Below are 72,089 nucleotides of genomic sequence, written 5' to 3' on the forward strand. Positions count from 1 at the left end.
GGATGTTTGTATCATTTCATGGCAGGTAACCATGTCATTCATACCACACCTGGGTGTTTCTGACTTTGTTTCTCACACAAGTGCTAATGAAATACTTTGTGGTTTAAAAAAAAAAAAAAGAAAGAAAGAAAGAGCTTGGAAACCCAGTATCCAAAGGGTTTCAAAACTTTATTGTATGTGCCAAATATTTCCAGCTGTTATTGCCTTCCACTTATTTCCCACAGCATCTTGGCCTGGGTCTGCTAGTGATCTTTCTTGGTCGATGGCATGAGATATTAGCTGAGCCAATGTTTATGCTGCTCAGAAAGATATTCCTCAAGCCTTACTTCATTAATGATTTTAAAGCTTGTTAACCTGTTTATCTTCAAAGGATAGAAGCTTTTAATGCTAAATAAAATGGAAAGCATTTATATAGATTTTGATAAGGAGTACAATTGGATATCAGACTCCAGTCTGTGTTATAGACTAGAAGCCATCACACATTCTTCAGTTGCTTCTCCCTGAGAGGAGGGAGATACAGACATGGGTGTCTGAAGCAGCATTACATCTGCTCACTCCAACCCACTGAGACTTTCTAATGTACAGCTCCTTCAAAAGAATACAGTTGCTAAGATATTCAGTAGTGGAGAATTTGGTGATGGCTTGCTATATCTTCTGTGATCATTCATGGATTGCCTTGTGGCATGGCATAATTTTGTGAGTGGCTTAATTTAACTAAATCTAGATCAGCAAGGGATATATTGCTTTCTATCAGGGATGTCAGCTGCTTTCTATCATGAGATTTTAGCAAGTCTTATATGCAAAGTAGTTGCAAAATCTGATTAAATTTTCTTATATATCAGCCTACTGTGCTTTTTGAAAGACTTGATATCAAGTTACTTAGGTTACTCAAAACCACTGCCTGGTTGATTGACTGCTCTCTGTTATTTTTGCTTTGAAACATTCATTAGAATGGAAGGAAGTTTTTTCCACCATTCACATTGGTGCTGCTTGCATTTTATATTTCTTTCTGTTTTGGTGCATCCTGCTGGTTAATTGTTGTAAACATTTGCCTAGCACTTTGCAGTTACTAGTGAATTAATCTCTGTAATGCTGGGCAAGTGTTATGTGTATTTTAGAGCTCAAAGAGTGTTGATGAGACATACCTAAGGCTCTAAAGTGTGTCAGTAGTGTAGATGAGGATTTAATTTGAGAACATTACTGTGACTCACTGCAGTTAATGTGCAAGTAGTGTCAGTCTGTGGGTTTGTGTGTGAGCCAGGATTTGCAGTGTTGCAGAGATTACATCTTTCTTATTGTTCTAAAGCAGCTCTTTCAGGTTGTGTTCATTTTCCTTTGAGAAGTGGATATTTTTAAAATTCTTACTTCTATATCACAGAAATGTCAAGTTTAATGGAAAGGAAGTTTGATTTGCAGCTAAAGCACACCATTAACTGTTTCAATATCAGTCCTAGAACAAGAAGTTAGACCCCAAAAGGTGAAAATCCCCTCTTCTGTCCTCACTGATGGGACACAGAGAGACAACCTGTTCTCTTTCCCACTTCCCTGTCTGCAGGGACCTCCAGAACCAACTTGTGCTGCTGGGCCTCAGAGGGGCTCCCCAGTCTCACACAGCAGAGCTACCAGAGCAATGGGTAGCACAGCCAGGAGGAATCCCACATCCCATCCTGTGTGTGATAAAGAATGGACCAGGGGCTGAGCAGCACAGGCAAATTCTGCCCTAAAGGCTTCTTTGCACTCTAACTCAAAAAGGTATCACCCCACTTCTTCTGGAAAGATGAGAAATACACCCTTATTTTATTCCATGTCTGACAGAATCGCCATGCAGAAAAGCTGGCGCTTGCTTTGTTAGCAGCAGCTCAGAGCAGAAGGCACCACTAGAAGCTCTGGTGCAGCAGAAAGAGCAGCTCATGGGGTATAAAGTTCTTTTATTTCATGTTTGCATTCAACAGTGGTGTTTCTGTTATTTAAGATTTCTGACCTAGGAATACTACTGGGTCTACACTCACAGCCGGGACTGTACCAGTTTAGTGTGCATGACTACGGCTGTGGTTTGGTTTGGGGATTTTTCCCTCTGCAGATACACTTTATATTGCTTCACTCTTTCAGAATTTTAGGTAGAACTAAAAATTTGCTGAAAAAGATACACAGGGTGGGGAAGGGGAAATAATTTTCCAATCACATATTACTTGTTCCTTCCCTTTTCCCTCATCACCATGTCCAGATGTTGCAAAATGAAACTTAGAGCTCAAAAATGTAGACGTTGGGGTTTGCAGCTCAACATCTCCTTTGAAGGCTATTTATTTGAGTGAAGTAACAACGCCAACTAGTGGTCAGATCCCTCGCTGAGAAGAGATTGGGTACTCTAGCTAAGAAAAACATTGTAAAAATGTATGTAAATCACAACAGCTTTTGTGACAATCGCACTACTCAGCTAAGGAAAAGACTGTAAGTGTTGATTTTTGTTGAATAGGACATTTCAATTAGTAACATAACAAGTGTATCATTAGGTTAATGACATGCTGTCCTTGGACAATGCGTTACTACACTGTTATGCTTTTCTTTTTTTCAAAACTAAATTCATCCCACTCATAATTTGATCACCTGTGCAAATGACACCAAAACCAAATAAGAGTATGTATTATCTCTCTTTTGTTTCACAATAGTATCTGGGTTCTTCTTTTCTAAAACATAAATGTGTATTTGAGCTTGAATAACCCACTCTGGCTTCTGTTTGAAAGTCCATAGTTATTCTAATAACAAGGGATAATCTTCCAACATCACTAAAGGCTTTTTTCTCTTTCTCTTTTTCAGTCTTAAGTGTATATCAACATATCAATGTTGATGAGGTGCTCTGCCAGAGTTGCTCTTTATTTTTGCATCAAGACTCCTTTTGCATCAAGATAATTAGATTTTGGGATACATATGTAAATATTACTAGCTGTAATCTGGATGCCAATATCTAAATTTAATTATTGTCTTTATATATTAAAGACAAAACTGTAAAGCAGCGATTTGGAATTTTCATTTCTTTTAGGTTTTTGGGGTGGTTGTTTGCCTGGGTTTTTTCCCCTTTCAAAACCCCCTATAGTGTTCACTCAGCCCTCAATTGTTTTAGAAAACTCATGTGCTGATTGACAAGATTTCAGTAGATGATGCAGGGAAAGGCACCAATTGGGAAGACAGCTCTCTGGGATCTACACAGTCATTAAAATTACAGTACATTTTTACTCTGCCTTAGCTAAATATTTTCAGAGTCTGCAGTATGCAGGTGCTGTGTCTTCAGAATCTCCATCCTGCACATCTCTTGAGGCACGCTATTCTTTCAATATGCAGTGTTCTTTTAGACATTCCCTGGAGTTTCTCCTAGAAATTGGCGTGACTACCTACCTACCTGACTTTTGAAAAGCTAGATTTGTATGTGTTTTCAGGTACTTATAATTACTAATTTTGCAATCACAACAATTTTGAGCATACCTATGCCATTCATCATGTTTCATGGTTTCTTCAGATAGTAGTTACCTTGTATGTTGAGTGAAGTCAGCCAGTTTGTGTATAGTTCTTAATCCTTTTAATACAACACCTGTATTTCATTTTATCCAAAGGCAAGCTAGGCTCATTTCTTTGATACTTAGTGAACTTTGGATGAATTCCTTGATCTCATGTGTTTCACTGCAATGCTGAGATTAGGAGCTCCGATTCACTTTGAGCTGCAGAAAAATGTGGGTCACACTTAAAGGAAATATTTGGGGGGCTAGTTTTGGTTTGTGCTACAGGTCCAAATCCTTCTTCCCCTTCTGGCAGGCTTCTGTATGCACTGTCCCCTTTCACCGTGGAATAAGCCAGGCAGAAATCTCCTTTCTCCTTCCTGCAGCATCAGGAGTTGAAGCCTGCTGCCTTTGTCTGTGACATTTTCCAGTGCCTGTTTATGGCACTGCTGAGTGTCGGATTTGTATGAGCATCCTTATCCAACATGCTACTTCACCTCTGCTTTCACCTCCCTAACAGATACCTACTGACCTTTGATCTTCAGAGCACCATATACTCCAAGGCAATTCTGAAGTTTCCCATGTGTTTTGGAGGAGTGTGAGGATGAATCCCATTCTCTGGCTCCTCTGTATCCCTACAGGGGTTTTGAGTTTCTTAGTCACTGTTCTGGCTCCAGACCCTGGGGTCTTGGTTTTTCTCCTCCTACCTTGCTTGTTCAGTGCTGGCAAACCCAGAGGGCACACTTATATAAGCCAAAGTTTGTTCATATATTTTTTCATCTGGGAACTACTTCGAAGATCATTTACTAACAAGCTTCGCAGGAACAGCTTTCTTGCACTACTGCTGAGTTTGGAAGTCCTTCATGTTGCTCAGTTATCTCAAACCTGGTTTTTGGCTTGTTCTCCACTTGACTCCAAGCTCCATGGTTTGCATATTGCTTTTATTCGCCACTTCAATTTTATTTAATTTCAGCTCAGAGACATCAAACACTGGCTGCATTTCTGGATATATGTATTTCCTGCTTTCTTGCCCTTTGTAGCCTGAAGGCAGCCTAAGTTCATAATTGAACTACAGGCGAGATGGGAAAAGAGAACTGTTTGTTCCATGAACTCAGCAGCATTAACCATTAACTATGCCTCTGTTTAGTTTTAATGAAGGAAGAAATGGAAAAAGTAATAGCATCTGTCTCTCACCTGTATTGATATGTGGCTTTTTAGGAGGTGGGAAGTTTGAAAAGAGGGACAAAAAGAGGCAAGCATTGCTTTATGTGATCTTTTCCACTTCTACTCCTGGAGAAAGGATTCCAAAATTTCTTTCCCCCACCCCAGTTTTTGTCTCTTTCTTTCTTCCCATTCCCATTCCCTTGAATTACCAGCAAGTTTTAAAAGAAGAGGAGAGAATAGAAAGATGAAGCAGTGTTCATTCCACCATTCTGCTCCCCACTGCAGCCTTTCCTCTTCCCTTCCTGGCAAAAGAATGCTGCTTTCTTGCTTTTGGGGTTTTTCAGTTGCTAGGAATTCAAAATATTTGTGGCTTTTTGAAAAATAATTTTGGAAATTGCGTCAGAGCTGAGGCCCTGGGGCTGGAAATGCCAAGTGTTACCTAAGTGGAATAGTTGGCAGCCCAGCGTGGCACTGTGTGATAGGAGATGAACCTGGGGCAAGAGGAGCCAAGCACCAAGGGTAGAAGGCCCCCAGCTGTTTCTGAGTCACAGCCAGGCAGAGGAGCAGTGCCCTGGTTGCAGAGGGCTGCTGGCTGAGCATGAGAAGCAGCCCACACACAAATCTTGGTGGCAGAGGGAAACCAGGCACTGAATGGAGAGGTGAGCAGATGAGGATCAGAAACTTTTGACTGCCAGGAAGCAATGGGTTTTCTTCTTTCTGAAGAGGGACCAAAATTCAAGGAGACCCAACCAGCCTTAACCTGTCATGCTTCCTCCTTTCAAATCTGCTGCTTGCCACAGGAGTCTGGGCAAATGGAATTACTTTTTTTTTTCCCACCCTGTACAAAACTATCCTACCTGGTGGATTCAAAAATGAATGATGGGCAAAGTCAGGAAACAAGAAGACTTATCACAGGAGTCTGGAGAAAAAGAGCTCCTCACTGTGAAGTTAGTGGAAAAAAACAGAGCAGACACCCCTCCCTCCCACTGGCATAACATGCAGTTCTGTGGAGTAACACACAAACCAAGGGAATCTTGCCATCTCTAGGGAAGGCTCTAAGATGTTAAAATTCCCATTTTCCTTGGCATGTGAGGAAATGTTGTTTGTTGTTTTAAAATGAATATTTCAGTAGTTCCAGCAAAAGAATTTACAAATCTCATGTACAATAATGAGGAGGGTAATGTCTGTGCAAGTGACATCTATGAAAAAGAATCTGGAGTGTTCAGATATGTCCCATTTGCTGGACAAAGTTAATTTTGATAGTGTAGTGCTCTTTACAGTATATTTTAAATATCTTTATGTATTTAAATATACAAAAATATTTATATATGTAAATACATAATATATAATTTATATATAATATATATATGGCTGCTTTGTTTCTTATTCAGAATTTAGAAGCCTATTGTCAGTAGAAATTACCCTTCTTCTTTGAAAAGGCCGTTTGTTCTCTAAACAAATAATTTTATATTGTCAAGAAATTCTACTCAAGTAGAAGGGAAACTGGGTTTTTAAATCTTTTTTTCCTGTGCCAGGTGTCCTTGCTAACAGCTTCACTGCAATTCGTGCAATGTCCCGCTGCTTTGCTCCTTGGCACTGCCTGACATTCTGATAAACTTTTGGTAAATCTGCACAGGATTAGTCAATTCCAGGGTGAAAATATGTTCAAGAACATACCCATAAATATTGCTCAGTAGCATTTTGCAACAATATACATAAAGGAATTCTCCAGTTGCCATTATAAAGTCCTACAACAAGCACTAGGCTGCTGCAGAGCAGTTGTTCATACTTACCTCTGGGGAAATTTTTATGGCCTGTGTTGCAAACTTTTCAAAATCCAAACCAGAAATTTCCCCTTTTGGTCCAGTTAGGTCCCCAATGGCTTGCCTCATTCTGTTTCCAAGGGTTTTGGGATCCAAGGCCCCATTGCCTTCTGTTCAGAGATGGAACTCAAATGTGATGCACACAGGACAGATGGTCTGTGTTTTTCCAGATGCCTTGGAGAACAGAGGTGTAAGGCAGACTTGAAGGAGATGGGAGAGGTACTGCCCTTCTACCTTTCCAGGGATTTGCAGAAGGGAATGTTGACCTGGCTAAAGTTTTCTGTCCTATTTCTTCTTCTAGGCAAATTCCCTTCTCCACTCTTCTCCTATGATGAATTAGAGACAGATATCTGGACTGCAGAGACTTTGATGGATAAATGTGGCTATCCATACTACGTGGCTACATACTATTCCCCTACTATATTGCTATTTTCTTTTGACAACACTTTTTTCTTGTTGACATCTGACATGTAAGTGCAGACTGAACTTTTGAAATCCTGGATAAAGGAAGAGCTCTCATTCTCTCCTTTTATCCTGCAGGGAGAGCCAAGAATAAATACTTTGGCTGACTACCCAGCTACAGGGGAGGAATATGGCAGATGGGAATATCACCAAAGCAGAGCAGGTAGAACTAAAAAGGCACAGCAGATCTGAGGCAAGGTGGGAAAGGTTTGCAGATAGGTGAATGCTCAAAGTAGGGGTCCTGAGAGCCCTAGAAAAACACTTCATGACATCACATTCCTAAGCTCCTGAGAAACACCTATCTGGATCTTTTGGGATAGTGGGTAGAAGTGAAAACCTGCATCACTAAGGTAATAAATATATCTGCTCTAGTGAGAAATGTGGATTGGGAAAAACCTTCACATCTTTTCATATTTCTGTTTTTAAGGATAAGGTAACACATGGAAAAACTGAAGATTTTGTTGCCAAATTCTGTCCTGATGTGCACAAACATTACTTTCATTGACCTTTTGAGGGAAGGCTGTGGACTTCACAGAGTATAGAAGAGAATTGCATAGGCTTGGACTAGGAATGATCACTAATTGTGAGGGACTTCAACAAATTTGTTACCAAGCCAGAAGTACCCGATGAGCAAAAAAATGATGAGTTATCTCAAGGTTGGGGTGTGAAATAAATAAAGACACAGTAAAAATATTAATCAGTAGGATCAACACAACATCCCAGAGCCAAAGAAATAGCAAAATGCTGGAAAAAAATCAGCAAAACCAGAAACGTCAGAAGGGCAACAAAATGTGTGAGAAAAAAAGGGTTGAAGATCGTGAAGTCAAAGTAGGACATTTATAATTATGTCAGGGACAAAAGGTCTGTCAGAGACTGCTTTAGCCAAGGGGAAGTTGTTTGTGGATGCCCTAGATAGTGCTGGGAAACACTGCAGTTTCTTCACCTCAGCATGCACCAGGAAGAAAAGGAAGGGACCTGCCAGAACCAAAAGGACTGTTTGGTAGCCCCAGAAAATGGAAAATTCCTGAACACTGTGTCTACCCAGAGCAGCTGACAGAAAGGTATAATGGTTCACCAGGGCAGTGCCAGAGCAGCTGGAATCCTCCTTTACTCTCCCAAAAAGGCAAAGATGGGAAGCAACAACAGGAGGACTGGCAAGAGCCAACTGCTATATCTTTATTATCCCAGCACAGTATGGGTCAGGGCAGCTTTTTCTTCCCTGTCTCTATGCATAGTGTGCATGAGTTCTGGAGTTTTGGTTTTGTATCTTTTTAATGTAAGTGAATTTAATTTTTTTTTTTTTTTTTTTTTTGGTGTGTGTGTGTGTGTGTGTAAGACCTTTAGATTTGAGTCCTGCTTCTGCTTGCTCTCCTTATGGTCTCTCCTTTGTTTAGGATGATTACCTGCTCTTACTGAGGCAGTACAGAGTGCTCAGAAAATGCTGAACTTTATGCTCAGCCCCAGCATCCCCATTTGTTCAGGCTCTGTGTTTCCCCAAAATCTCTGAGGCTCAAATAAAAAAGGTGATATTATATTTATAAATAAAACTGTGCATAAACTCATGCATCTGATGGCAGAAAATAAGATGACATTTGAGGTTGCAAAGCTCATAAGCACAAAATAAGAAAGGTTAATGAAATTGCACTGGGCAAGAGGGTTCATTACTACTGCCTCTCCTGGACCATCATCCATGAAGAACATGATAAAAGAATATTCTATTTAACCATGGGATAGGTACAGTTCAGGCATGCAAAAAAGAAACCTGTGGTTTTTTCTTCTTGAACACAAGACCTGGTTTGGGGAAAGCACTGGTAGGCACCAAACAGACATTAGGTGTGCTGGGGATGCTGCTGCCACCAGACTCTTCTTTATGGTGGAGGTAAAGCAAAGGCATTAAAGCTTCCATTAGCATGGCATGTACAGCACGAGCTTCTGCTCACTGGATACCCTCCCTCTGACCCTGAAGTCTGCTAGATCTGTAAGATACTTAATTGCACGACTTACTGAGAATGTCCACTTTATTTCATAATTGAGCTGGTCTAACTTTAGTTTCTGATTATTAACTCTTCAGTGAGCAAGGCCAGTCTCAGAAGAAAGGGACTTCTGTGCTTTCTGAACATCTTTTCCCTGGAAATGAGATCAAGAATCTTCAAGTCTCGCAATCTAAATTGCTGCTCTTTGACACTTGTTTGGCAATTGAGAAGGGCAGGATTCAAAACAGCATCTTAGAGGTGAAAGGCTACATATCCTGTTAGTGGGAAAAATCATCTACAAAAGCAATGGTATTTGTCAAGAGCCTAGAGAAGATCTGACATCAGGAAAAGCCTTTGTGAAGTCTACCACAGTAACAGAAATGTATTCACCTTGATTTTAATCATTCTTTTTACAGTGAAATCTAAAAATGGAGCAAGACGGTTATAACTTAAATGCAGGAACTGTGACAAATAACAATTTATATGAGGAAATGGAAGTGCTACAGGGATTGGGTTCCAGGGCAAACTTGTCTTGTGAAAAGGATATGAAGTTAAGTAATGGTCAAATAAACCAGGGCTTTTGTTTTGTTTTGTTTTGTTTTCAATATTGCTTAAAAAAAAAAAAAAAAAAAAAGATAGTGACAAAAAAAAGGAGAGCAGAAGTAAAGGTCTGACATTCAAGAAAGGCTTGCTTGTTTTTAATATACCACAGAAATTGCTGAACAGTTTATCCCTGTGAAATTATTTCCTCTGGGATGTTGGTAACATGATGAAAATACACAAATTATTGATTACTTTGCCTCTGAATCAAACCTGCCGGAATGCAGGAATGAAAAGCTAATATAAATAATCCTGTTTGATGGGGAACATTTTCTGAATTTTTGCTCTTGAACCATTTCACTTTTAGTAGTTACTGGCTTTGTTCTGTTTGTTTGTTTGTTTTTCTTTCCTTGCTCTGTTTTTCTCATACACAACAATAAGAACTCAATTGCAATTAGAACTCAACTAAATTGCACTCCTGTGAGGATTTCTCCAAAAAATCTGAACTGCCACAGCTTAAACACTGAGGAGCTGGAGAAAAGGAGCAAACTGCAGCTTTCCTAGTGGTACTTGGTTGGTACCAAATGACTCCACAGTCATTCTGCCACTCTTTTTATTAGGCTTCAGCAGCTGGGAAGTTGTAGGTGCACGAGAGGTCAGGCTGTTTGCTGAGCTTGCTGGTTTTACTCTGAAATCACAGCCTTCCTGCTCCATTGAACAAAGATGGAGAAGGAGGGCCATGGAGTTCCTGGAGCAATTTTCCAAATAAAATATGCTTTTTTTGTTAGCCAAATATATTGCAACAATATTTCAGCAGAAGATGTTTCCTGTAGTGTTTTAATTTTGATTAACATGCTGACAGAGACCTGCAAAGGGGCAGAGGCTGGGTAGGCACAGACTGCATCACCGTGTCCCATGAGGTGGCCCAGCAGAACTAATGTACAGACCCCAGACTCTGGTAAAGCTGCCCATTGAAATCAAGGTTTGCCTTGAATCAAGCAGAGCTATGATTTGAATGAGAGATATTTTTTTTTTCTTTTCTTTCCCATGTAAATGCTCCAATTATTTTAAGGTATTTATTTTTTTCTTTTTCTTTTTTTCCTTCACCAAAGATAATCTCATCTTCCATTCAAAAAATACTGAGTTGGTCCCCTTATAGAAAAGGAAAACTATGAAATCAGAAGTTTCATATTTTTTTACTAAGTTTTAGTGCTAGTTATGTTACAGATGTGGACCAGAAGGAGACCCATGTTTAGATCTTCAAGCTTCTAACTGAATTTTCATCCCAACAGACAGCTCAGTTAATAAATTAAATGCAGGTATTTTTAAATGAAGGAATAATGTCACCAGCATGACACAAACTGCCTTTACCCTGCTGCCCTCTTTGACCTCTAGCACTTTCCCTTTGCTATATGTAGCATATCCTGAGGGAATGAGCTGAATATGGAAACCTCCACACATTTGACAACGAGTGTGGGGGACTGCAATGCACGGGAACATTCCTTTGCAGCTTTTGGAAGTGCTTTGGAGGAGAAAATCCCCAAGAACTCCCTACTACTTATTTTGTGATTTCAACAAATCAACTTGTCTTCCTTACATCTTATAGGAGTTCGAGAAGGATTTACTCTTTAGCAAGCTCGCGGGTTCGGATCTGTACAGCTGAAGGTCTTCAGGGTTCTCCCCACCTGCCCAGCAGCAGCAGCAGCGGCTTGGCTCTGGGTCTGCCCTGCAAATTCCCGGGAGAAGGATGGAGGAGCCCGGCAAACCCCTCCGCTCCCAACAGCGCCCCATTGCTACCACCTAGCGGGCACGGAGCGGTGGGAGAGCAGCTCGTGCAGAGGGGATGGCTCGGGCAGGGAAAGAAGGTGGAGAGCTGCGTACAGACAGACATTCCCCCTGACTCCAGTTTGCTGTTCCAGGGCCCTGAGCCTGCATGAAGAGACACAGTTATAATGAAGTCATAATGAAGCACCTAATGTTACAATGAAGTTATAGTGAAGCACCTAATGTTATAATGAAGTTATAGTGAAGCGCCTAAGCCCTGTCAGGTGGAAGTGGCCTCGGGAGCCTTATGGCCCTGCTAAATGCTGAGGAGGGGACGGGAGGACCAAGGCTGTGGCCAGGGAATGTGGATTTCATTTTTCTTCAATCAGCCGAGACTGGAGAACAAGAAAACAAAGGACAACAGGAAAAGGAATCAACTCACTTGTGAAGCGAGGCTGAGATGGCAACTAAAAACAGACCCAGATTGTGATAGGTCTGGAGACAGAGCATGGGTTCATTCGGCTGTAAATCCTACAGGCAGTGATGCACAGTAAATACAACTTTAGTGCACAGGACATTCTGTTCAATCTCCTAAGAATTTTTCCTAGAAATAGACACAGACACTGAACTGAGCCAACCATGAGACTCAGCATTGAGCCTGTACCTTCCACAAGGAATCCTTGGCCAGATACTTGCTAATATATGTATATGCAGCACTAGTGATTTTCATGTACCAGGTGATGCCTACTGAGAACCTGATCAGTTCTGTCCTGCTGAATCCCCATTGGTTTTGTTGGTTTACTGCATGCTAAAATAACTGGGAAATTACATGAAGCAAAAGTAATGCCGGGATAATTCTGTGTTTGTTTTCCCCAACAAAATCCTAGCATTTCATGTACATTATCCATATTTACACCACATTTCTCTCCTGAAAATCACTTTTATTCAAGAACATGAATGAATACTAATACCCAATGTTTTAAAATCATAGCCGGCAGAAGTTTCTTTTAATTAATTCAGAAGAATCTTTCCTAGCATTTCAATTTAAAATGTTGATACTGAGCATTAAAAAAAAAAAAAAAAGAAGAAGAAGAAGAAGGAAAGAAAGAGGACAGAATACTTATTAATTTTCCTCTGGAAAGAAAAAGCAGTAGCTGGAAAACCTGAACATTAACTCTGAAGTCCATTTAATGAAACAGAGCTTAAATATAAAGGAAGACTTAATCCCTTTTTGTCTTAATACCTCACATGAAGTTTAAAGGTAAAGGGTTTTCTTGGAATTAATCCAGAGCTCCATTTTCAGTATCCCATGGGCTGGAGACACACATGCTTTTGTGTAAATCACAATATTATAAATCCAATATATTTCACTCTCTTCCCACGTGTGAAGGAATTAAAAACAACTATCAAATCAGGTCTATAGCAAATAAGTTGACTTCCATAAGTACATAAATAAAGTTCCTGCAATTTTACATTTATTTTAGAATTTGTTTAACTCAGAACCAAAACCATATGTCCATCACAGAAGGGAAGTGGGAATTAGAGAGAGGGGGAGCATATATTCATTTAATAGAATTAAAATTTTATCTCAGTCCCTAATCATGGAAATAGATCCCTTCAGATCCCTGTAGTCAATCCACCACTACATCCCTGAGAGCTCAGTGTCAGAATCACCTGTGTCTGAAGCAGGGAAAAGGGAGATGTAATCCTAATTGTGCAGCTCCCCAGTGTCAGCTGTATGACGTGAAGATTAAACCTATTGGGTTCTTTGGCTCATCAGTCAGAGAGTGGGTTTTAGAAAACATATATTGAAATTCAGTGTAGATGTGATAAACACCATGTTTATTGAAAGACAGGGTGTATTTTGAACGGTGAATCTTATCTCACATAAGCAGAAGTCATAGATTTAAAATTTCAGTTCTTTTTAGATCCCAAAGGACAAATTAGTCTGAATTGCAGAATATAGCAGTCATTTGCAAAGCAAAAAAAATAGAAATAAAGCACAAGGAAGTCACAGTCCTCCTAAAATGAAATAAAAATTACGAACCAAAGATTCTGTCAGCTTTTTCCCAGGAAAGCTAAAACCAGTGAGATTGAAGGAGAAATCTTCAAGGTAATAATCTAAAATGACAGCAGAGGGTGCTGTCATTTCTCCTTTGGTTCATGGTGTCGTGTGAATCCGCAGCTCTCTTGCCCCCCGAGTTGCTACTCTAAAGAATCTTTAAAAAAAACCAAAACCAAACAACCTAGTAAATTTTGAAATTCAATGGAATTTTTCTGGGAGGTAATTAAAGACAACGAATAGAGGAATAAAATATACACTGGTACAGATTTAAGGCCAGAATTCAACTTTAAAATGTGAAGGCACTCCTGCAAGTACTTTGATTGTACAAAACTGTGGACATTTTTGTTGCTGTCTGCTTATATTTCATTTAGAAACATAAATTTTACATCTTTTAATCTTTAAATATTTCTCTCTCACGAATTCATGCCTTGTCTGCTGCATATTGTTGTCATTACTGGACTGCTAAAACAGAAATTATAGGATAGCGTTGTTAAATATTTGCAATATCCTGCCTATGAAAGCCACTTAGTCATCCTTTGAAAGAGCTGAAAAAAGAATGTACTGCATCCTTTCCTGCCCCGAGATAAATAAATGACCTAGAAATTGTCCTCAGTCTTTTCTGCCATCTGAAATTTCTACTTAATCACTATATACAAAGGATGCTTTTACTTGGTTTTTCCCCCTTCCTTTCATAGCTTGATTGCTCAAATCATGGCCTGTGAGGCCACAGTCAAGACAAATACTGAAACTCTGGTCAAGTTTGACTGCAGAGAGAACCCAGGCAGGAGGTTAGACGCTGAACTTGCTGCAATGCTGAGCATCCCTCAGGGTCAGCACAAAAATTCTGAAACACAGTTTACAGTTTCTAAACCTACCAGAGGCAGGATGAACACTCCACATTTCTTACTGTGCTGGAGCAGCCAGACCCAGTTCTGAGCTTTACTTGCCGTAAATTCAGAGACAGCCCCATTTCAGGTTGTCTTTACAATCTAATACATAAGAAGCTTATCCTGCTTAGGTATTAATTGTCCTCCTCATGCAATTTATATTATTTTAGAAAGCATAAGGTACAAGATTTATGAGGCATGCTTGCATATTAAATAGAATAAATAATAAATAGAATAAATTGACTAGGTTTGCCACGGTTAAAAAAAAAAAAGTGGCAAAGTTTTCGTGGCTGTGTCAGTTTATTTTTAAGGGAAATAACATGAAGATCTTTTATATGAGGCCCACAGGTCTCATCAAGCAGATAGCAAGGTATGAGCTCAGTTTGATCCATGAGGAATGTAATACCAACCCCAGTATAATCCTGGCAAAGTCCTCACTGACTTCAGTGGGGTCAGGTTTTAACCCTACAGGGCCACATCCTTTCAGGACAACTGAGGATCTGGTTTGATGTCTGTTTCTTTTGGACACACCGGATTGTCTCCAGCCTCATCTCTGCTATTCTCACATGAGTTCTCTTGTTCTTATCTCCTCCCTGTATTCCTCCAGTCCCACCCACTGGGCTTCACACTCCTGATATTGTATCTGGGTCTCTAAGGACAGGAGGCTGTTGCTGACTCTGCTTGACGTGGTGCTTGACATGTTTTTTCAGGTCTCACAGTCAGACCCAAGCCAGGAAAGGAAGTTCAAGACAATGTGGTAACTAGTGGAATATTAGGGATTTTCCACTTTTTGAGGATGTCAGAGGAAAGCATTATGTGTTGGATTTTGGAGTACTGAACTTGTGATTTTTTTGCAAGTCAGGGCTGGCAGTGTGTTTAAATCAAAGATTTATTAATCTGTTCCAAAAGGCCAAGTTACCATTTAATAGCTTTCAGCAGTTAGCAAAGGCTGCATTTCTGCAAGTCCTTTGTGGATTCAAGACTTTCTTACATCTTTCTTCTCTTCACATTTTGTTTTACATAGGTTTTTCTTTCAGATCTTTATTCCATTTATTAGAACAAATACTGGCATTAAAAATACTCTCTGTGAATTACACCCTATTAAATTTAACTTAAAAAGCATGGAACTCTGATCTGAACTACTACTGAACTTTTTACACTGGTTGTTATCCATTTGGGTTCCTGTGTTTTCTTTACAATCATGAAGATAAATTTGTTGGTATTTTCTTAATAAATTAAAAGTCATCATTTGGGGATAAGATTCAAAATAGCACGTAATCACCTAGAGCAGAGCTGAAATTTAATTAGACCCTTACACACAGATCAGTTGCAGTCTGGAGTCTGATCCAATTCAAAATTACAGTTATTAGATATGACATAAATAGAGCAGGTATGTCAGGGGATACAGTATGGGTAAATGAAGGTGGTATAGAAGGTAATCTTATCCCTCAGTGAGTTGCAGCTGGACCAATTACTAAAGATTAGAAGCAGGCCTGATCTTAACAGGCCACACCTGTAGCCAATAAGAACAAGTGGTATAAAAGAGTGGATTGGTGGGATCTGGAGGAGTCAGATGGTTGCCGCAAGGACCAGGAACAGGCAATGCTTAGAGGAGCTGCCTGCGAGAAACATTGAGGAGGTATGCAGCTCTGGGGATATGAAATCCTTGCACTATAATGATGTTAGAACTCATGCTAACTAAGACAACACAGGTACAGTCACCTAAACAGGGGTGAGGGACTGGGACAGAATTTAGACTTCATGATTGCAATCTAAGACAGGCACACACAAAATTTTTGCTCTAGGGATTAGACACTCTTTGTTCATGGGTGCTTCTATGTGTTAGAGAAGTGCTGTCATACTAACCGAGCAGAGTACCTCATGTCCTCTTTTCTATGAAAGTAATGAGGGATTCTCAAGCCACTCATCCCTAGGGGTGCAAAATTGCTCTGGTACATGGCTGAGATATTTGATAACTCTGGATTTAGCACAGAGCATTAAAAAAATAATGACCACTTCCATTAGAAAATGAATGGGTGCTTGGGGAACTTTGTACTTGTGGTGATGCCCACACTGTGTGATGTATAACCACAGGTGCACCTCCTCTATGAACACCAGGTTTTTCACAGGTGATTCTGGTGATGCCCCAGCCTTATAACATGAGTGTGATATAAAGCTTACCGCTCCTGCCTGTCTCTCAGGATTCTCAAACCATAAAAATTCTTTCCATTACTGGAAGATGAATTTAGGGATTAAGTTCATTACCAGTGTACCCACTTTTTATTTATGTGTGCCATCACCTAATTTTCAAGGGTGAGCCCCAGCACAACCTTTGTGTATTACTGAAGGGAGCTTGGAGCTGAAAACCTCTGTTATGAATGACAATCGGTTATTTTTACTATTCTGTATCAGTTTGGAAAGCAGCACTTGGTATATTGCATATTCAAATATTATATTGGAAAAGCATTTTTCCCTGTTATGCTGAAAGGCTCATTCTCTTGGTGGACTGTCCACTTTATTCCTATTGTTGAAAGCATTAAGGAAGGGCTTATCCCTAAAACTTGTCATCTATCACTCCTGGTGGTAAACATCATAAATATTGCAAAATCCAGTATAGGTGTTGAGACAAAAAGGAGATGAGGAAGAGGAGAAATTGCCAAAAAGAGCAAACTGATAATATTTCTATACAATCTAACAGCTTGCCAGAAGTAAAAGTTTGGACTTCTGTTCTGTAAACTATATGTAGATATAGATAAGAAACTATTTTATTCTAGATTAGCTCATTTCTTTGATTTAGGGCCTAGGAGGAAGAGGAATGTCATGATATCTCTGAGCTTCATCTTGAAGTCTCCTGAATAATTTGTGGTATTTGAGAAATAGAGCCAAGCCCTTACAACAGGTATACCTATTGCAGGAGGGCAGTTGAAGTCTCAACCATACTTGAAACATTTAGACGGAAATTATATTTACCAACAAGAGCCTGAGATTCCAAGCAGCGGGCTGGAATGCACACTGACAAGTGCAATGATACAGCAGCTCTCCTAAATGATGATTTGTCCTACAACTTGGAGAGGAAGGTATGAGAGACATGGCATAGATACTAAAAAAAAAAAAAAAGAAGACTCTTGATCAAAGTAAAAGCCATCAAAAGGCATGGCATGCCATCAAGTGCAGGGACATGCAGCAAAGCTTGCCCAAATTGATCCCCATTGAAGGCTGAACAAAAAATAAGGACTTGGCAACACTTTGGAATGGAGATACAGTGAGGGAAATGAAATTGAAGGAAGAAAAAAAAAATTTGGAAACTTTGGTGACTACAAGAAAATGGACAAGGATTACATCAGGTGAAGTGCAAAGGACCAAAAGAAGCGAAAACACATTTCACAGAACATTTAGAGGGAAATTATATTTACCAACAAGAGCCTGAGATTCCAAGCAGCGGGCTGGAATGCACACTGACAAGTGCAATGATACAGCAGCTCTTCTAAATGATGATTTGTCCTACAACTTGGAGAGGAAGGTATGAGAGACATGGCATAGATACTTAAAAAAAAAAAAAGAAGACTCTTGGTCGAAGTAAAAGCCATCAAAAGGCATGGCATGCCATCAAGTGCAGGGACATGCAGCAAAGCTTGCCCAAATTGATCCCCATTGAAGGCTGAACAAAAAATAAGGACTTGGCAACACTTTGGAATGGAGATACAGTGAGGGAAATGAAATTGAAGGAAGAAAAAAAAAATTTGGAAACTTTGGTGACTACAAGAAAATGGACAAGGATTACATCAGGTGAAGTGCAAAGGACCAAAAGAAGCGAAAACATATTTCACAGAACATGTAAAAGCAGGGAAAAAACAAGGTGGAAGACACAACTTGAAGGGAAGTTACGAGTGTCATGGCATGGATACTTAAAAAAAAAGGAAAATCTTGGTTATAATGAGAGTCATCAAAAGGCATGACATGCCATCAAGTGCAGGGGCATGCACCAAAGCTTGCCCAATTGATCCCTATTGAAATGGCAAGATTTCGTTATCCTACCCCAAAAGAAATGAACATTTTTTTGGGAAAGGAAACGGGATCCTGTGAAACAGCAAAGAAAATAAGTGGAAAGATGATAAGATCAAATAAAATGCAAATGAAAAAAACAAAAATAAAGAATATCAGGAGATTTAGTAACTACAAGAAAGTGCTGCGGGAGGAGATGAGAGGAAGTGCAATGGACCAAAAGAGGCCAAAAGTAGCCTCATGGAAGTTGCAAAAGCAGAGGGAAAAAAAAAAGGAGGAACAAACAACATGGAGGGGAAGATTTGAGCGACATGAAATGGATAATTAAAAAAAAAAATAGAAAAAAATCTTGGCCGAAGTCAAAGGCATCCAAAGGCATGGCATGCCATCAAGTGCAGGGACTTGCCCCAAAGCTTGTCCAATTGTTCCCCTGTAAAATCGCAAGATTCCGTTTCCCTTCCCAAAAGGAAATTTCATTTCCTTTCGGCAAGGGAAACGGAATCTTGCGACCCTGAAAAGAAAGGCTTACAAACACTCGGGAAAGGAGATATGATCAAAAGAAATGCAATTGCAAAATACCCTCCAAAAACCAGAAAATTGGGAAATTTGGTGACTACAAAGTCACCAAATCAGTCACCTCATTTCCACCCAGTAATTTCTGGGTGGAAATGAGGTGCAGTGCAAAGGACCAAAAGAGGCCGAAACTAAGCTCACAGCTGTTGCAAAAGCAGGGAAAAAATCAAGGACGCAGACACAACTTGGAGGGGAAGATATGAGAAACATGGCATCGATAGTTAAAAAAGAAAAAAAAAAAGGAAAAAAATCTTGGCCAAAGTCAAAGGCATCCAAAGGCATGGCATACCATCAAGTGAAGGGACACTGAGGACATACACAAGGCCTGCCAAAATTGATCCCCGCTGAAGGCCAAAAGAGAAAAGAAGGACTTGTGAACACTCTGGAATGCCAATACCACCAAAGGAAATGAAATTGGAAAAAAAAAAAAAAGAAAATGGGGAAATTTGGTGACTACAAGAAAGTGGTCTGGGTGGAAATGAGGTGCAATGCAAAGGACCAAAAGAGGCCGAAACTAAGCTCACAGCTGTTGCAAAAGCAGGGGAAAAATCAAGGAGACAGACACAACTTGGAGGGGAAGATATGAGGAACATGGCATCGGTAGTTAAAAAGGAAAAAAAAAAAGAGTAAAAAAATCTTGGCCAAAGTCAAAGGCATCCAAATGCAAGGCATGCCATCAAGTGCAGGGACTTGCACCAAAGCTTGTCCAATTGTTCCCCTGTAAAATCGCAAGATTCCGTTTCCCTTCCCAAAAGGAAATTTCATTTCCTTTCAGCAAGGGAAACGGAATCTTGCCACCCTGAAAAGAAAGGCTTACAAACACTCTGGAAAGGAGATATGATCAAAAGAAATGCAATTGCAAAATACCCTCCAAAAACCGGAAAATTGGGAAATTTGGTGACTACAAGAAAGTGGTCTGGGTGGAAATGAGGTGCAGTGAAAAGGACCAAAAGGGGCCAAAACTAAGCTCACAGCTGTTGCAAAAGCAAGGGAAAAATCAAGGAGGCAGACACAACTTGGAGGGGAAGATATGAGGAACATGTCGTGGATACTTATAAAAAAGAAAAAAAAAAAATATCTTGGCCAAAGTCAAAGGCATCAAAAGGCATGGCATACCACCAAGGGCAGGGACTTGCACCACATACCCCTAGGCTTGCAAAAATGTACCCCCGCTGAAGCCCAAAACTAATAAGAAGGACTAAGGGGCCTTCTGAATTGAGATAACATCAAAGGAAATGAAATTGAAGGAGAAAAAAAAAAATTAGGAAATTTAGTGACGAACAGCAATTGGTCTGGGTGGAAATGATGTACAGCGGAAAGGACCGAAAGGGGCCAGAACTAACCTCAGAGCTGTTGCAAAAGCAGGGGAAAAATCAAGGAGGCAGACACAACTTGGAGGGGAAGATATGTAGGACATGGCAAGGATACTTAAAAATTGAAAAAAAAAAAAAAAAATCTCGGCCAAAGTCAAAGCCATCAAAAGGCATGGCATACCACCAAGGGCAGGGACACGCACCACATACCACTAGGCTTGCAAAAATTGATCCCCGCTGAAGGCCAAAACTAATAAGAAGGACTAAGGAGCCCTCTGAAATGGAGATACCATCAAAGGAAATGAAATTGAAGGAGAAAAAAAAAAAAATTGGGAAATTTAGTGACTACGAGAAAGTGGTCTGGGTGGAAATGATGTACAGTGCAAAGGACCGAAAGGGGCCAGAACTAACTTCAGAGCTGTTGCAAAAGCAGGGGAAAAATCAAGGAGGCAGACACAACTTGGAGGGGAAGATATGAAGAACATGCCGTGGATACTTAAAAATTGAAAAAAAAAAAAAAATCTCCACCAAAGTCAAAGCCATCAAATGGCATGGCATACCATCAAGGGCAAGGACTTGCACCAAAGCTTGTCCCCTTGGTTCCCATTGAAATCGCAAGATTTCGTTTCCCGTCCCGAAAGGAAATGAAATTTCCTTTCGGGACGGGAAACGAAATCTTGCGACCCTGAAAAGAAAGGCTCACAAACACTCCGGAAAGAAGATATGATCAAAAGAAATGCAATTGAAAAAAACCCCCAAAAAAACAGAAAATGGAGAGATGTAATGACTGCAAGAAAGTGGTCTGGGCGGAAATGAGGTGCAGAGCAAAGGACCAAAAGATGCCAAAACTAAGCTCACAGCTGTTGCAAAAGCAGGGGAAAAATCAAGGAGGCAGACACAACTTGGAGGGGAAGATATGAGCACCATAGGATTGATACCTAAAAAAATTAAAAAAAAAAAAAATCTTGGCCAAAGTCAAAGGCATCAAAAGGCATGGCATGCCATCAAGTGCAGGGACTTGCACCAAATCTCACCAACATTGATTCTCGCTGAAATTCTGGAAGGAGAAATGAAGGACTGACCAACACTTGTGAATGGAGATACCATCAAAGGAAACGCTATTGTAGTAACAAAAAAAAATATTTGAAATTTAATTACTACAAGGAAATGGACCGGGATTACATCAGGGGCAGTGCAAAGATCAAAACATGCCAAAAGTAACCTCACAGCTCTTGCAAAAGCAGGGGAAAAAATCCAGGTAAAAGACACAACTCTGAGGGGATATTGTCATCTTATTTCAGGTGTTCTATACTGTTTTCTCCTTATCACAGAAGTTTCATATGTTCTTGGTGTTTCTTGTGGACTACTCCTGAGAGCACTGACTCTTTCTTCTTCACTACGTAGCCAACTGACTCCAGTTCCCTTCTTGACCAACCCACTCTTTTATATCACTCTTCTTTTCACTGGTTTCAGCTGTGGTCTGGTAAAGTCAGGCCTGTCCTAACCTTTGATATGTAGCTGAGCTGCAGCTCTTTAGGGGTAAGATTACTTTCTACACTATCTTTTTTTTCTTATTTTCTGTTCCCTAAAAAGGGTAAGTGAAGAGGGACGTGGCATGGATACTTAAAAAAAAACCAAATCAAACCAACTTTGCCAAAGTGAAAGCCATCAAAAGGCATGGGATGCCATTAAGCACAGGGACATGGACCAAAGCTTGCCCAATTGATCCCCATTGAAATCGCAGAATTTCGTTTCCCTTTCCGAATGGGGAAAGGGAGATCAATGGGGATCTGTTTTGGCAACCTCTGGTCTATGTCCCTACTCTTGATGGCATACCATGCCTTTTGATGGCTTTCACTTTGGCAAAGATTGTTTTTTGGTTTTTTCTTCAGTATCCCTGCCATGTCTCTCATATCTGCCGCTCCCATAGCTGCCCAAAGAATAGGGTTTTGTATTTGGAAGTCCTGAAGTTCGAAACATTAGCAGTCTTTCACTTTCATATAAAATAAAAAGTAAAGTAGTCCCACAACTCTGTACTTAACACAACAATGCTTTTCATTTAATGTTTGAAAACCATAGCAGAAACAAATAGTAAATGTTGAAAGTTAATGCCTGGTACTACACTTATTTTCATTTGTTCAGTACATCTCTAAACTTAATGGAAAGACAAAACCCACTTGAAAAATTAATTCATGAGGGAAAGATAGAGCAGAGGAAGACAAATCAATAGACTTAGAAGATAGTTTATCATTAGTAGTATTAATTTAGCATTTCATAAACAGTGGCTTTCAGCTTTCAAATATCTGTAGAATATGAGTCCATTCTACAGATAATGTTTTTGAGTTCCACTAAACAGCAGACTATTATATGGCTAAATATCCTTCAGCTTGAGGGCTGTAAAGCACAGCCCGGTGTCCTATTGCAATGCACTCCCTCAAACTGCCTTATGTTTGAAGGAAATGTTTCCATTTTGAATTTATGTAATTCCCAAGACAACTCTGTGGAAATCATAGAAACATATAGCTACAGGCTATTAACACAGTTTAAACCAAATTTAAGCTTTCAAAATAATCCATGGACTAAGTCTATTCACTTAAAATTAGCACATGAGAATATACATATACTCCAAAATGTGTATATCTGCTCAGAGTATTCTAAATGTTTCTTTACTACACTTTTAGGAATAAAGTCTAGCAGGATTTGTTTTTTCTATTTGTGCAATGGGAAAAATCAAAGCAAAACAACACATTGTGTTATGGAGAAAAAATTTGATAGTCTCTATCTTGATTCTTAAATCCTAATGTAAACTGCTGAAAGCTGGAAAAATGTACTCTTTTGAAGCATTTCAACTCATTTTGGTTTGGGTTTTTTTCAGGCCACACATTTCAGCATATAAACACATAGAAATCTAGGGTACTACCACATTTGTTCAGAATTTTTGGAGAAGAACATAATTTTCATGAAATTTAAAAGAAACTTTTCAAATATTCTGACATTTCTTCTTTTTTTTCATAGCATCATGAGTGCTAATAGGCAGCAATCAGGAGATAAAACACAACAGAGAAACAAAAGATCATAGTGGACAGATAAATATTAAATAGGAAGTCTTAAGGAGATAGTTATCCAACATAGTTGTCAGTTGTCCATCTTTGCATATTTCACAAAAACATTCTTTTTAATAACAGCATCCATTAACATGCACTATTTTATGATATTGTAACATGAAAATGTGGCTTCTTTGTCCTAATACATTAAAGTCCTACACTATTTCTGAGTAGCTTTGGATCTCTCTTTGTAATCGCCCTAATGGGAAACTTGTCATTGAGCTTAGTTTTCACGAAGTGCAAAGCGATAATTTGGCACCCTCAGAGAGCAAGTCTGCATTGCCCCTCAAACGAGATTAGCACGGAAGCACATGACCCTGCAGGCTGGAGAGGATGTGCAGTACAGACCACTGTTTTCACCCCTCCTATGCAAAGATAAAATCAGTCTGAGAGGACGACTCAGTGTGCTTATCTTCTGATTCAATGGGCAGTGACAAAGACTTCAGTGCCACATGGAGCCCTGGTGTCCGCAGCAACAGGACAAGCTGCACTGCTTACAAGGATCTGGAGAGATTCACTATTTTCAGCTCTTGGAGAAAATTTCTGTAACTTTTGATACCTCTTAGACAACAACAGATGGATCACTCATTGCATCCAGCACATTTTCACGTTTCCACAGAAAAGTAGGCAAAGAGATTAGTTTTGCCTCATCCTCCTTCCTACCATGTAAATACAAAAACATAATTAATTTTTTTTTTTACTCAGTTAATAAAACTGAGACGTTGAACAAAGACCTTATTACAAAGACTGTAATTAATCTGTTTAAAACAAATGTTGTTTTGCTTGTGGAAGCAGATCTGCCCACGTATTTCTTAAGTGCATTAATGTAGGATGGTTGTAACGTACCCCCTGTGGTTCAAAACTACATAATAGTAATTAAAAAACACACTTTGTATTTATGACTCATGCATCGTCAGAGAAAGAAGGGTCAGAATATGCTTCATAGTTTAACACAGCGCTGAGAAAACACTGAACCAAGTTCTCACTCATCCCTTGAGGTTCCTTCCTCAGAAACTTCCTACTGCTTCCAAACACGAGTTGTTACCATTTCAAACTTCTCTATTTGGAGAAGCACGCCACAGACCCCTGTGTCAGCTCCTGGGCTTGCATCAGTCAGTAGACTCCTATTTAGAGTCCCCATCGCACTCTCGAAGACCTCTGTGCCGCGCAAACGCTCAGTATGAAACCAACATAACTATATCCTTGAATATGCTAAAGAACAGCCAACCAAAACAGCAGGACGAGCCCAACCATCCACATAAACGACTTCCCCCGCAGCCTGCAGCTCCTTTCTTGCCCGCGCTAGCAACGCCCTGCTCCTGCACCACCCGGCTGACCGCGGGGATGCACCAGGCAGCCAACGGGAATACCGGGAGGCCACTACCCCCGAGTGTGCGCGTCCCCATGAGGAGACAGCAGCCGGTCAGGCCGTGGGCACCGCTGTGGTGAGCGGCGGTGCCGCCCCTGCCGCCCTCCGGGGCGGGGCCTGCGCGGGCCTGGGGAGAGCTGCGGGCGCGGGGCACCTCCTGCGGGCAGCGCCGGGGCAGCGCCGGGCCGGAGGTAACGCGGGCCGGGGGGTGCGCGCAGCGTGCTGAGGTGTGGTGGGGTCTGAACGCGAGACAGCGCTCTCGGATTTGAGGGTGTCCCTGCTCCGGCCTCTCTCGGCTCCCTCTGCCCGCCGTGGGGCTGCGCTCCCGCGGTGGCAGCCGGGCAGGAGGGAGCTGCGGTTCGGCCCGCCCGAGGTGTTTCTGACTAGGCTTTTCTGCCTGGCAGAGTGCTCTCTGCCACTGCGGTCCTGAGCTGCGCGAACTGCAAAGGTGGGACTTGCAGGCCTGGCGCGGACTCAGACTGTGTTTGCTTTCACTTCTTATGCTTTAACTTCCATGCGTAGCAAATCGGAAGTCAGCCAAGTAAGTGGCAGCATTTCCTAGAGGCGGGAAAGCTCTTAATATTTTTTGGGGGGTTTTTTACACTTTACATGGGCTTTGGCTTCCTTCTGTCGCCTGGAGGCCTCCCGCTTCCGGTGCTTGGGAGATTTGCATTCTTTACAGTTTGTGCCGACGCCTCTGTAATGATTGTTTATCTGGAGTTAAGGCTTTCTGCTGTCGGAGCGACATCGGTGCTGGAGCAGAGCCCTGTGCTGGTCGCCGTGCGAGGGGGGCGAGGTTTCGCCGTGCTTGGCTCTTCCCCGGGAAGCCGGCGGGGCTGAGCGCAGCCCCTGCTCCCTCCGGGCTCACCCCGACACCGCTCAGCCCCGGCAGCGAGAGCCCCCATCGCACCGAACGCTGTGAGAGGGGCGCTGCCGAAATCCTGCCGTGGCGGTGGGCGTGAGTATTGCCTCTGAAAAGGGTTCGAGGAGCCTTTTGCAGTTACTCGGACCAGTACTTGGGCTTGGGATGCATGGCTAGCTGGGAGTGGACAGTGGAGGTAAAACTTGCCGGAGCTAAGAGCGTTGTTATAAATTAAGTTAATGCTTCTGGCACACATTGTTGTGTCTCGGCTTGTCTAACTCGTCGTGGCAGATGCAGTGCATGCTGATTTGTTAGGGATGCTACCAAAGCCTTGGGTGTTTATTTTTGTGGCTTTAGATGCCAGGCTAACTGTCCTAAATCTTATCTCTGGACATTGTTGCCAGCATTTAACTGCGTGCATGCTGTGTCATAACCATGGGCATCTCCCACTGATGTTTGAGTGCTCTTCTGCAGCATCTTCTCTTCTGATTTTACATGCTGAACTAAACTGTAGAGTAGGAGATTTTATATTAATGAGAGGTTTGCAACTCAAGCTAATTGTTAAAAGCAAAAAGGAAAGAAAATAAGGGAGTAAAATGAGAGGTGACTAATTGCTGGTGTCCAAAAGAAGAATGTGCTACATCATCACTCCCCCCAAGATGGTATATTAGAATTCAAACTATAGTGAATGTGTTACAGGAGGATTTCCTCCATGTTTATTACAAGTTCTCTCTAGTGTTTGATATGCCTGGGCAGGTAATTTTGAAAACAGCATGAACAATGCTAATATTGTTAGTGAAATTGACCTTGCCCTGACTGGGTTACTAACACATAGAAACACACATAGAAACATACACAGAAACACGTGTTTTGCATTCCTTTTCTAGGTACAGTAAACCAAGAGTAATCCCAAAGCTGTTCTTGCCCTTTGGAATTTTATCCATAATAAAACTGAGTTGATAGCCTAGTGTCAAGTAAAAATTTTATGTCTGTGTGCAGGTTTCATTTTAAAGTTTTAAATTTTCTACGTTATGAAATCTTTTGGAACGTCTTGACTTTTTTTTGTAGCTAACTTTCATAATATGAAATCCCTGTTTCTTACTAGAGAAAAGTTGGTGTAAGATTTGTTAAATCTCTTCTTTATTGTATTTGTGAAATTAGTAATCTAGTGTAATTTTTAGTAAACAGAAGCAATTTTTATTAAAAAATATATGTGCTCTATGTTGTTAATGCAGTTTTCATTTGGATGCGTGTATTTCCTCAAATGCACATCATTCAGATGCCTTTAAGGTGCAATTGATGCACTTTTCACCTGCCACCATCATTGTCACAGACAAATAAAAGGTCAGCTTGAATAAATCACTCAGTCTGTCTTGATAGTGTTGAGGTACCTGCAAGGTTTACGTCTGAGCTAAATCCTTAGAGAGAGTTTATGTATTGTTTATCAGTGGAAAAAAGTGAAAGTTACAGATTGGGGGCTTTCACACCTGCTTTGTTACCCTGTGTTCTTGTTTCAGGGTTCAGAACAATATGTAGAATAAATCAGCACCTACTGCTGCTCTGATGGCAGCATTTTTTTAAGCCCCCTCTGTTCCTGGTAGTTACTTGGTCAAACATAAGAGTCCAGTGAGAAAGGAGACAATTACTTTATGCTTTTTTTGCTGCTTAGTCACTGAAAAAAAGGCTTCTTTCTGCCTACCAACTTACATCAAAAGAAATGCTGTAATGCTTGCTGGGTTATTTTTCTTTCATAATCCACTTCCTTGACATGTTTCTTCCACACCTTTGTAGAGTACAGCTTTTTTTTGGTGATGTGTGACATTCCTGTCTTTCAAGTGGTACTTCCTGCTTTTTGTAGGTAGGGCAGAATTTTACATGAATCTTACTCTTCTTACATCTCTCAGTGTTTTGTCCTTATAGTTTTTAGTGCAGAAGAGTAGTCTTGCTTGGTTGGTCTTCAGTTCAAAATAGTAGAAGATTTTTAAGCAGGTCTATAAGGCATTAAGAAGGTCTATAAGGCAGAATCTCAAATAATTAATTGCTGTTGTTCAAATGATGAGACTGGAGATCACTTAAGGTGCAGAACTCGTGGGGAAATTGGCTATCCAGCACTTACTTATTTGTGACTTTTTTTATACACTGTATGGCTATAGAAATTTCTTTAATAAAGCATATATGTCTTTCTTTGGCTAGCTTTTGCTGAAGATTAGTTCTGCATTGTTGTGTGCTTTTCCATACAAGTAGCACTCTCCAAATGATCTTCTAAACATTACTATTATTTTTTTCTTATTTTACCTGGTGAGTGAAATTCCTTCTGGTATTTTTAAGGAAATAGATCAGGAACATAACTGTTGGCAACTAATATTTATCTGATTGTATCTTCTGTTAGGCCAAGTACCTTGTTAATGTGTCTATTACAAATTAGAGAGGCATTTATGTATAAAATAGAAGAATGTCTTAAAGGTGTTGGTTTCCTCATAATTTAGCAGGACCTTGTAATAAATTTAGCTGGTTATTGGTTACAGTTGTTGCCCAAGTTGTTTTGAAATCCCCACATATTTTGCAAGCGGGGAAGCTCCTTCCTTTGTACTTCAGCTCTGGCACGGTGTTTGCAGAACTGTGGGGTTGTGCAGGCTGGGTCCAGAGCCACACAACAACTGTAGGAAAATGGGTTCTTCTTTATAATGAGCTGTGAATATGAATTATGTTGAGTTTTCTCAGTGTAATGGCTGAATCAGCCATGTCTACACTGGTGTCAAAACAGGCTTTACTTGACTGTGGTAAGAATGAATTAAAAAAATATCCATAGGAAAAAAGAATACAACTCATGTAGTGAGAGATCTTTGAAAGGTCACCTAGGTTACACACAGTGTCTTGTGGTGTAGGGTTGTCATTTTGAGAAGTAGTTTTGGTGAGGCTTTAATAACTTGCATGTAAATATGTGCATGTACATCCCTTTCTAGAAGGTAGCAATTGAAGTGCTGTGTAATAGCTGGCAGATGTGGGAGACAGTTGGGATTTTTGACCTGTGCCAAGTAGAAGTCCTTGTGTTTGTAAAGGTTGATTTGGTTTTTTTTTATGCCCTGACTTCTAAGGTCCATGAAGTATTAGGCAAATTGTGCATGGTTCCATAGAGGCTATCTCAGATTTATAACAAGAACAGAAACTTCATGTGGTTTTAGCAGCATTTTTTAAAAATATTAGTTTAGTAGTCAACTGGCATTTAGACAAAATTTCTGCTTTGGACATCATCCTTGGCTTCCTGTGAGTTTCTAGTATTGGCCTTGGCCAATCCAACACGAATATTCAATATTCAGTTCAAAGTTTCTTTAATGAATCATTTTGGGCATTTGAGCTGACTCCAAGTAGGGTCTTCAAGTACAGCGAGTATAGCTCTGTAGAAGATTGATATATTTCTGTTAATTGGAAGGTGGCTCTGTGGCAACCATGTACAAGTAAAGAAAAAAAAGGAAACAGTGATCTCATCCTTGATGGTATTAGTTTATGAAAATTACCATACAAGCTGGGAAATCAGGCACAGCCCTGAAAGACATCCCCATTTACCTGTGGTTGTAAATCTAATTTAGAGTTACCATTACCTGCTATTTCTGACATAGTAGGTTTCTTTTGCATTTTAACATTTTAGTGTGTTGGATAGGTAACAGATTTCTTCTTTGAACTCCTTTTTACAGCTATTTGGATAACAAAATGAAGCCTGCAAAGCTGCACTATTGGATTTTGGGTTGGTTTTTCATGGCACTGTGTTGTTGGTGTACTTCGGATACTGTTACTCAAAGGTAAGTTGTGCTTTTAAATGAAAAATCTGACAACTTACTCTTAAGTGCAGATCAGAATGGTTTAACTTCTAATGTAAATTTGTTATTATGTACTTTTTTTGATGTGTTATTCTACCCTTAGGTGATTTATAGCAAGGCATCTACATTTACAGGAGGAGCAAGGATCATGCCTGAAAAAACTTTTAGATGTGTCAGCATGAAGAAAGAGCGGAAGCTTAAATTCCATTTGTTGCACTTGAAACTTTTCTCATCTTGCTATAGACACATTATTTAGAGTTGTGATATGGTAATGACAAAAACTGAAAATTATTTTGACATTCACAGCAAAAAATCTGGAGTCATCCCTGTGGAGTGAACTGCACTAACTGTTGCATTAACTTTTTTATTTATCTTTTCTTTTCCTTGCTGTTTTCTCAGTTCTGACATTATAAAATTAATTTTCATATGACATCCCAACTGAGGCTGTATCAGACTGCTGCACCACCTTTTGATGGTTGTTGCCCCTTGGCAGAAATCTGAGCTTCAATACCAGTGGGCCATGGGAGAAACCACCCCCCAAGTCACACCTCTCTGTGGTTAAAGCTGAAATTCCTATTGCATTATATGAGGAAATAAACTTTTCTGCTTCCTTTTAGTGCTTTGGCAAGAGAATGGTTAGAGGTGCTTAGTTCAGTGCTGAATTTTTCAGTGCCCACATTGCAGTTGATGGGTAGCTTAGACACTCTGCTGATGTTTCTTCAGTCCCCAGGATTTAGGCTCTGGCTTGGCCACCTTGGCAAAGAGTCAGCTCTAGAGGCACATTCCTGAGCTGCACAGAGCAGGATAACTCAGGTCCAGAGAAGGGGGAATATCTCTGCAGCTGCATGGGTATTGAAAATGGCTTTCCTTGGATTCCAGCTCTGTTTAATAAGTAGAGTTTTCTGACCCGTCCTTAGCCACAAAGTGTTTTCTAGGAGAACTCTTTGGCATGACTGACATTGCAGAAGTTCAGCTGCTATTTCAAATACAAATGAAAGATCAAATGAAAAGTCTAATGAGTAAGGACTTTTTATAAATGAATGAATTGCTCTGCAATATAGGGCAATTCCTCTATTCAGGTTTCTACAACAACAGTAAAGACCCCTATGAAAGTGTTAATAGTTTTCATTGTGGCTATGCCTGGTAAGTTCCAGAGCTATTCCTCTAAATTGTATAGAAAACCACAGATACATGTGAATGCTTAAGAGAAAATGTGGCCATTGCAAAGTAGAAAAACTAGAGGAAAAAACTGAGCTGTGATATAACATGGAAGTATCCCTAGGCTGTCCGCAGGTTGAGAAGAATTAGCTTGGTCTTTTATTCTTTTTTTTTTTCCCTTTTTCTTTTGGTAATATATCCTCTTGCAAGAACTAATGACTGACAAGTGGCTATTACCTTCCAGAGAATAACAATTTATTTTGTCAGTTCTGCACATAATGTTGTCAGTTAAAATAATTTACAATTCTATTTATTTTTTCCCATTTGCTGTTCTATTTAATTACATTGTCTGGTTGCCTAATAACTAAATATATCTTCTGTAGTGTCTGATGCAACAGGTTTTTTATTTACATCTACTTAACCAGAATAGGTCTGCTCCAAACTGTTGGAAAAGGCCTCTATAGAAGTTATGTGATACAGGCTTCCAACACTTCTTGAACAAATTTTTGAGGGTTTTTTTGCCCTCTGCGTACTTAAGAAATGGAAAGCAAATGGAGATGGGGTGCCAGAAGGAGAATTTGTTTAGCAATGGGGATATTAGCATGTTTCCTTATATGTTGTTTCTCTCAGAATTATTAGTTTGAACTGTGTGCCTGAAGGTGTTCTTCTTTTTAAAGTACTTGAAGAAACATAAATTTGTCTGTCTCTCTCCAGTGACATCCATCCTCATTCCTGGAAGAAGCTGTATTTTGCTCATCATTGGCCAGTGACTGTATGTAAGGTGAGGTTTTTGTGTTTATATTTTGTCCTTAAAAAAAGGTACCATTGGATAATAAATGTGTGAAGAGATTAAATATAGCCCATTAAGTATTTAATTTTGGTTATGCCTTTATAAAGGCTTTTTCCTGATCTTGATGCAACTTTTGCTTCTTCCCCTGCAATGCAGAGCAGCCATAACAGGAAAGATTGTGGTGTGTTACTGGTAGAGTTGTCAATGTAGGGTGTACTGTACACTAAGCTTGTTTCAGATTTTGTGACATCTTATAAACTTAATCCTAAACTTTCATCAGACACTATAGGAAGACTTGCCTGTCTTGTTTGACTGATGACAATTCAGTATTTGAAAAATCTGCTGCACAATCTTTTTTTTTTTTTTAGCTTTGTAACATTGGCTCCAATATTTCTATGATATCATCAAATACTGATTCAGTCAGGAAAGAGAGCTATAAAGGTGTTGTGGCAGGTGTCTCTTGAGTATTTCTGCAGTTTTTGCTGTATTTCAGGGGTGCGAACCCAAAATGAACGCAACCTTCCAACATACATCTGTCAAAGCACAGCTAAGTGGTGTACTGTTACTATAAAGTATCTACTGCAATCTGATAGTTGACCACTTTTCCTGTACTGGAAGTACTCAAAGTTCTCTTCCCATACAGTTAAGTTAAAAATATGATCAGATTTACTGAGACAAGGTTGAAGAACCTTGTGGATAACAATGTAGCTTCAGCTTCATTTCATGTAGCTTCAGCTTCAAGCTTCTACCTCTTTTTCAGCCAAATGTCTCTGCAGCAAGAAAGGCTTCTTAGATTTTCTGTTTTACAACATCAGAATCTTATCTTTTGTGTTCTAGGTACTTTTTTGTTTCTCATTCCTGTTTCTGGAAATAGATAGAAAAGTGGTAGCAACAAAAGCCATGTGCTGCCTAAATATCTGAGGAAAAGTAGATATACTTCACATTACTTAAATGTGGAGGGCAATATCAATAGCAAAAGTCAGATGTGTGTGACTGAGACCAAAGACCAAGACCACTGTTCTGTTTTTTTGTGTGCCTGTTTTTCAGTGGAGATAAGGAAAGATTTGATGCAATTTGTGTCTGATTTTCTGTTGATTAAACGTCGCTGTTAATGACTTGAAGCAGAGATGGTAGTGTTGAAGAGTTTGTAGTGCCTAGCACGAGTCAGTGTTCAGAGTCAGTAGCAGTGCAAACCCTTGCTTACATGAATGATATTAGAGCAATTGGAAAAAAAAAAGAAATATTAAACAACACAAAATTAAAAAAATAAGTCCCTACCAACCGGTTTTCCCACTGTGTATTTATGCTGGTTACTTCTCTGAATTCCAGGGTAGAGTAATTGATAAATTGACAAATAATTTACATAACCTTCTAGTGAAGGCGAAGTGAATAATTGAAGGTATTGAGCATCAGAAAATGTAGCCTTCCTTGCCCTTTGTTGATTTCTTATAATATTTTGTAGTAAGAGGTGGACAGAGGCATTCAAAGAAGTGCAGAAAAAGAGATAATAAAATAATGTTAAGTAAGTTTTTTTTTCTTAGTTTCCCATAATTGAGTCATATAAAGAAAGAAAATCTCAACTGTACTCCTATAACAGCTTTCTTGTTTTACATAAGAGGAGTTCCTAACTTCAGGAATTAATTTAAGTATTTTTAAGTAGGTAGATCCTTCTGTATGTTTGGTGTATTTATATATGATAACTAGTGTTTTTCAGGGTGTAAATACTTTTAGTGTTATTATTCAGTTTCAAACTCTTGACATGATGTTGAAAGGAAAAAGCTGTGAAAGAAACAGCAAAAGTCATTGTATCATTTATGGCAAAAACCTGTGAGATACTTTTTTTTCTGAAAGTACTTCTTAGTTTATGTCTCCTATGTAAAGGAATCTTATTAGAGACTCTTTCATACACAGTGTGTTTTTAAGGTATGTGGATAAGCTTCATCTTAACTCCTGCCTGTTTTGGAGATCTGTGCTTGAAAAGTTTTTTAGGCTTTTGAAGGCCCAAAAAATTTAGAGGGTACAGATCAGCAGGCCAGAAATTCGAGAATACATCTCTCCTAGCTCTTCCTGGGCTTTAAAAAGTAACTGTTCAGCTGATGCTTTTTAATACTGAGTGTGATCAGAACAATTAAATTGGAAAGTGGTTTTTAATCATATCTTCCAGACTATCCCATTAAAATAAAGTGATATCATGGCAGCAGTGATAACCCCAGGACCTAAATACTGACTACTACAGTGAAAAGGCTGAAGGAGGAAGAGAGATTTTCTTCCTTGTAATGTGATTAGAAATTCCAGTACCATATAATGAGCTAAGGTGACTATGTCTTATGCAAAGATATCTAAGCTAGATATCACTTGAGGTTCACAGACCTGAAGTGACTATGAAATTCATGTTCCCTTCAAAAATTGTGCCTGTGTCTAATTCATGCCACATTTTTCAGTTACAAAAGAGCGTGACTTAAGAGCAACTCAAGGCCAAGAAGAGGGACTTTCCTAATCCCTTTTTATGGAGTTGTGGAAACCTTTTATTCCAGAACGTAAAAGAGAACTATTATTTCAGCTTTTGGATCCGGGAGATTGCAAAAAGATGAAATTTTTTATGTGGTTGGGGGTTTTTTGTGTGTGTGCAAAATGTGGAAAATCCAGGGCAAGTTTGTAAGTTATTCAGTTCCTTCTCTGTTAGGAATGGGAAGGACAATAAAGAAATAACCTGCTGTCATCTGCCTTTGCTTCACATATGTGCTCATTAAAGGAAAGAGTCAAAAAAAGGACAGTAGAATAGAATAATGAACAGAACAGCCTGAATTCACGTTTGAATGTTGTGTTAAGCAACAGATGATTTTATTTTTCACTATGAGATAAAAAATTTTCCTAAGTTCAGGCTTTTGCAATAATTTTATAGCAGAGGCCTAAATGAAGAATAGAAATACTAGTTTTCCTTCTTTTTTGGATAGAAATAGAAGTAGTCACATAATACAGAAAGAGTTAAAATGACTAAAGGAAGAAGGGGAGTAATTGCACACTGTTTGAGGGGAAGAAGTTGAAGAGGTGAATTCTCTCCACAGTTGGAAAAGTAAGAATTTTTCTTTGCAGTTGCCATGTTTCATTACAAAATTACTTATATTTTATCTTCATTAAAGAGATGGCCTGCTTAAGCAAGGTGGTTGGAAGGGAAAACAGGAGTAAATATTTCACTTCTCAGAAGCTGATTTTTTTTTTCAATTTGGTGTATCTGTATGTCATCCAATAGCGCTACTCTTGCATTTACCAGCTGCTGTACAAAGGGATTTGTAACTTGGGCACTCAAGAGGTGACACTTCTGGGACACACAGATGGTATTTCACTTTTTGGCATTTCAGAGATGATAAAATCTTCCATGCTTCTGGCACGTGCTGTTTGTGCAATGACTTGCTGTTACAAATAGGCTAATCCCTCTGCTGAAGTGTTCCCTCTCAGCATGGTGGGTGCTCTACAGCTTCACCAGCCCTTTGCTCAGTTTTATAGGTCATATGTGGTTCATTTGGATTGGTTTGATTATCAGATTGCTTTAAAACAGGAGAAAACAGTGCTTCTTTTTCAGATGAATCTAGGTATGTAGGGCTTTCTGGGGTCCAGTGCTCACTTGAAAATAAATATTTGTACCTGTTTCTAGTCAGTCAGTCTCTAGAGATTGAATTTAATCTTTCAGCAATCAGTCTGTGATAAACAGGAAGGCTGACAGGAAGTGGTTTTGCACCAGCAAGCAGGGGTACCCAGCTTTGCAGACCAGCATTTGCATTTTTTATTTTATTGATTTAAAATGAACGTTGGAAAGATACTAAGGCTAGAATGAAAAAGGAGATTGAATGAAGCTGGCCAAGATATGCAGAGTGTGAACTAATGTGTTGTAGGTTGCACTGACCTCCCAGTTCTGCCAGGGCACAGGGTAACAGCAAGAGTCTGATGAAGCAGATAGAAGAAACTGCAAGGCAGGTTAGTGCCATGATTTCAAATCTGAAATGCTCTCGGTGTTCCATTAGCATGTCTGAGAACTGCAGTTAAGGGCTGAATAAGGAGCACAATTGGACTTTTTGTTGCCACCTCAGCTGTTGACTATTAATTTGCTGTACTTTGGACTAGATAGCCAAACCCCTCCAGGTCCACAGAGCTTGTGTCATGACAGAGCAATATTGTTTAGGCATTTTTAGTGTGTGTTTGTTCAAAATATTCCTTTCAGGGAAAAAAGCTTTTGCTGGGTGTAATTGCCTGTATTGTTGGTGGCAAGAGAGGAGAGGAAGGACATGGACACAGAACAAGAAAGTCTTGCAGAAGTTGCAGTTTTGCTGCCACTGTCCTGTGGCATGTGGAAGGCAATTAGTGAGATTACAGGCCTGTCTCTGCTCCTCTCTACACTCTGCTCTTGCTCTGGCATCACATAAAAGGCATTGTGGCATAATAATGACAGAATGCAGAGCTAAAAAGGAAGGCTCTTATTATGGAAAAGAATGTCTGGGGAGGTTGTTAGTTAATGGCAAAAAGTGTTTACTTGAAAGAGCTGTAATTCCTAAGAAGAATAATCAGGGAAAATACAGTAATGGTATTCTGTGATGTGTGACATGGATTTTATTTAGTTCTTTTCAGGCATATGTCTCTGCTCTAAAACAGTAATTAAAGTGTAGGCTATTTCTCCTGTATTATCAACAGTTTTTATTGGAGGCTCTATTTTTCTGTTTTTGTAGGAAGGTATTTAGTCTTTCATTTTCTCTCCATTTCCTTGAACCTCAAGTCAAAATCCTTAAAGTATAAGTATTTTTTACTTAGAATAAGCAATATATTTAATCTCTTCTTTGTATTTTTCACTTTCAATACAATGATAAAACTAGTCCTGAATACTTAAAGAGGGTTTTGTGCTTGTCCAATATTATAGTTTATTTTGCATGTTTTTACTTTAATGGCTCTGCACTCCTTGAAAATATGTAGTAATGAGAAAAATACAGAGCTGCTACCTGGAGTACTAGAAATGTAGATAAAGCTCTGTTCATTCAGCATGGATCAGGCTACTTTGTGTTACCTCAGAACCTCTCCTTTTGTCTTCTCTTTATGCTGTCTGCTCAGATTTCACTGATCTGCTTCAAAATTCTAATGCCAGTGGGTCCCTAAGTGGCATAATCCATGACAGCTTCAAGTAACTGGAGTTCACCAGTTCCTGGTTTGGCAAGAAAAGTTGGCATGCCACAGTAGAACCTTGGGCCATCACTGAATGAGGTTTTACTTTTGCCTTTAAACCTTTATTCCTGGATACATGCAGCAAATACTCTGTGTTTTTGTTTCCTACAGATGAATGCTAATGATTGTCATGACCCACCAAAGTACTGGACAATCCATGGATTGTGGTATGATCATAGAGTGCTTTTATTTCCACCTGGAAAATCAAATTTTGTACTAGGATGTTTAGTGATTTGGTTTTGTTAGGTGGAGGTTTGTTTGTTTGCGGATTTTTTTGTGTGTTTTGTTGGCTTTTTTTGTGGTTTTTTTTTTTGTTCGTTTTTGTGGAGTTATTTTTGGAGATCTTAATCTGTCTGTTCTTATGATTGAAATAAAATTAAAACCCTATGGTTTGACATAAAACTGAAATACACTTCTGTATCTCATGACTTGTTGAAATCCTCTGGCCACATAAGCATTTTATTACCACACCTCCTCACAAGATCAGAAATGGTCTCAAGCAGAAAGGGAACTATTGTTTCCCTTCTTTTCTTTTGTTTCTCTGTGCAGAAAGAATTTGTTAATATCTCATGACTGCTTGTGGCTTTAAATATCTTATCTCCACACAAATGTTGCGAAAGTATAAGAAAAACTAAATTGCTTCAAAGGAATCACCTCACTGGAATTGATGCCAATGGCAGCAATTCAAAACTTTTCCAGACAAATACAGGTTAAAATCAGTACAGGAGTTTAAGCTATGCTTCTTGGAAAAGTGAACATCATTATGTATTGATTCCCTGAGAGTGTCTTGGTGATACTTGTAGAAACATCAGATGGGGCAGCAATTTAGGAGGTCATGTCAGTAGTGACACCAGTGACATCATGTGCAAGACCTTTCCAAGTCACTGGCACACTCAAATGACTTTTACATGGAATGAAAGAGACCAAAGGGCCATTTTCTGAATCTTCATGAGAAATCTTTTGGCCATAATTAATGTCTTGATGGTTGTACTTCTAAACCACTGTAGGTTCTTACGGTTTACTTGCATTTTTAAGGTCTCCAGCTATAATCCTGCATACTTAAAATTCAAGATAATGATACGTTAGTTACCAGTAGTGAGTTAGGAGACATCTCTTTTCAATTTTATTTTGCTTCCCTAGGCCTGACAGAGCTGAAGACTGTAACAGAACATGGCATTTCAATGTCACCGAGATCAAGGTATTTAAAACAAAAACAGACATACCAGGCAGAGCTAAGTGCAATTACTTTTGCACATCCTCTATGAAAAATCTGCAGTTCATAATATCACTCCTAATGTTTACTGAGGGATATGGTTTTTTAAGGACTCCAGAAATTCTTTTAGTGCTTCTGGTACTATTTGAAGTCGCTGTCCTTGTGATCATTAGCAACTATACCTACTTGATTTTGTGAACATGCAGTTTGGCTCATTCAGCCATCATCCTCCTTAATAACATCTAGAGGTCCGCCACCACATAGGTGATAGATCTGCAGTGACAAAAAGCACCTGTGAAAAGAAAAAGATTCAGTCAGTTGGTGTTCTCCCTTCACATTTTCTACTGCAAAATCAGAATAAAGAAAGTAAGAGCTCAGAGTACTGTTTTCTGGGTGTTTTCTCCTAGGCCATCAGTCCTTTTTTTGTTCTTTTTCTACTTAAAAAACCCCAATTTATTTAATTCAGCAAAATTCATTTATGTGTTAGACAGGGATAAGAGACTTGAGCCTGACAAATAGGGAACACTGCATGATTGAACAATTTCTGCAGAGACAGTTGAAGGAAAGTCTTGCTTTGAGGCAGTGTGTCAGTAATAGTATGTTCAGATATTTAGGTAGGTGTACCTGTTACCTCCAACAACAGCATTTTCAGAATATGGGGGAAAAAAATCTTTTATTTTTCTTCAAATAAATGTTTCAGTCATGGACACTGAAAGATGTGGCTTCAGTTGTAAAAAATTTATCAATATATGTGGACTGTATAAGAAATAGCTTTTCAATGCTGTAGGTGCATTATTAATTGTGGTATTTTTAGGATCTTTTGTCAGACATGAGACACTACTGGCCTGATGTGCTTCATTCGTCTCTGAATCGCACCCAGTTCTGGTGAGCACAAAAAAGCCCTAAAAAGCATTTTGCATATTATTTTATAAAAATCTGTCTGAGTAGTTCTTCAGGTGTGTGAGAGGAAGTGTCCAGGCAGCCACTGAAGCAGTGTGTTGTGGCAGTCTCACTCATAGTATAGATCTGTTCGCTTATAAAATACAGCTGTTGAAGAGAGGGCCATAGCAGAAGTTTTAGAGTAATGAAACTTAGTGAGAGAATGTTTCTTCCCTTTGTCCCCAGGGAGGAAAAACAGCTGTTGTTGACACATTACATCTGAGTAGCAGTAGCACTCCTGGGACATCGCAGGTAGCTGCAAGAGCAGCTTCCAGATCTCTTTCCCTAGCTAATTTCACTGTGTTGCTGGTCTTGAGAGAGCTTTCCTTTTGAGCTTCCTCATAGAAGAGAAAATAGAGAAATAGAATGCACTGTGTCATGGTAGCCACTTCTCTGCTCAGTGAAGTTACTGACAGCAGCTCTGTGCTGCCACCAGGCTCATGTGTGCAAGAGGTGCAGAAGGATGGAGGCCTTGATGAACACCTGTAGCTGTGGTCAGTATCTTTTTTTTTCCCCTTTGAAACGGCGGTGCTGCAAAATAGTGTGACATTGTGAAGAGTATAGTCTTAAAGTCTTGGTAAATATTTTGTAGAGACTAAAGTCTCTGTCCATTCTGGAAGCTCACAGGACTGATTAAAACACTTGGGCCTGGTGCATTCTTGGCTTGCTGCAGATGATGGTTCACAGGCACTGTCAGTGCAGACTTCCCCAAACCACTCCAATAGCACTTCTGTGGTAGAAATAAAAGGCTTCTTGAATGCCAGCAGGTCTTTGGCCCTCTATTTTTGCCTTCTTTATAAAAAGAGCAGGACACTTCAAATATAAGTACTACTGAAAGCCTTCAAAAGACAGGTACATCACCATTAGTTTTACAGACATGCATGTATACACTCTCTGAACTAAAATTTTCATCTTTGTCATCCATGCAAAGCCTTGCCTCTAGCTTGCTGCTGTTTTAGTAGCCCTTTGGATCTGACTATTACCTGCTTAATTTAATTAATCCAACCTAACTATATTTCTTGCTAAGTTTACCTCTTAAAGAGCTTCTGTTTACTTTTAACTGTGGTGCCTTTTCTCATTAGTAATTTAAAATTCCTTGTGGAGAAATCTGCCCATGGAAACTGGACTCTTCCAGTCAATAAAGAATTCGTTTGCATGCAGTTGTGTTGAATGGTATAGCCAAGATGAGAACTCTCTACAAGGCTAAGTTTGGGAAGATACAGGGAAAATCTTACAGTAAAGCATCTTCTCCCCTGCCTCAAATCTCCTGACACCACAGTTTCTGTATTAATTTTCTGTTCAGAAGTAGTACACTATTTCTCTAGATCCAAACATAATTTCTTTTAAGGTGTTTTAATTCCTAAAGAAAAACCTGAAGTTTTAAGTAGGAGTGGACAATTCCAAGATAGGCTTTCAAGTGAATAATAGTTGTCCTTCTCTGCTTTTTGATGATGTACTTAAGGCATCATCAGGTCACAGGATGCTGTGATGATGGCTGGAGTTTGAGATTAGGTAATCTTCGTGTACATCTGCTGAACTGATACCTATATAGTACAAGTGGATTGTGAAAATTTGAAAAGAATAAAAAAAAAATATATATCCACAGGCAGTGTCACCAAAGACTATACTGCTTAGTCCTTCAGTGGACTTTAGAATTGATAAAAATTTTTGTCTTTTTCCCAGTTTTTGTCCTGTTTGAGTTTGAGTTTGCTGTACACTGCAAGAGTTTCTTCTGCTCTCTGTTCCTTGCTCTTAGGAGAATGGATAGTGGATTAGAAGCAAGACTTGAGACTTCATAGGAAAAAACTATGAAAATTCTGCCACAGGCCAGCATAAAAGCTGATGCTAAAATCTTAGCAGCTTGTGCAGTTTCACTGTTTCACCCAAAATAAGGCTTAATCCTCTGAGTTCAGAAAAGAAATTAGTGCTTTGAAAGTGCATTTAACACAAAAGGTTCCACTAAAACTTACAAAAAGCTTAGAGATAGTAATTTTCTAGGCAAATTCTGTGCATTCTGACCTCCAGACATCTTTGTGTTTTATGATACAATGATAGGGTATTGTATCATAAGAGCATGACATATATTTACTTCATGAATATATAGATGTTGCTGTAATTGAAGTGGTGGGAGTGATCTTGTTTGGGTTTACTTTTTTGTGATAAATTTGAATGCAGTTGCACATGTGAATGCACTCCACATGTGTAGCCTTTCAGATGCTTGATTTAAGTACAATGGCTAGCTTGTACAGTACATGTGTCTGCAAATAATGTGTTCTAAAATTTGCATTTTGCTTTTTTCCTATAGGAAACATGAGTGGTACAAACATGGCACTTGTGCAGCCACACTTGAGGTCCTTAATTCTCAGAAAAAATACTTTGGTAAAGCCATAGAACTCTATCATCATGTTGATCTCAATGGGTACGTAAATGAACTCAATGATCTGACTTTTATTTCAAACAGCTCCTAAAGGTTTCAGATCTAGCCTGAAATGAAAGTAAAAATCTGATGGCAGAGAGGAAATGAGAGCATAAATTATTTTTGGTACTGAAGTTCAGAAGAAGAGTTGTTACCCTGAGAAGCAGTCTCTGGTCACTTCAGTCAGAGAAGCCAGTATCATTCTTAGCAGCATCCTTCTAGACAGCGTGAGCCAGTAAATTTTTGAGCAGCTTTATAGGCTGTATCTTGATACCAAGAGCTATGGTACCTGTAAAGTTGTAAATCAAGTGACAAACCCCCCCAGACTTCTGAGTCATGCTGAGCTCCAAACACTTGTTTTAAGACAATGCTCTGCTCAAGGGAAAGGACAAGCTGCAGGCAAAATCGTGCAGGACATCCTGGGAAAAGGCTGAGAGGCAACCGCAAGAGAGGAGGTTGTGAAGGGTTCAGTTGCTGCAGGCAGTCCTCTGCTGTTCATTGTGACAGCCCTGATGTGACACCCTTGCTTTGTCCTAGGGGCTGATTTCTCCTCATTGTTCCAAAGCACTGGCCATTCCAGATTACAAGTCTTGAGGAGACTGTTGTGGCTTGTCCAAGTGCTGTATGCATGTGTTCTGGCTGCAGTTGAATGCCAGAAGGTTAGAGTCCTTTCCTGATCAGTGCTTGGTATTGGGTGGAGAGGATGTTTGACTTAGACTTGTTGACCATGAGAGGACAGTATCTGAGAGAGGAAATAGTTTCATACAAAGAAATATACCTTTACAAACTCAAGAAAACAACCCCAAAGAAACCCCAAACCAGCTCATCCTGTTTGTGCTCTGCCAGTATCCTGTCCAAGCAATCTCCTTGACAAAGTCTCAGTTATTTTCCATATGCACAAAGAAAATAAGTCTTTCTTCCCTCCCATCTTGCTTTTGAAGATTTCTTTTAAAACTGTAGCAGATTTTTATGAGAGGGTTTTCAGTGTTTGAGCATGTCATATGTAATGTTAAAATTAATGATGTCTAAGTCAATTGCCTAAGTAGCTGTGATGGTGTGACTAAAACATTTACAGATGGCACAATGACCGATGATGTGACTCTGTATCAGCATGTGCAATGCTGCAAAAGAATAGAGACTGAAGCATATTGTAATTAATTGCTCAAAGCTTATTATCTATTGTGAAAATAAGTATAATTAATTTTATCTTTACTGAAGAGAAAAAAGACTGAAAATGTTCTCATTGTATATAATTTCTACTTAAAAGACAAAAATGCCATTGTTAAAAAAAAAAAAGTTTCCACAAATCAAATTATTAAAAAGAGGATATCATGCAGCCTTCTGTAAGAATTAACAGACCATCATCTGTTTTATTGGCCTTCTTATATCCAGTGTAAAATGACAGTGAAAAACTGCTTGTCCTTTAGTCAGCTGGAAAAAATCTTCCTCGTGCCAAAACTGACCTTGGAAGGGAAGGGTTGAGCAGTATCAGCATTTATGGATTAAATCTTGCAACATACTGACCATTCCCACTTCTTACAGAAGAAGCTGTAGGGACTCACAGACTCATCATGGGTTAGGTCCTGAGTCTTGTCAGCTTGGAAATGTGAACTCCTCTCAGGACTGAGCCTAAAGGAAGGGGTACACAGGCTACAGGTTCTTGAGCGCTGTCTCATTCCTCGTGTGACCAGCTTTTCCTCTTCAAAAACATATTTATTAGGAACAGTTTCTGCCCTGACAGTAACATTGATTCTGATTGACATGATGTATCCCTCTCCCAGTGTGCTGTGTATCTCCCACCACAGGAAGCCCATCCTGTGTTTGAATATGAGGGTGCCTGGAACACCCTCACAAGTCGGCCCCTGTGCAGTGGCAGGAGCATGGGGGAATGACTCAAGGCAGGGGAAAGGAAGCATTTAAACTGCGTGCTCTAACTGGCACTGAACAGAGCACCCAGGAACTCCCTTTCCCCTAACTGTGTCTGAAGACTGAACTATCCGAGTTCTTTAGGTTAAGATGTGGGAAAGGGTTCTTTCTGACCCTGCCAAATTGGATGGGAAGTGTCCTTTCAGAAAACTTTTCCTAGGCTGGCAAAGAATGAAAGACAAGTTGCCCCTGCTCCCATTGCTATAATGCTTGACAGGTTCTTGAGATCTGTTTTACCTAATGATTATGAAGGTGTGTTTGCATACAGGAAACGTGGAAAAATGTTTTATCTTTTTTTCAGTTGTCTCTTGAAAGCTGGGATAAAACCAAGCAGTTCATATTACAAGGTAAGAGGCAGTCTTTAACAAAATAAAACATGTGCAAAGACTTTTTTTTCCAGTAGGATTCAACTAATTTCTGTAGACCAAATGATCTTTTGAAATTTTACAGTTCTTTAAGGCTGTACTTTTTATAAAAGTTTTTGAGAGCTTAACCAGTGTGGGAGCTGTTGGAAGATGTGCTTGTGACCTATTTATCTCTGTAAGCTTTTTAATTTTTCAGATGACTGCTATAAAGGAAGCTCTTACAAGATTATATGGTGTAACACCAAAGATCCAATGCCTTCCTCCAGAAGAGGTAAAAACTCCCCTAACTTCCCAAAATTGAAAGAAAAACAAACAAAAAATAACTTACTTTTTTTTAAGGAGCACTTTCTATCAAAAATATAGCAAAAACAGAGTGAAAAATCTTTGGTATGGTGAAACTTAGGTCTAGGTGTTTTTTGTGTATACAGCTGTTTGCATATAGGTATTGTTTGATTCTTGGACTTGGGTTTTAAAGGTCTCTTTGTCTTAAAAGATTTAAACCTGCATCTCTTGCATGAATGCTGTAACCACCCTGGCAGAGGTATTGCTGTAGCTGGGCACTTTGCACCATGCCTGCTGAAGTTTAGTTGCTGCATGGCAGATTGCGAAAACCAGCAAGAGTGAGCTGAATGGAGGCAGTGAATGTCAGCCTTGGTGAGGTTGCTGCTGCCACAATCCTGAAATAAAGCAGCTCAGAAGCTTGTCTCTGAATTGTTCCAGAGAGCCCATACCTAAAGAGGTCACTGCACTCTTTCCTTTTGAACCAATCATGTCTTAAATTTCCATGTCTTTTGACTTTTCCTTGCCAGTAATTGTGCTGTGCATCATGATGCAGCAGAGAAGGTGCTGCACGGAGACAGTGTTCTGTAAAGTATAGGTCACCATATCTGAGCCAAAAGTGCCTTTGAAGGAACAAAATCGTGTTCTGAACAATTACATGTGTAGGTTGTAGAGCTCTTTCTTTCCTTTTTTTCAGCTAGGTTACTCTGCTCTTATAGAAAAACAGCAAGAAACAAAACCCACAAGGTTAGCTTTCACTCTTGTAAGTGGTTCCTTCTCTCATCTTGTTCAAGGTGATTTACTGCAGAACTCTTGGCAGAGTTTTTGCCCATACGCAGGCAACAATTTATGAAATCCTGCTAAGATACTGCTGCTATTGGAGTGTGTTGTCAACTCTTGCTTTAGTAATGCTCTGAGGTTTTTCTACTCATATGTAAAAAATCTATAGGTTACAATATTTTTAATGTGTGTTTATAGTTTACTCTAAGGAAGAAAGGAATTGAAGTTGAATGTGGGTTGTATACACCCCCACTTTTTGACATGATAGAAATGCAGAGCTAACACAAACCCCAGTTTCTAGCTCTGTTCACTGTGGTTTTGCCATTGCTTTTACTACACTTGGGATACTGTTCCAGTTGTATGAAAGTAATGTACAGGCTGTGTTACCTGTACTTAACAGCTGAAGGTGTTGGGTAATAGAAATTAAAAAGTACATATCATATCAGGTATTTGAAGATAGGCCTTTTTCAGAGTTCTAGACTTGTCCATGCCTGAAGTGCACGATGGAGGTACTTTGATGTTTGAAATGGATTAGACACACGCTCTGTTCTTACATTAAAAAAAAAAAAAAAACCCAAAATAAACAACCCCCCCAACAACACAAATTCCAAACAAACAAACAAAAAAAATCCCTCACCTCAGTTACTTTTATCTTGTTTAATTGTTTCAAAACCATTTTTTTCCACATTTTGTTAGACCTGAGCATTAGGAGGGATTTTCCTATAATTTTTTTGCCACTTGAAAAGCCTCCATGCCTGCCTGCTTTATTCATAGTCAGCATTTTTCTTCCAGGCCTGTTCTGTAGTCCAAAATTGACACTTCTGTTTTTTCTGTCAGCTTGCTTCTGTATCCTTTTGTGTAAAAGCTAATATAAAATTTAGTTCTCTTCTCAGGTATGGAGAATTTTATTTGCCTCAATTCCTGTCCTGCTATGAAGAGTTTGTGCAGTGTCTTTCTGGTCACATGTGCCCTTCAATATTCACAGAGTTCAGCCAGAGCTCATCATTGTGCAGATGAGTAAAGGCCAGGATAATGTGTCATCGTTTCCCAATGAGGCTTACTAGTTAGACAAGTCCCAGATTGGTACTGAGTAACAGTATGGACTGTAAGCTGTTCAGAGTAGATGCCTCTTGTACTTTTCTTTGCATTTTTCATCTGGTAAATGCACAAATAATCACTACTGCATTGTATAGATAGGGCAATGTAGCTGAAGAATTGATTTATTTTCTCCTTCCCATGAGGCTGATCTTACCCTTCATGTTTCTAGGGTGAAAAAGCACAAACAATTGGCCAGATTGAATTCTGCTTCACCAAAGAACTGCAACTGGAAAACTGCACAGCACTGGAGGGTGGATCCAACCCAATGCAAGCTCACTTGAAGCCTGGTACTTCGGAGCTGTCAGTCTGCAATGATACTCTCCCAACCTATTATCCTTCAGAGGTCCAAGATCACAAATGAAGCCATAAGAGTTTGAAAAACTTTTTCAAAAGTGACAAAACCCAAACTCATATTACAAGCCCCTGTCCATATCACAGGCCTACAGTGAAGACTTCTGCTGGAAAACAGAGTTCTTTTGCTATTGAAGGAGAGTGGTCCACATGATGGGATCAGCATCTGATCTACAGCATGGATTTTTTGGCTTGCTTATGGTTTGAATCAATGTTCAAAAGAGAACTGTGACTTCTCAGTTTGACATGCAGTTGTCTGCCATTTTAGTTGCTTTTTGGTTTTTACCAATGAGTCAGGGAACTTAATTCTTTGTATTGAAAGGATGATTGTCTCTCTGAGATGAGGTGACAAGTTCTTGAGAGGGAAATACTGTAAACAGAAAGAACTCTTGAGACCTGTCTTGAGGTCCATTCCCAGATATAATAGCCACTGCCTTGCATAATTGCTCTCCAGAAGTGCAGAACAGAGACCATGTCCTCTAAGTGTTGAACCTTTCCTCACAGAGGGATCACAGTCGACCAAAGACAACTTCTGTATAACTTCTTAGTGAAGTAATAAGTTTGGGCTTTTCTACCTTAAAGATCTCAGGGAAACTCTATTTGTAGCCTTACCTGTTCTTAGATTATTTTCATGGCAGTAACTCTATACAGTCTTAAGGAACAACCAATGCTAGAACTTACATGTTAGTACAGGAGAATGTTAGGCCCTAGAAATATGTTGTTACTAATTTTTAATTGTGTTTGAGCATTCAGCATTACTACTTGTGAGTGCCTGTACTTGCATATAAAAACAAGATTTTCACATCATCGCTTTGTTCCAAGAAACATCTTTTTATTGGCAGTAGTGCATCTCTACCCCATAATGATGACTAACATGCCATGAAGATGGATGTTTCTAAAGGGAACCAGATTTTGATGATGTCTTCCCCAAAGTGCTGTGTTGATCTATGTGTTTCAAATAAAGACAATTATGGCTCAAGGAACCATCTGTTTGTTAGAATAATGTTACTGTGAAAACAGGAAATGCAGTATTAGAAACAAATTTGTTATTTAGAGGAGTTAGAAACCATTTACTCTCATTTTTGACTGTCCCTATTTCTCTACCACCTTTCATTTAATGCTCTGTTACCTTTCCATTCCAGAATGCTGTCAGTTTCTTTGGCCTTTCTTGAAACTCAGTATTTATTTTAACAGCCAAGAAATTATTACGGTCTGTCAAAAAAGTGATTGTTGGGTTTGTCTGTTTTTTCTGCAGTTGCTTTAATCCCTCAGTCCTGTTTCTCAGTCAAAGGTAAAGCTTTGGGAGTCAGCAAAGGTAAAGCAAAAGGGGTCAGCAATATGCACATGAGTAACAAATGACCAAACTCTGCAGCAGAGTAGATAGTATGGATTCTCCATGCATTTTTCTGTCTCATTTTCAAATGCAAGAAATGTGAAGGAGCTGATAAGTCTTAAAACTTTGAGGAGAAAATAACATAATCTAAAATGAGTGGGGGAGAAAATATGCCAGCAACTGAGTAAAAATTGACTGAGAAAAAGTAAAAGTTTGGGTAAACAACCTCACATACTCTGAAGTCCCAGCTAAAGGGACATACCTGAAGTACAGTGTTTGCCTTAAAAAACCCGCACCCGTGTACTTTTTATTACAGATTAAATAATTAAATTTTTTATGGTGAACTTCTGAGTAGTAGCAATAAAACACTGTATATAATTACTCGTGCTTGGGTTTTGGCAAACCTATCTGCTTAACTTCAGGGAAGATACAAATGTCTTTTTAAAGCTACCTACTGATTTTTATAGAGAGATGTGCCAAGACATTATTAAGTTTTAAGTGATATATTTAAGGGATGCTTCAAGGTCTGTATCTGGGCAGCCAGGAGAGCAGATGAATGAATTTTATCACCACTTCAGACCAAAGACCATGTCCAGCCCTTTGTGTTCTTTCTAGCAATGGCTCACAGCCAGCTGTGAGCCTTGTCAGTTGCTTTCCATCAGAATGTATATCATTTCAAGAATTGGATTAAGGCAGTTTAAATAAAACTAGTAAACAAAGGTATATTGGGAGTCATAAAATTCACTTCTGAAAAGCGTCACTCACTTCCTTGTGCAGTATAAATTCTGTCAACCTTGAAAATTCAGCACAGCCTGGGGATGATGGGTCCTGTATTCTTTTCTGCATCGTTGAATAAATTAACTAAACTCCAGCAGAGACGTTGTGTGTGCAGTCTCAGTGGTTTAAAACACTATTCAACTCCACAAAGGGACTTAGCTTGTTTATACCCTTAGTCTGAGCTTGTTTATACCCTTAGTCTGTGTGCTCTCTCATGCAAAATGCTTAAGCATCCCTTGGCATGTAGGTTAGAGTGTGGGTGTGTGTCCCTTTTCCAAGGACAGCAATGGGCAGGTTCTTTTCTCTCTGTTGTTTTTTTCTCTTCATGGCCTGCACTGAGCCTTTCTCAGCTGCACAGGAGCCCAGCTTGAGCCAAGTTTATGATGGGGCGGAATAGGAGATTGGGAAATGCAGCTTCTGCTCAGTTTCTTCTGCACATGTATCTTGTGCTTAAGGGCACATCTGTCTCTCCCTACCAGTAGACAGCTGATCTGCCACTACCAGCCTGAACAGGAGATGGGAGAAGCAGAGGGGACCTGTCCCCATCACTCTTGCTCTTCGTGGGGACAGCAGCTGGTTGCAGTTGCCCAAGGGATGGGCAAAGCTACCTCTGCAGGCTGGAATGGAGGTGGCACAGGCCTCTGGCTGAGTCCCTACTCTGCACCCTTGGTGGCTGGAGAGTGCTGGGCTCTGCTACTGCCCCAGCTGCTGCTAACTGGAGGGAGGAGTGGGGGAGGACTGCAGTGTCCATGCAGCATGTCAATATACTGCAAATCAAGTCCCACCAAGGGGGAAGGCTAGGTATTTACAGCTGGGAGGTTGGGAGAAGGGATTTTGATTTACAGGTTGGGAGGAGGGTTTTTGACCAGAATGGCTCCTGAATTTGGGCATCTTGGTTCTGGTGTGGTTCTGCTTAAGTCAGCTATGCTCTGGATCTGGCACTGAGCACTGTTAAGCCAAGGCCACAGAAGGTTAATGGTGCTGCTAACAGTGTTATTGATGCCTGATGATGCAAAGAGAAATTGTCAGGACTTTGCAAGTTGCTTTCCCAGGAATGGAGCAATCAATGATGAGGAATGTTGTACTTATTGTAAATTCAGACTCATGCTGATACGGCAGCTTCCTTCATAAGGGTCACTGCATGCCTCCTGTTCCTGTAAATATTCCCTGTTCCACAAAGTTGCCATAGATCACCCAGAGTTGAAACAAATAATTAATTTGAGAAAGGATTTAAATTTCTCATGCTTTGAAGAATAAGAGGTTTTGTATGCAGGCTAAGTGAGGCCTGATGTAGGAGATAGGTAGATTATTTTGGTTTTGTGCCGTGATTTTCATTATTCCTTACCCCGAAGTACACTGGAACATCAAACACTGTTGGAGGAGGATTAAATAGACCTCAGGGTCAGCCAAACCCAACTATGCCCACAGATTGATGGTGAAAATATATCAATTCATTCAGCATGAAAATCAGAGTGCTGACATTCATTTGCAATGCTTACTCTAAAGGACTGATATGTCAGTAATCTTAAAAAACAAAAGAAGTAAAAATGACTGTATTTGATAAGATTTTTAAGGTGTTACATAATTCTTAAGCAAGCTGGAGAATACCATAGTGGTATTTTGCAAGAAGTACTTTTCTGAGTATGGCTCATTTACCAGAAAAGAGACTATTTGCTTAGGTTTTTTTCCATAACTCACACAATTGTTCGTGTTAGAGACCTGTGCTCTGCATGCAAACCAGGAAAGACAAGCCAAAATAAACTTAGCAAGAATTAAAAACACAGCAATTACCTTGTAACAATTACAAACTTTGTAAGCAAGCATGATGCATCCCAGCAGGTACCTGCCATTACATCGCTTACTTCTGCTTAGTGTTGAATAAAACTTGCTGCTGTCAGCCTTGGAGGGACTTCTCTCTATCCAAAGTGCTCAGCTGAGGATAGAGAAGCTGTTTGTACTTCTAGCAGAGGTTGGAAGAGCTGTTATGTCACCTGACTGCTGGGATTTTAGCCCATCAGCCTTCCACAGATCCATCTCCCTTCCCAAGATTTCATAGGTTAGGTTATGAAGGCTGCACATACCCAGCTGACTTGTGCTAGCAATTCCTAGTGCCAGCTGTTGTGGGCTTGTGTTCCAAAGAACATTGTGAAGGGACTGCCCCTCCTCATAAACCCTAATTTGCAGATATTTGCTAAATGCCTGGGGTATGCATTTGTCAAGAATTTAGCCAGGAGGCAGGCTGGCTGACTGATGTGTGAAGGGGGAACCACTTTGTTTTCTCCCAGACTCCCAGATGTTTGAGGCTTAGAATACTCATATCCTACTGAGGGGTTTTTTTAATACATAACAGCTGGCCCTGACTTATTTTTTATCCTTCAGCCCCTGGACACCTTCAGAGATTGTAGTCTCACAGTTTCTGTGGGATTTAGTGAGCAGCTTGTCATTTCTGAAGCCTTCTGCAGGATAACCACTGTAATAAAATAGCTCTGGGACAGAAATTACCCTCTCATTTCCAATGCCTTGTGTTGTTCTCTCTTTGATTCCCTTCATTATCCTCAGTGACTTGAGGGATGAGTGGACCATGCTTTTGATCTTGCAGGGTAACTGAAGGCACAGATATTGTAAGAGAGAAAAATCTCTTGAATCTCACGGACAAAATATTCTCAAAATAAACACCTATTTTCGCTCCCCATTTTCCCCCCTCTGTGATTTTAAAGGATTCTGACTGCAAGGAACCCTGCAGGTCTGAAAGAAGGTAGGTGTATTGATGGATAACTTTTAATCCTTTATTTGTTATGTGTTTGGCACCTGTTTTTTGGCCAGCATGGCTGATTAACAGACTTGCTGTCACACAACTGACCAAGAACAATATATCAAAAACTGAATTTAAAAAGGTGGGAAAAGTACATATTTATTAAAGTAGTTAACAGTCTGGGGCCTCCACAATCACCTAAACCAGAAATATGGCATGACTAGCCTGGTCTGTCTGGGCAGATGGGAGAAGAGGGAAATTGAGGTCTGTTTTCTTACTTAGCTCTGCCACCATCCCCCCTGCAAGGGGTGAAATTCAGCTGTAAATCTGATGACAATTTTAAGTCTCACAAATTAAAAAAGACTTCCATGTACTTGCTGTCTGCAGAGGACCATTTCATCCTCCCTAGCACTGGATAAGTAACTGATGTTAAAATGTCTAAATGTTAAAACTATCATGGCTCTTAGAGGTAATAGAACATGTGGTCCCTACAGTGGTCAAAACCCTGTTTAAGCAGCTGAGCTCCTTTTGCTTACATGGTGTGCAATAAGCAGCACTGCAGAGAGATGCCTCATGCAATACTGGACTGAGTCTTAAATCCAGCTTCTTCCCAGGGTGGCAAGGAGGAATGTCCTGCTGCTCTGCTGCAGCCCTTCCTAAGCCTTTTGAGATAAAACAGGTATGGCATTCCTGGCAGGAGTGCAGACAGCCCTGGGTAGTGTAAATGAGCACTGCTTAGTCATGTGGCACACTCTTCCAGACACCCCAAAGAGGTTTCTGGTCCTACAAAGGTTCTCTGGAGAAATTGCTGAAGCAGGTTTTGTAGCAGAGATGAGAACCAAGGGCTTCTCCCCACTTCAGGCAATCTAGCCAGTTTTCTTCACAGCTTCACAAGGAGAGACTTGGAGGAGTCCTGTGCAGAAAAAAGCCCTCAGTCTGGTGGTTTGGATGCTCAGAGAGGAGGAAGAAGTCCTTGTCCCCCATTTGACCCTGTCAAGGGGTGAGTGCAAGAGACCTCCTCTCCTGTTGCTGGGACCATTGCTTCACTTGCTGACTCCTGCAAACAGCTCCAGCACTTCCAGCTGTATGTTAAACACAATGGGTGTTGTCTTTTGCAATGAAGTTTATCCTGTTGGGATAAGTGACATGGACTCTTAGAAAGCTGCCCCAAAAACTGATAGGTGAAGGAATAACCTACCTGGAGAGGAAGGAGTGCATTGGGTGCTGAAACTCCTCCTCCTCACCCAGATGGATAAACCTCAGCAGTACATATCCAAGTGTCTGGGGAATGTCAGAAGAAAATGATGAGAGGGAGGACCTTGCAGAACAAGGTGCCAGGTGAAGCAGAGTTTCATAACATGTGATCCCTACAGTGGTCAAACCCCAAATTTCACAAGAAGCACACATGTTTTTTCTCATCCATCTCTTAAAATTTGCTTAGCAGTGTTCTGTGCATTTCCCTTCTCCAGCTGGATTCTGCTAGAAGCCGCTAGTGGTCAGTGGTGGAAATTTTAATTACTGGTAGCTTGTTTTATAAGCTACAGGGAGCCAGACAGAGATAATTCCATAACCCTAAATTATAAATAATGTATTATCTAATAGAGATGCTGAAGTCCCTTTAGGCTTGCAAATCAGCCAGTTAATAACTTTTTGGCTTAGATGTACTGAACACTGTAATAACCTGATGTCATTTTGAACACAGCAATTAAGTATTCAGTTTACAAGACAAATTGAGACTCATTAGAGTCAATCAGGGAGAATTACACAAACTTAAATTGCAGATATTTATCACAGTTTCTCAGAAGAAAATTTTATTAGCTATTTTGAAAGAAAAAGCTGCTTCTTTGTTATTCTGTAAAATTACTGCCTTCTTTATAAAGAGCTTCTAATGATCTCCTGTTCCAATCCTAATGTTTTTTGGTAATCTGACTGCACCATGTTATTATAGGTCATTGTGAAATTAGAAAGTGAGTGTGACAAGTAGATCACACTGGCAATTTCTTAGCAATTTATTTTTTTAAGATTTTGCAATTGTGATGGCTAGAAGGAGGCAAAACTTTATTTTAGATAATGCAGTAGGAACTGACTCAGAAGCCAGTGACTTCCAGTACACTGGACAGAACAAAACCAAATAACCAAATAAACAAAGAAAACAACAAGTCAGGAAAAGAAATAGTGAGAATTTATATGCTTAGTTCATCATGTTTGCTTAACTGAGAAAATTTTGGGAATTTTCCAGTACTTTAGAGCTCAGTAACATAAGCAATTCACAGGCCACTTAGTTAAATACACAACACAGATATTCAATTATTTATGATTGCAATTTTCCATGATTTTAATACCACCCATCTTTGTAAGCTTTGTACTATATTTATCTTTTTTACAAGATTGACTAAGCTGTAATAAAGCTGCCAAAAGCCAATTACCAATTGGGGTAATACTTTGTAGCAGAGGAATCAGAATAAAACTATTTCCATTTAGCCAAGGATTTCAGCTGAAATATTAAGTAGCATCATGTCTGAAATTACAGGGAAAAAAAACAGGCTGAGGATGCTTTCCAGGAACTTTCTTAACATATTTTTCCCCCCCTCAATTTCTTTACAACACAGGAGACCAATGCTATTGGCTCCACCTATAGCACTTGGGGGCCCTATTGCATTAAGGCAAATTTTTATTATCAGTTGAATAAATCACAGAAAGACTCTGTTGATCCCTAACCTTTGCATCATTACATATGACTAACAATAAAGCTCCTGTTTCATCTCCCTGATTTCAGTAACAGCATGTTTCTCTTCTGGGTTACTGGGTATCATTCAAGTTTAGGCTGAGAGGTTGTGCTTTCTGAAGATGTAATTTACATGAACGTTTCTTGAAATGTCACAGTCAACTTCAGTTTCACTAAAGAACATTAGTATCATAAGACAACTGGAATTTGCATTCAAGTAACAGAGCAGGAAGGTTTGCAGAGAAAACAATCTAAAATGAAGTAGTTTTACCTTAGAAAAGTAGTTACTTTCCATAGGAAGTTTTGCCTGAATTTTCTTTATTCCACACAGAGAATTAGATGTAAAGACTTTGAGATACAGAACATGCTATGATGCAGCCTGACTGCAACAGACAGTTTATTACCAAATTTTATTCCAGACTTTATGTGTTTTCTGGAATTAGCTGCCATGTGGCCTGCTCTCAGAAGCATTTCAGGGTAGTTTATAAAACAGAAAAAATTGTACAGTTGGTGTTATTTGTATGAGACAATAAGCAATTCCAGATTCTGCTAGTTGTGACTTTTTGGGAAACATTTTACTTTTGAGAAATCCTTTCCAGTTTGCCAAGTGAAAAGTGGGATTAGGTTAGAGAGAAGACTCTCAATCCAGCTAACATACTGGATGTGTCCAGGTTGGCCAAGTAGCTGATTTGTTCCAGGATCCATCCAGAACATTTCGGAATCTCAGTTATCCATGCTGTGGTCATTGGCTGAATTTCTGTCCTGGGAGAACAGCTTTTCAAGCCAACTATTTTCTGCAGGTCTGAATTTTATTTCCCAATGAGCCTTTTCTAGACTTCAGCAACCATCAGAAAATATCCCTATTGCAGCCAAGATACTTGCAGTTCCAAGAATATCACAGTACAGAGCTGTGCATTGTTCTGTGGAAGCTGGATCAAAACATTAACATTTCAGACAATTCAGTTCCAAAATTCTGAGGCCACTTGCACTTCTAATCTGAATTTCTGCCTTGTTTACGTTAGCCTTCCTATTCTGGATTTTACAGAAGAGGGAAAAAAACCAAAGGACCAAATGACTTGGTGCAGATTACAGAGAAGTAAAATCAGCCATGACCAGAACCTCATTTTGTGCTGCCTGTATTAGCTTAAATTAGATTTGCAGCATTATTTGCTGTTTTGTTTCACAGTATTGTTAGGGATTTGGCAGAGGATTTGTTTATGTGTCAGAGAGCAGAATTATAAATAGCAATGTTTTGTTCCTACAGGTGCTGTTTCACAAATAAAATGACTGCAGGAAAAACAGAATCGGAAAATAATGTGCCACGTATCTGCTCTCAAAATGTATTAATTTATAACAGCAAGGCAAGTCAGCATGCATTTTCAAACAGTTCTTATAAGACTTCCAATTCCCCCAGACAACTTGCATTGCCCATGTGGAGATGAATCATTGCTGTCCTTGAAAACCTTGTACACTGGAGCTGGTGGGAAGCTGTGCTGCCAGTCATCCCGAAGGGCTCCTTTCTGTGAGCACCCACCAACTAGGGACACTGGCCCCTTAGAAAGCTTTCCTGCTTCACAAGTTTTCCTATTTAGCAAGCAAAACAACCTCTTTTATCAAGTTCTCCCCAAGACTGAGATACTCCCTGCTGCCTCTCTCTGCAAAGCCTGATGCACATGTGGGCCTCTTTCCCTAAAACTTTGTTAGAGGTGTGAGATTTTCTTTGAAATAAATTCTGCAATTTGTGAGCTGCTGCGAGGCAGTACTTTGAGACTTGGAGGGACTGGTCTTCTTGGTGGATGTTTTACTCCTGAGTCTAGGTCTCTGAGTGTTAGAGACTTGAAAACAGGATTCAGACTCACAGGGATTTATCCAGTCAATTACATCTGGAGAGAAAGAAGTAGAAAGAACTGTAGAAATTTTTAATTGCTATTTGCTTACTTTGTGAAGCAGGCATGACTGCAATGAATAGGCTGGGCCAAACATAAAGTGGTTAATTAATTCTGCTGGTGATCTGTGGTGGAATTTTTATCTATTGATCAGGAACAGAACCAAGCAGAACAGGAGACAAAAGAGGAAAATTGTCTCTATTAAAACTGTTTGGAGAGTGCTGTCTGAGAGGTCTAGTGATTACATATACATCTAAGTGGGGGCAACTGTTTGCCTGGGATTGTTTTCAGCTGTGTTACTTAGCTACTTGGTCATGTTATATGGCAAGATAAAACACTCACAGAAATGCTTTAAATTGCTTTATGTAGGAAACTTCTAGTCAGCCATGTCACAGTGTGTCTCAAGGCAAATTGCAGCAAAGCTTTAAATAATGTTTTGCAAATTACTTAGGATTTCATAAACAATATTTTTCTGGTTTTGATGATACTGAGAAATCATAATTATTCAAGTAAGCCTTTGCCTCTCTGGTGGCCACAGACAGGTGATTGAGACACTGTTTGAAAATACTGTCTCATATACTACTCAACATGGATAATATTTTTTTTGTTTCAGCAGTATATTGAGGAGCTGTGTTATTGCTCATAATGAGATTTGTGATATTAGAGTGGAAATTGTACCAGTAATTACTCAGGTCAGAATATCCTGACATGAGAATATAACATTTCTCAAACCCCAATTAACTGAACTGAATGATGATTCAGAGCTGTGCACAGGATATTATTGGTGACCTATAGAAATGATAAATGTATAATTATTTCTAGAACATTTAAGCCATCAAATACTTAAGCAATAGAAACATATTTATGATTATTTCCAATAGGAGCAGTAAAAGGAAGTACTTAAAACAACAGGTTTTAAATATGAGGTAGAACTTAGGGGTTTCAAAACCAGCAAAATTCTAAGATAAAAATACTTTTTTGGAACAATTTAAAAGCTGAGATAATGTAAACTCACTATTAATGTAGCCACATCAAATATAATTTTTCCACATTACACAACACACAGATCAGCAATCATTATGATATTAAAATCAAAGAATAAATTAGAGATACTTAATAACTCCAGTTGTATTAATATACTTTATTGAACAAGGTGCCTAAGAACATGTATCCTAATACTAAACATTGTAGAATTGTTGTGGAAACCATTGCAAAATGACATGCACATATAGCTAACTATTACAAAAAAAACCCAAGCAAAAACCCTCAACAAAAGCATTAAGTGGAATACTTCATAATAAGCTCTGGGGAAATGACACAAATCAAATTTCTGAAAAACTGGTTATGCCCTTATTTGGAAAAGGGCTGGATTTCATGCTTCAGTGTATCAAGGCAATTAACTAAACTAGGCAGAACAAAATATGTCCAGGAATTTTATAATTGGGTCTATGCCATCTGCAAAGTAGTTCTGGTCCCTGTGAAACTGTCTTCTCCTACAGCTTTATGGGCTAGAAATGGTATATGTAGCAGATATTGGTTGCTAGCATGAAGTTTTTATCAACGTAATTCCAGATTTGGTTTCAGAGAAGTGCACGAACTGCTGAAACATTTAAAGTTGTCTGGCCAGTCCTGTTCAGCTGCAAATCTGCAAATCTTTACATACAGGACTGGTTTACTAGTGAGCTTTGATTTCTATTTTTCCACTCCTAAATGTGAGGAGTGAAACAAGCTCAGGTTGTACAGGTGACTCCTGAGGTCACTTCATGAGTCGATTACATGCAGGTGGTTACCACAAGGGCTGATGATTATCTAGGCAGGAGTATAATCCTTGAAGCATCTCACCAAGAACTAAGGTTTCCTGTTTTTAAAATGGTACAGGATATCAGGTACAGTAGGAAGGGAGTGGAACATGATCTTCTCATTGCATCAGTAGAGCTTCTTTTTCAAGAAAGATCATTAAGACATTATAAAACTGTTCCTAAATGGATTTCTAGAAGCAGTGATTCATACATCAGAACAGTCCCTTCAGCACATACATGACTCTCTATTCCTATTTGGAAAACTTCTGAAGTGAAAAAAGATTTCTTTAACAAATCTGATTTATGCTAATATATTGCAACATTTGAGGAAATCTGTGCAAGATGTAGACTCGTCTACATAGGAAAAAATAAATTTCTGATTGAGGTGTGTTAGGGTCTGTATGAAATCATGCAAATCATAAAAACATAATGCATTTTCCTTGCTGTATTTCTGTCTGACACTGAAAATGTATATCATGCAATAAAGGTACTTCTGACCTGCACTTTCAAGTCCTATTTGTAGAATGCTCAGGCAATAATTAAATTTAAAAACTTTTGAGGATCCCTAAACATAATTTCCCTTTGTTGTATCTTGTAGGAAAGGTCTAGGAAAGTTTGAGCATGTGTAAAACCAGTCCCAATCCTAATGGACACCGATTTCAGACTGGATTACAATGATTTACATGGTAGTTGGGATTGAACAGTGAATTGAAGAATTCTTTACTTGACAGAAACTCCTGCTTACTTCTGGTGGTTAACCTCATTTTACAACCTTCTAGTTGTAATATGCACTGATTCTAAGTGCCTTACTTGGACTTAAAGCTTATTTTCAAAGCCAAGATAGATGGGATCTAAACCAGCTTTCACTGTTATGTAATACTGTGTGCGCTACTGTTCTGTGAGCTTACTTAGGGATGTTAAATTGACATTTAAATTGCGACTGCTTTGGAAGGAAGTCTGAAGATGTGAGACAGAGACCTTTGATGCAGAGATGTGGAAAAATACTCCAGCTAATGTTGAGTGAAAGCCATAGGATCCCAATCGCTTCAAAAAGTACAAATACCCTTAGAAATTTGGATAAAATAAAATTGTGCAAAAAAAGCAACACAAATACTAAAAAAAAATGCAATGAGGTGACACTTTGTTTTAGTTAAGGGGTTAAACACTTACTTGGAATGTAGGGATCTTTATTTAGCTCCATTTTTTGCCCAAGAGGATTCACATTTCCCACCACTCATGAAAGTCCCTCACCTGACAGAACAGTCTGGTTTGGATCGCATCTACTGTTTTTATTGCTCTTTCCCTTTGCACAAATCAGCACTCTGCTGACAGGACTGGGTCTCAGGACTCCTATCCATCTGCTGAACTTTTGAGACACTACACACAGTCATTAATTGCCTCTTCTCTTCATCTTGGTGAAATTTTGGGTCTTTTTTGAAAGGCTAGGCAGCTTTTCAGCAGGACTGAGGTGATTCTCCATCCAGAAAATAACAATTAAGGACACGTGGTGTGGAGAGTAGGAAGTATGGGTTAAAGTGTCTCCAGGGTGAAAAGGTGGCAGTGAATCCTCAGCACTGAAAAGGAAATGCAAATTCTGCAATGCACTTCAGTCTGTTTGCTTCCTAGAAAACATTTTAATATAAAAGAATACAGTATGGGGTAGAAAAGTACTGGGGGTAAGCTCTGTAGATATAGTAAGAAGTACATGCCAATTAATCTGGATGCTCATTGTTTTGTAATTATTTTTAATAAGTGAACATTTTTTTCTGTCTTCTTGTGTCCTTGTTGGCTTGTTTGTTTGCTTGTTTCAATCTTACAATGGATGTCATTCTGCTATGCAAATAATTTAGAATTCAGTTCCTCTTCACTGACCTTGATAACTGCCTTCAGAAAAAAAAAAAAACAACACATCACAATGCTTTCTAGTTGAGAGGATGGAAAGAAATTCAATGCATTTATTGAGAATTTCCACAGCAATGGGCTGCATGGCCTGGGCACTGTGCACTTGTCACTCGAGGTATCAGATATCCCACCCCTGGCAGCCACCTGAGAAGCAGGAGGGTGACAGCAGGTTGGTGTGGTGTCCTTTGAGGTGCCAGCTCGAAGTGCACAGCCCATAGAGGCAGAAAATTGGAGCTCACTCCAGTCAAAGGCTGTATCCCAAAGAGATCAGCTCAGTCTGCTGTTGGAGAAGGCAAGGGGATATTCCCTGTGGAGAAGAGTTGGTTGAATATGGAGCTCCAGCAAGGAGGTGTACAGGATTTTTGTCTGCATTATAAAGGCCCTAAAAGTCCTTACCAGTGGCACTCAGGGGATGGTCCAGATTAGCTGAACAGATGAATATTCAGGGTTAATTCCCAACTTCAGCCTCCAGAAAATCAGCTGAAGGCAATCATTTTGTGCAGGAGTTAATTGAACCCTGAAGACCCAGACAGGCGATAACAAAGCTGGAGAGCGGGGAAATACTAGACCTCTGAGAGAATGAACACGAGTATGGATATGTTAAGTGAAGTTGGGAAATGAGGGAGGAATTATCCCTTCCATTTTGTTTTACTGCTTATTGAGTATAGATGAAAATGTTGTGAGAGACTTTTACCACTCTGTTCCAGATTTGAATTGACTTGAGAGACTGTGCAACCAGCTAAACTTGAACATGTTGCTATTCTTTCTGCTGCTACAGATCTGCTAAAGTTATACAGATCTGCTAAAGTTTGAAAAGCAAATTACAGGTCTAGTGGGTAACAGCAGCCAAGAGCCCCATATGTCTGTTTGAAAGGCTCTCATGAGGCCAAGGGAACTTTGTTTTGAAAACTAGCAGCATGACAGCTCTTGCAGAATTCTCCTTCCAAGGAGAATTGTGCCTCATTTGCAACAGTTTGCCTCTGGTCACCATTGCCCTGCACTCTCTGGCTGAGTACTGCTGTGGAATGGTTGCAACCCTGGTTTGATTTTTGTCCCTTCTAAAGTCTTTGGTCAGCTGATGGTCAGGCTCATTTGGCCACCATGATGTGTGAGGCCTTGAAACTTCTTTGGAAGCTGCTTTAAAAGTAACTCATGATAATAAATCCTGCTATTCTTGCAAAACAGCTGCTTTTTTTTTCTAATACAAATAAGTTTTATTGATTAGTACTCATACACCGAGTTTGGCCAGCTTTTGCTTTTCATGCCTTGCTTCATAAATTGGGCATAAAATTCTTTTGAGAAATACAAAAGCAAGTTAGGGACACATAATGGTCCTTGAAGCAGAACACAGAAATCATAACATATAAGGGAATATCAAATATGAGTGAAATGTAAAATTCTACTTCGAGCTTAATTTTATTTACAGACAAGAAAATCATTAATTTTGGAACAAAATAATGTAATATAGTTGTTCCAGAGCTTTTCAAACTCTTTTGATGGAAAGATAGCAAATGGATGATAAAAGAAGACCCAGGAAATCCATATCTTGAAACATCAGGGGTTTTACTAGCTGAGATTTATTCTGTTGTACCCTCTTTCTCTCACTCATTATTGCTAGCAACAAAAACCCCACTGTAAATAAATTATTACAATTTAATCCACATCTGAATCAAAATATCAGTCAGCCAATGCTGATCTGACTGCCAGCCCCGTGGGTCAGATGTGAGACCACAGGGCTCTCTGCATTTCCTCCCCTACAAACACTCTCTGCCTTGCTCAGGGCAGGATGTGTTCCTGACCCACAACAAGAGATCAAGAGCAGCAACTGTTCCCTTCTTGCCAGAAAGCCATTCCTGGAGGTTCCTCCCAGCACTAACAGGAGTGCTGTTCTTTCCCTCCCAAGCCTAGGAGCAGGTGGCTCTCCTCCAGGTGGTCCTCAGGGGATCCTTGTTACAAGAAGGAGGGGCCTTAAATTAGTGCAGGCTGGGTGTATAAAAGCCTTTGTGGCTGTGGGGTTTTCTGTAGTGTGTGCTGGTATTGCTGGACTCTGGGGAAGCAGTATTATCTGGATGGTGACTATGGAAGTGCACCATCCTGGGGCTATGGTACTGCTGCACCTGGACCTGGGAAGGGAGGAAAGTGGCCTTGAGTAGCACCATTTCCTTACTGCTTCTCAGGAGGGGGAAGAAGGGCACCTAGAGATAGGCTACTAGCCCATACCTTCCTGTCTTACTGGTCTTGAAAAGTGGGAAGTGTTATGGAAAGTGCATAGGCATGCTTGTTGTTTCTGTCCGGGCTTTCCTGCTATGCCTTGTGTGGTGGGAGCCTGGCTGTGTGGCAGAACAGGCTCACCTGTGGACACCCCATCCCAGCCTTGTGTGTTTCTGCCTCACTAGTGTGTGGGAATTCTGGTTTGTGTCTATAACTAATCTCAGTGATACTGCTGTGGAAAGCACTTGCTTGACCTCTGATGTCTATTTTGGAAAGGGCTGCTATGGTTCATCTGGTGTCTTCTAATGGGTACTGGAAGCATTAAATGGTTTGGTCCTTTGTGCAGCTGATTTTAACTTGCCCATAAAGCTGCTTTTTTTGGCTTTTGAAAAATCTTCCTGGAGGGGATATGAAATGCGAGTTGTGTGGGGGTGGTATACAGCTGTGGTGGTACACAGCTGTGCTGTGTAGCCTGGCTCTCTGTTCAGTCTCGCAGTGTTAGAGGATTTTAGCTCTGGTCTATTGCTTTCTCTCCCCTCTGTCCTTGTTAATGGCAACTGACACGGTGAGGGGGAATTCTTTCTGGAATTGCACAGTTGATAGATGGTAGCTGGGCTGGAACCAAAAAAACTTTAATCATCTCCTATAATATACTTTGTTTCTTGAGCTCAGATATTCAAATCTGAATCTCAGTTATCTCATACTTGTGTAGAAAAATAAGCAGCTACTGTGGTATTCATTTGGAAAAAGTAATGAGAATACAGCATGTCACATACTTAAAATAGCAAACTAAAAAACTGTTACTTCTGTCTGCTAAAAATTCAAAACACTGGAGAAATTAACTCAGTTTGGGGTATGATTTGTTTTTTACCAGAGTTGGATATAAAGCACCTGCAGAGTCCATCTCCCCTTCAAGCTAAAGTCATCTTTAAAAAGACAAATGAACTGATTGAAGGGGAAAAAAAATCGTACTATTTAGTTTTGGATTAGAAATTCTTGATTTCTCATTTAATTTGTGTGTATGCTTTCTGAAATCTTGACTGATCTGAATGTTCTGTTTGAGAGGTAATAATTCCCTCTGATATTAAAGACACTCGATGCTGCAAAGTTCCTGTAATAATGGAGGATTGGTGCTGTTTATGTTGAATAGACTTTGTTAGTTTCCAGGTAGAAACTAACAGGTTACTAGGTTAGATCCCTTAAAGAAGAATTTATCAAGGTGAAGTGTATCAGCTTCAGTTGCTGCTGCATTCACTCCTGTTCTTAGTGTGTGGGATTATGGTTTACTGAGTGAAAGCCTAGCAGCATGCACAAGCTCTCAAAATTAATTGTAAATATTCTGATCCTTTCTTCTGTTCAAGGTTGTGGCTTCCTCAGGCTCTGTGGGAATCTTATTAATGGAGATGTTTTGTTTTTCCATTTTATCTTCAAATATCTTTGCAGTTGCTGAAAATCTCACATCTATGTACAGGCTTGATGGGAGTCTTTTGTCTGAGTAGGTGTACTGAAATAATAAAGTCCATTTTCTTGACATTTATCCATTTTTCATTCAATATTAGGAAAAAAAAAGCTCATTTAGGAAGGCATTAATTCAGTTATTCCATGCATTTAAGCAGGTCTTTAGCAGGATCTGAAGTGAAAGTCTGCCCACAAATGAGCTAGTAGCTTTGTCCTCAGTCACCTGAAGTGTCTGTGTCACAGATATTGGGTAGCTTACTGTGAGATTTTCTATTAAGTGTAATCTGACATCACATTAATGTTACTCTTACGGAATTATGCTTGAAATATTGCTTAGAGCCCTCTCTCTGTATTTTTAGGTGATCTTAAGGTCTCTGCTATCACAACGCTTCCTCATCTGTTACAGAAAGAAAATCATGGAAGTAAGCTTTTTAGTTGTGAAATTTCTTTTTTTATCCAGAAAGTTTTGTACAAAAAACAAACAAAAAAAAACGTTCCTGAGCATTCTGTCACCAGAATGTTGTTCTAGATCTAAAATAATTTTATTATGTACTGAAGTTGACAATTTGCTTGGAATTCTAAATATAACCACTGACAGAAACAGTGACCTGTATGAAAGTAGCCTGTTTTGTCAATGAAAGTTAAAGAAGACTTACATTTATTTCTTGAGGACAAGTGCCCCTTTGCAGGCTGGAGTAGGACAGGTGCTCTTACCCTGTTCAGTGCAGCCACATCCACCCTAGTGAGATTCTAGTAGCAGGGCAGCCCTGTTACCTCTTCCTGTTGGTGTTTCTGATGCTTCTGCACGGTCCAATTGAGGTTCCTAAGCTGTTCTTGCTCCTTTTAGTGAGGAAGTGTTTAAGCAGTTGGAGAGACTAGGTTTCAGCTACCATCTTTTTGCTGTGTGCCCCTTTCCTATGGCATTGAGGTGACAGGGAAGAGTTTTTCCTTGGTTTTTGGGGAGGGAAGAAGGGTATGTTGGTGCAGGGATTGAGAGACACAGACCATGCTGTGCAAGCAAAGCCAGTTTATTACACTAGTCACCAGTACTTATTGTTCTCTAGCTTCCACACAAATTTTTCCACTGGGATTCCTTTGCCCTTAGTAGCACAATCTTTTTGGTTATCAGGTCCCTGTTAAATTCTTTGGTGCCAGCAATATCCTTGTTCCATCTTCTCTCATCAGAGCGGTCAGAGTGACCAGATGTGATTTATTTCACTTTTGTTCTTGCCTTGAGTTTATTTCTCCCATGGCTTCTTCTCCCCTGGTACCAGGGCCAAGAGGGTGGTGGTGCTACCCAGCTCAACTTCTGTAGCTGTCTGGTCTTCCACACATTGGGATGCTATTATCTCTGGATGCAGTGAGTGCAGCAGGTCAAATGAAGTGTCAAATGTTCTCCCCCATCATCCTGAATTGCTGTATTGCCTCCAAATCAGTTTTCCTGGCCCTGAGTTGAGGGCCATGTCCTCAAAAAACCTGTCCTTTTCCCTTCCTATCCCCTCATTTTGGCTGTGCCAAGTGTTCAAGCTGTGCTGCAGCTGCTGAGAAGCCTTGATCCAGCCTGGCTGGAGCTGTTTGTGTTCAGCTCTCCAACCTCTGACAGAAGTGGCTGTGTGCAGCAGGCAAGTGGAAGCCTTTGTTCAGCCAAGGTACTGCTGCTGCAGTAGGAACTGGCAGACATGGGAATGTGTCCTGGAACTCTCTGCTCTAGGGCATGTGAGCTTCCCCTTGAAGAGCTATATACAGTGCATTTTGGGGAAAACAGTCTCTTCTGTGCTTGTAAAATGAAAATATGAAGTCACAAAACTCAGTGTAATCTTGTGTAGCAGGAAACCTTTTGCTTCCACTTATCTTTATTGAACATCTTTAACTAGTGTTTATCAGAGTGTTATGGGGAATTACAGCTTTAATGAAGAATATCCCAAAAGTTTGCACAGGGAACTGCTGTGTGGAACATTGCTTGAGTAAATGTTTCTGAGGGTCAGAATCTTTGCCACAGGAATCCTTTCAACTTTTTTTAAAATTAGGTACAGGATGCAGCAGGTAAAGCTACCCTCTGTTTGGCAGCTCAGCTCAGGTTAATGCCTTGCATGGTAAGGAGACTAACAGACTTTGGATTTTGGGCAAACTGTCAGCAAATGAGAGCAAGCTTGCAGTGCAAGCATGATGCAGGTGCCCAAACGGCTTGTGGAAAAAACAGTCATCACCTGGTTTAGTGTAGGTGGCACTCAGGTGGATTGTGGAGCTTGGCTGATGCTGTGTGATGCTGCTTCCAGTATCCTGCACTGGCTCACCAGCCCCAAGGCACTCAGGTTACTGAAGCCAGACCCAATATTATACCTCAACTAAACTGATAGGTCAGTTCAGAGTGGGGGCTCTGCTGTTCTAGCCAATTATCCCTGCTGGGGACATCAGCTAAGCCATGTCTGTACTGAAGGAGGCTGATCTGCTGCAGATATCTGAGCTAGGTTTTCTGTTTTCCAAGTTAATTCTTCCAGTATTTAACTATTCAGTAATATTAAGAACTGATTAATGTAGGATGTGCTAAGTAGCTGCAGCCTTAATGCAGATAACTAACAAATGTGAAAAGTGGTTGTTTTTCTGCAGCTCCTAATAGCCCTCACTGCTGTTTGGCAGAGGCACTGGGAAGGCTTGTAATAGCTGTCTGTTGCCCCCTTTAAACTGAGGAAGTCTAATTACTCTTGCTGCTCTCTAAGCATATTGATTTTAATGTTCAGTCTAGACCTTCTCATTAAATACAAATGGTGAAGCCAGACCGTTGTAAAGGTTAGGAATTAAGCTGACTTTCTCTCCAGTTTTGAGCATTTCTTATTTCAGGGGATTTAGCAGACACGATTTTAATTTGAAAATGTTAAGTTATGAGCTTTGCAGGGGGCAGATGCTTTGATACTGAATGCCTTATCTGCCACTGTTTCCCCTTGTGCTTCTCAGGCATGTACTTCACAACTAAACAGTAATTTGTTTTAGCAGCACCAGGGATGCCTCTCCTATTGTAGTAAACACTATTTCCCCTGTGTGTGGCACAATTAGCAGGGTGTAGATACTGTTTTGTGTTTCTCTCAGGCTCTGCACAAATGATGGTAGGCTGTCCAAATGCTGAGCTTGAAGCACTTAATGCTGAGACACTGAACAAATAAGAAGAGAAGAAATGTATTTATCTTGTTTAGAAATGAGCTTAAAGCATTTCAACACCTGCTCTCACAGAGAAAGCAGTGTGAGGGATTTTGTTTGTTTGCTTTCAACCAGAAAGCGTAGCTTCTTGTAACTTCAGTATAAAACAAAAAAAAAAAAGTATAGGCAAGTTAGACTTCCCTCCATTAAAGAATGATGCATAGATCCTGTTTAACACTGTCCCTACCTTTACTAGTTACCTCTAACGTTTGCCACAGATTTCATCCATCCAACACAAGCTTAACTATGCAGATAACAGGAAGTTAGTCATGACCAGCATGTTTTTTTCACGTTTGGGATGGTGCAGTGAAAGTCCCATATGAGCCTACAGGACCATGCTTTCTACTTCCCTGCCATAAGGCTGCATTTTATGGAAAACTAGAGCGGCAGCTGACGGATATATTACCATGACATGATGGATGCACATGATGATAATGGTCTGTGTGGATATAACATCATCACTGGGATGCACTCAGGCCTCTCCTTCTGCTGCTGAGGTTCTGCTTGTGCAGGGTCTGTGTATGTCACCTTCTGCCACTGTGTGTGGCCAGCAATGTTTTCTTCATCATGGGGTGCCAAATCCTTTAGCTGAAGGGTCTCTATTAGCAGGACTTCTAGAATGATTTCCTCCAGTTTATGCCAACCATTTACTCTAAAGTGAGGTATTTTGAAGCAGTCTTTCAATGTGCCTTGGTCTTTTTCTGTTTAGGACAATAGGAGGAATTTTTTCACAGAAAGGGCAGTTAAGCATCCTTCCCCATGTGCTTATTCCATAGGTGCAAATATGCAACAGAATAAAGAAGCTACAAGATGACTACTTGCTTGAAATGTGTCTATGTGCTGCATGACAGAGTTCCTTCTGCCCCAAGTCCATCCTTTTTGGCTACATCACATAGCAGGAACCACAGGAAAAGACCAAACAAATTCCTTTTTTGTGCCTTGGGAAGCTGGATTAATCTGCAGGAAATGTTGCTGGTGCTCTACTCTGATTTTGTTCTTCTCTTAAGTGACCCTTGGGGGAACTTCTGCACACATTGTGCAGTCTGATTGCTTTGGAGGCTAGGGGGTGGTCAGTATCTGGGTCTCTTGTAGTTGAGGATTCAAGGCTTTCCAGGAGTCCTTTAGCAGCCAAAAATGGCATCAGGCAAGTAATGCACTCTACGTATGCTCTCTAGTGCAGCATGTGAAAGGGACAGTGGAGTGTTACTGCTTTGTTCTTGGCAATTTTTTTCCTCCCACTTTTACTGATGCTACTGGGCATTTCAGAGACCCGATCTCTTTTCAGCACTGGCATTTGGGGGATTTCATCCTATAAAAAAATGCTCTTAGTAGCTCTTGCTTGCCTTGGTGTTACTGAAAATGAAGCTTAAATTTTGCTTGTGTAATGCTGCAGATGAGCAGACAGGAGAGTGATCAGTCTTGTCTCAAAAAACTACGTGCAGGAAAGGAGTTTTCAATTGAGTGAAAACTTGATTGAAATTTAGAGAAGGGGGGAAAAACCCCAAAAAGTTGGGCAGGTGGTGCTGGTTTGGCAGTGCAGCCAGCCTAATAGTAGGTGATGTTTGTACTGTGGCAACCAGGAAGAGGTGTTTAAATGCAGAGGGGGATAGTGGGAATGCCCTTGAAGGAAAGAGGATTTTTTGCTGACTTCTACATCAGGCAGTAACTCTTTTGGTTGTTGGACAGACAGAAACTTATCTAGCTCAAGCTTTGAGTGAGCTTTGGGCTCAAGCTGCATGCGTTTTGGTGTGAGGTGATTCCATTCAATTGAACACTGAAGTCATAAACTTGGAAGTGCGTTGAGTCAGTGGAAAAGAATAATATTTCTCTGTGCTTCTTCCATTTTGTGCATCAAATGGAGAAATAGCCCTTTCCTTTTCCACAAAGCAGCAGGCATGTAAGTTATTAAAGTATCTTAATGTGATTTGTACTCAATGCTCTTAAACTTTCTTCTATACTTGTGTATCTTCTGGTAGTGTAGGAATTACTGTAACCCAGCAGGATATTGATGTGTCTAATCTCCTGCTCTGCATCTGGCAGCAATCATTAGCTACTAACTCAGGAGACAGGTAAAAATAGAGGAAAAATCACCATGCAAGTAGTCCAGTGATTCCTTACATAGGAAATAAAGATGCTTTTATTCTCTTGACGCAAGTTGAACAAATCTCCTTGCAATTCTCAGCCTAGCTAGCATCTCTGCAAATATTACTTCTGCTAAATTTTCAGTGTGGTTAACTAGCATTTTTCCTTAGGAAAAAATCTGTAACTACTTCTTGCTCTGACCAGACATCTTGTGTGTCCTCAGAGACCAATTTCTTTGAATTTGTCTGCTTTTTTGTGTTTTTTTTTTTTTTTTTTTTGCCTCTATGTTCCACCTCTCTCTTTGCTTCTGTTTCTTTATTCTGTTCCTAATGAGGTATTTTTGGAAGTGGACTACTCCTGGTTTTGTGGTGCTGCAAAATAAAGGGTCGGGGGAAATTACATGAACCCATATTTTCATTTAAGCTGAGATTAAAAATTTTGGCACTTTGTTAGGTAGGGATAAGAAATGGAGTATGGGATACATGCTTTGGCTAGTCCAATTATTTGAATATATAATTTGGGTTCAAGTCATCTTGGTGCTGGAAGAGTGTAGGCAGTCTACTGCACGGTACATGTATTGTGCTTATAACAGAAGCATGTATGTCAAAGCAACAACAAGTTCTTATCACTTGTTTTTCCCTGCTATTATTTTATGCATGTTTAGACTGATCAACCAGGTCTGGAAATCAGCTTGTGAGTTTTGATGTCCCAATCTGATAACAGATTAATGCTTAAGGAAGCATTTTAACTGCATGTCTCAAGAATTAAGTGAAGTTCATGGAAAAGTTGTGAAAACATTAGATCTGCATGCACATGTTTTTTACTTGACTACAGTGCAATGACCCCAAACCTTGGATTTCCCTCCCTTGGGATTATCTGGACCTCTCTAGTTCCCTGTTGTCACAGACATTTTGCTCCTGCTCTCAGCCTGCAGCATCCAAGATTCTATCTCAAAGGTTAAAATACAGTCCTGTAAACTGGAGTTAAACATTTTTTTAAATATAAAGATGGAACGTGATATCATCATGTACAATCTTCTTGGGGATGATATGTCTGGTTGATAAAGGTGCCTGGGTTTTGTAAAACAAGTAGGGCTTGTGCTCTGAATTTGGTGTGCTTGGTCCTGGCTTTGGCCTCAGTTGTTGGCGCCCTGAGGCTGTTTGGGAGTACCTGTATGTCAAGCTAAAGGTAGGAACTCGTGTTGCTGGGGAAGAAACAGGGACAGGACACAAGAGCCGGGGGGTGTGTTACAGCCAGGTGCTGCAGCTTCTGACCTGTGTCTGTTATGTGATTAACATCACTCCCACTACACTTTTGGTGAGCAGTGAGTAAAGGCAGTAATCTAGATATTTAATTGCTCAAACTGTAAAGCAGATGAAACTGCATAATTGGTGTTACAAGTTGTTATTGAAGTGTTGTCATGGATGTCAAGAAAAGTGTTTATATTCTAACACAATTAAAAGACTGAGTTCTCACAGCGGTATCTGAGTGCATGGCTCTGTTTGTAGCTCTGGTTGAGGACTAATTCTTTTTGTTCTTTATTGTGGTTGGAGAATTTGATTTTTCCTAACCGTGCTTAGCATTTGGACTCACAGGGAGCTTATTCATGTTAAATAGTTTGGGGAAGCTGAGACGGGACTGGAGGAGGAACACTTCTCAAATGTTCCTTTGTAGACTGGTAGAAGAATTTTTGTTGTTAATGAACGTTTGTGTTGAATTTGTACAACACTGCTTATATGGAAACAAATGATGGCATTTTGAGCATGGAACAGAAGAAAAATGCACTCTGCATGTTGACTCTTCGTTCCAAAATGGCTCTTTGAAGAGCAGTGATTTATTTAACATAAAACCTTTTGGTCCCTGATGAAGTTGCCCAAACAAGTTAAACCCCATGTTTTGTCCTAAATTTGAGGAGAATTGAATCAACATCTGCATAAACCAGTCTCTGACAGGTGGGCATGTGTTATGTTGTCATGCTTAGTGAGGTTGTAATAGCTCATGAGAGCTGAAGGAGGAGGAAAGGGCACGTGAATAAACGGGCTTTACTACAGGCTTCGTAATACAGAGATAAAATAGTAAAGGAAGTGACAGTCAATTCTTTGTAAGAGTGGAATAATACTGGGCTTTGTAAAAACCCTAGATATCCTTCTGTCAGCTGCACACTCTTTCACGATTCCAGCGCTCTACATAGTGCTTATAAACGGACTAATTTTCCTGCTGCCTCTCCAGCCCCAGTTGGGCCGCGGCGGGGCCGTTCTCGCCCCCGGCCCCGCCGGTTCCCCGGGGCTGCGGGCGGGGCCGGCCCGGAGCGGGGCGGCCGCGCTGCCGTTGTCATAGCAGCGCCCGCCGCCGCCGCAGCATCCTCCGCAGCAACTTTCCCCCGAGCTTAAAAGCGAGCCGAGGCGGTCGCGGCGGCCGAGAGGGACGGGACGGGGCGGCGAGGCTCCGTCGGCGGCTGCAGAGCGGCGGCCGCTGCCTTGTCCTGCCCCCCGCGCCTGCGGAGCGCCCGCGCCCCGCCTGCGGCTCCCCCGGGGGCAGCGCGGAGCCATTTTGCCGAGCGGGTGGCTGGAGGGTCCCGGTCCCACTCGGCGCCGTGTCCCGTCCCCCCCGACACCTTCCCTTCTCCGCTCCCGCTCTCGCCGGCGGCCCACGCGCGCTCCTTCTGCTTGATCCCGTCCCCAGGCAGGAATCGCCCAGCATGCCGATCGCCCACTTGCTGGAGCTATGGAAAGGGATAGAGGTGGAGCCCATGGAGACGGAGGTGAGCGGCTACGGGGAAGCGCGGCAGCGGCGGTGCTGCCGGTCCCCCTTTCCCGCCGGGGAAGCACCTCGGTGTTGCCCCAAGCCTCGCGAAATGGGGTGTGATGAGCATCCCTCGCCCGCTCTGCTCGCTGCTGAGGGCGCGGAGCCAGGCGAGGCTCGGGAACCTGTTGCCTCACAGGCGGAGCGGTTTGGAGCGGCAGCCGCGGAGCCCGGGCAGTGCGGGATGTTCCGTCCTGTCCGCCCGCTCGGCACCGGGCTCGGGCTACCCAGCCCGGAGCACTGGGGCAGCTGGAAAGGAAAGAGCGTATACAACGATGGAAAACCCACAAAGCGAGCTGAGTCGTACTCAGGCTCACATTTAAGCATGAAGTATGTGATCTGTAATTTGAGGCTCGAATAGGTCCGTGGACCTCGCTTGGGTTCTGATTACCCATTTGCGCATTACCTCTTAGCCTAAGACTGTGCTTTCCGGATCGCGCTGGAAACACGATGCTGTGATAATTAGCTGGCCGCTGTGTTGCGTGTGCTCGCAATTTGTCTTGCAGTGTTTTCATTACCTTCAGTCTAGGGTTATCTTGTGCCAAGAAAGGCATCATTCAAGTTCAAGAAGTGTTTGGACACTGCTCTCAGTCACATGGTGTGGTTCTTGGGGACGTCCTGTGCAGGAGCTGAGCTCTGTAATCCTTGTGGGTACCTTCCAGCTTGGTTTACTCTATGATTTTATAGGTTTTGTACTGTAAAGGGACAAGGTAGGTTCCTGAGTGTTTCTGGGGCTATTGAGCAGTGCAAAGACCCCACAGGAATTTGGGTCAGTTGTTTGTAGCACAGGATGCACATTTGTAACAGACAGGAGGTAGAAATAGATGAATGAAACTTATGAGGTGGGGGGTGTTGGTGTTTATTTTTAAACCCCCCATCCCCTTGTTTGATTGAAATACTGTAAAAGGGTTTGGTGAGAGGGAAAGATGGGAGTGTAACTGAGCTAAACAGGTTATGGAGAACACAAAACACTTGACTCAACATGTACAAACTAACACCTTGCATAAAACCTTTCCTGAACTGCAGGAAAGGTTTTATGCAAGGTGGTAGTTTGTACATGTAAGCCATACAGCAGAAGTGACAATGTCATGTATTATACCAGCACAAGGTAAATCCTGCACTAAAGCCCAGTGCACATCACCTGGAACAATGTCATCGTATTGTCACCTCTTTTGCTGGGAGAGACCTTGTCAGACCTTTTTTTCAGAAGAAACTGTGTGGATCACCTCACCAAGGATAATTGACCCATTGTGATTATAGTTAATCAGATGTGTGGGTTTGTAGGTTTTGGTGGTGTCTTTTTTCCTATCCTGCTTGAAAGAACAGGCTAGCTGAGCTACACTGTTGTATCACTTCCAGGGATTTCACTTACAAAAAGTTGAGGATTAAAGAATTGAAGGCATAAACTCCTGCAGTTTAGATAGGAACAACAGATAAAACACCTTT

At 40.3% G+C, this 72,089-nt stretch overlaps 1 protein-coding gene across 2 annotated transcripts; it reads left to right on the plus strand.

Annotated features, from left to right (window-relative positions):
• Nucleotides 1-24,570: 24,570 nt before the first annotated feature.
• RNASET2 (ribonuclease T2) lies at nt 24,571-47,933 on the plus strand. 2 transcript variants are annotated; one of them, XM_059841249.1, is made up of 10 exons: nt 24,571-24,718; nt 29,082-29,186; nt 31,077-31,143; nt 36,469-36,524; nt 37,498-37,555; nt 38,385-38,455; nt 40,815-40,928; nt 43,153-43,198; nt 43,413-43,487; nt 45,543-47,933. In XM_059841249.1, the coding sequence occupies exons 2-10, from the start codon at nt 29,098-29,100 to the stop codon at nt 45,732-45,734; spliced, it is 768 nt and encodes a 255-aa protein (XP_059697232.1). In that variant the 5' UTR covers nt 24,571-24,718; nt 29,082-29,097; the 3' UTR covers nt 45,735-47,933. The 2 variants fall into 2 exon arrangements, with proteins under 2 accessions (XP_059697232.1, XP_059697234.1); XM_059841251.1 differs by lacking the exon at nt 24,571-24,718 and adding an exon at nt 25,097-25,485.
• The last annotated feature ends 24,156 nt before the right edge of the window (nt 47,934-72,089 follow it).

This window comes from Haemorhous mexicanus, chromosome 3 (genome assembly GCF_027477595.1).
Source record: "Haemorhous mexicanus isolate bHaeMex1 chromosome 3, bHaeMex1.pri, whole genome shotgun sequence".
Lineage (NCBI taxonomy): Eukaryota > Metazoa > Chordata > Aves > Passeriformes > Fringillidae > Haemorhous > Haemorhous mexicanus.

Excerpts from the sequence above, each read along its gene's own strand:
- RNASET2 (XM_059841249.1), top strand. The coding sequence starts at position 29,098 with ATGAAGCCTGCAAAGCTGCACTATTGGATTTTGGGTTGGTTTTTCATG. Across the intron at positions 31,144-36,468 it reads GGCCAGTGACTGTATGTAAG|ATGAATGCTAATGATTGTCA; the intron begins GTGAGGTTTTTG and ends TGTTTCCTACAG. Across the intron at positions 43,199-43,412 it reads CAAGCAGTTCATATTACAAG|ATGACTGCTATAAAGGAAGC; the intron begins GTAAGAGGCAGT and ends TTAATTTTTCAG.